Source organism: Chiloscyllium plagiosum, unplaced genomic scaffold (genome assembly GCF_037043375.1).
Source record: "Chiloscyllium plagiosum isolate Xiang-an unplaced genomic scaffold, Cpla_swu_hap1 HiC_scaffold_18, whole genome shotgun sequence".
Classification (NCBI taxonomy): domain Eukaryota; kingdom Metazoa; phylum Chordata; class Chondrichthyes; order Orectolobiformes; family Hemiscylliidae; genus Chiloscyllium; species Chiloscyllium plagiosum.
In genome coordinates, this window is record NW_028270156.1 from 5481130 (window position 1) to 5550970 (window position 69841).

The 69841-nt window shown below is 43.7% G+C and overlaps 1 protein-coding gene across 5 annotated transcripts; it reads left to right on the plus strand.

The window, feature by feature from the left end:
- The first annotated feature begins 1752 nt into the window (after positions 1–1752).
- On the plus strand, positions 1753–50438 carry dhcr7 (7-dehydrocholesterol reductase). Of its 5 annotated transcripts, XR_015760090.1 has the most exons (9): positions 1759–1875; positions 12963–13075; positions 14696–14918; positions 27170–27260; positions 33987–34200; positions 40293–40497; positions 41849–41980; positions 44580–47776; positions 47857–50438. XR_015760090.1 is itself a non-coding variant. In XM_043705361.2 (8 exons), the coding sequence occupies exons 2-8, from the start codon at positions 13024–13026 to the stop codon at positions 45042–45044; spliced, it is 1320 nt and encodes a 439-aa protein (XP_043561296.2). In that variant the 5' UTR covers positions 1753–1875; positions 12963–13023; the 3' UTR covers positions 45045–50438. The 5 variants fall into 5 exon arrangements, 4 of the variants coding, with proteins under 4 accessions (XP_043561296.2, XP_043561293.2, XP_043561294.2 ...); XM_043705361.2 differs by having other exon boundaries at positions 1753–1875; positions 14758–14918; positions 44580–50438; XM_043705358.2 differs by having other exon boundaries at positions 44580–50438.
- Positions 50439–69841: the final 19403 nt, after the last annotated feature.

Here is a 69841-nt window from a genome sequence, read left to right on the forward strand (position 1 = left end):
ATTGGCAGGTTAGTTGACTCTGGAGCATCATACCAATCCACATATATGCCAAGTTTCAACGTGTTTATACAAAACAGTCAGCCTGTTCATGATTCTGATTACAGTTTATTTATAAGTAGAAGGTTAGTCTGAGCAAAAAGAAATTAAGTCAGACCACACAATTTTGTCCAAGTGTTCTAAATTAGTTCAGGAGACAGGGGACTTGCGTATGTTATCAAGGACTTCCTGGAAATTATGTGACATTTATGTGTATGTTCTACCAACAACAACTTGTATTTACACAGCACCTTTATCAATGTTGTCACTTTTACCAATGTTGTCATTAAGCAAATTTGACGCACGCTGGCATCAGGTCTGAGAGCAAACTTTTTTCTGAGCTCGGTTTTTAAGGAGAGTCAGACAGTCAGAGAGGTGCCAGTACAGCATTTCAAACTTTAAGCACAGGTTCGCAGGCAACAGAAGGCATGGGTGTCAATGGTGCAATCATTAAAATCAAAAGGACGCCTAAGAGATTGTAATTGGAGAAACAAAAACTTTGAAGGGTTGTATGGCTGGAAAATGGAGATGGGGAGCTTGACTCCAATTGGAATTTCCCATGTACAGCGGAGTAGAGATTGGAAATTTATCAGGTTACAGATAAAGCAATCACAGGTCGCTCTACTATAACGTGTGTTTCATCAGTGCAAATTGGTGATAATGTGATTGATGAATTGTGAACGTTACTTGAATAACGTGAGCTTTCTACTGAATGGGTATAGCGAATTTCTATTAGCACTCTTCCATAGTGGGAGTTTTGATAGCGTGAGGTTGCAGAGGAACACAACTGTCGCGTTTTAGAAGAATGATCTGCAAAACATGTTATCTTGACATAAGGGAATGAAAACTTTTGACTTTCGTAAACATTATGGATGATGGCCAATCAATAAATGTTGCAAGATACAGAATCATGCTCGAAATATTGTCCATATATTATGATCCATTGAATCAATTATTGCTATGAAGGGCGGTTTTGTTTATTCTAATAAAAGCAAACTACTATGGATACCAGGGATTTGAAATGAAAACATAATGTACTGGTGAAACTCAGCAGGTCAGGCAGCATCTGTGAAGAGAGAGAAACAGAATTAACATGACACTTCTTCGAAACTCACAAATGTGTTTGAAGAATACATACTGGACTCTGCAGTGATTGGAATGAGATTGGCCAGGTGGATCTAGTTGACTATGAAATCCCAATTGGGGTTGGTAACCTGGACAAATCAGGGAGCCCTGGCTGACAGATATAAGCAGGAGGATCAAAGAGTCTCCCCACTCTAAGGACTGGCTCTGAGCTGATTGGTCAGAATCCATGCACTGTGCACATGTAAATGTGATTTGGTGATGGGATACCAACCTCAATGCAACTTTTTCTGACTCAAAATGTTAACCCTCAGATATTTCTTTCTCTTTACAGATTTTGTCTGGACTGCTGAGTTTCTACAGTCCTTTGTACTTTTTACTGTGTTCTTTCTAGTGAAGATTGCAGTAATGTATGAACCCTTTACCTTGGCTGAACATCCTTGACAGAAAGGCAGGTTGTCATGGAGACTGCCCCATCTCTCCCCCAGCCAACCAATGGCCCGATGGAATGGTTTGAGGCGTTTGGACCAATGGCTGTCGAAGACACACCCCTCCCCTCTGAGGTCAGCGGTTTGGTGAGTTCTCATTGGAGCATCTCCTTGGAGGGAGCTGGTGATTGACAGGAGCAGCTGACAGCTCTCGCCCTGTGGGTCTAGGGGTAAGGAGAGGAATACAGGGCGGCCCCCAGCATCACAAACCAGGCATCGTGTGCGGGAGAGGAGCCTGGCCGCTTCCCCCATCTCTACTGTCCCTCAGGTTCGTGAGAAAGCCTCGGCATGTTGGTCTTTTGTCTTGTTTGCTGCGTGTCCTTAACGGTCCTTATTGTCTGTATGAAACGATCAACACTGGAGGGAGAGAGAGGGATGGGGGAGGTAGAGAGAAAGGGATGGGGGGAGGGAGAGAGAGGGACAGATAGAGGGATAGGTACAGGGATGGAGGGGGGAGAGAGGGAGGCAGATACAAGGAGAGATGGGGAGAGAGGGAGGCAGATGCAGGGAGAGATGGGGGAGAGAGGGAGGCAGATACAAGGAGAGATGAGGAGAGAGGGAGGCAGATGCAGGGAGAGATGGGGGAGAGAGGGAGGCAGATGCAGGGAGAGATGGGGGAGAGAGGGAGGCAGATGCAGGGAGAGATGGGGGAGAGAGGGAGGCAGATACAAGGAGAGATGGGGAGAGAGGGAGGCAGATGCAGGGAGAGATGGGGGAGAGAGGGAGGCAGATGCAGGGAGAGATGGGGAGAGAGGGAGGCAGATACAAGGAGAGATGGGGAGAGAGGGAGGCAGATGCAGGGAGAGATGGGGGAGAGAGGGAGGCAGATGCAGGGAGAGATGGGGGAGAGAGGGAGGCAGATGCAGGGAGAGATGGGGGAGAGAGGGAGGCAGATACAAGGAGAGATGGGGAGAGAGGGAGGCAGATGCAGGGAGAGATGGGGGAGAGAGGGAGGCAGATGCAGGGAGAGATGGGGGAGAGAGGGAGGCAGATACAAGGAGAGATGGGGAGAGAGGGAGGCAGATGCAGGGAGAGATGGGGGAGAGAGGGAGGCAGATGCAGGGAGAGATGGGGGAGAGAGGGAGGCAGATGCAGGGAGAGATGGGGGAGAGAGGGAGGCAGATACAAGGAGAGATGGGGAGAGAGGGAGGCAGATGCAGGGAGAGATGGGGGAGAGAGGGAGGCAGATGCAGGGAGAGATGGGGGAGAGAGGGAGGCAGATGCAGGGAGAGATGGGGGAGAGAGGGAGGCAGATGCAGGGAGAGATGGGGGAGAGAGGGAGGCAGATACAAGGAGAGATGGGGAGAGAGGGAGGCAGATGCAGGGAGAGAGGGACGGATTGAGAGAGAGAGAGAGAGTGCTGGACGAGGGCTGAGATGGGAAGAATGTGATGGAGGGAGGGGGGAGAGATTGAGGGAGGGAGCTGAAGGTGGAAGGAGAGATGCTGGGAGAGAGGGAGGGCAATGGTTCAGTCCCAGCCTCCCGGAGCACAGGGAGGGAACAGGAGCAGTGGGGGAGCTGGCTCTCTGTTCACAGGGAGTGAAGCCGCCTTTGTCGGGGCTCTCTGCTGGTCTCTGTCCGGGGCTGGAGCTGGCTTGTTGACAGGTAATGTCCTTCATTCACCCACTCTCCATCCCCCTCGGGGTCCCGATCCAGCTTCCAGCTGGGAATTGGTGCCCTCCCTCCCCTCTGGCTGTGGGGCAGAAATCCTCGCTCTCCGTGTACTTTGCCCCCGCGTTTCACCTTGAGAATAACGAAGCTCAAGGTTCGGACCCAAATAATCAGCCGCTGGTGACAGCTCCAGATATTGTTGGAGTTAAACCTGTAATGTAAACCAGATGAAAGGTATTTCCCTGTGTGTGTGTGTGTAGGAGGGGGAGGTCGAAGTAACAAAAATAGCTTACATTGTAGAGAACCGCAAAGATGTGAGTAAATCACCACCAAAGGATCGTTTTACTGGAGAATAAAGATGGGATCGGTGGCCTGGCTGAGCAGTTTTGCAGCTAAACCAGCAGTTGGGAATATTCTGCAGAATATCTGACTGAGTGCTCACACTGTTCGCTCAGTGCAGTGTGAACGCCGGAGCTGTAAGCCAGGTACGCTTCGACTCTGGTGTACAGACCACTCACCGATTTAAGTTGACCCCGCTGTTCGAACCCAGTGAGAGTGAGTGACAGGGAAACCTGGACTGGCCTCCATTTCGAATTGACAGAAACTACCCCAGTGCTGTAGCAATTTTACAATTAGTCTTGATCCAGGAGCTTAGTCTGGGTTGCAGCCTCCTGTGTTGCAATAAACTTCCTGCTGCCTGTTTGAAAGTTCTGTTATGCTTGTTGGAAAGCAGCCTTTGTAAACTTAGAGAAGTGCACAGAGCTCAATCCCCCCACCCCCCCGCAGTAGTTTTATTTGTGTGCTGGAATCTGTATGTCAGGACATTTCAATAAAAGACTGTAAGATTATATATAAATAATATATATCCTGCAGACTGTGAGCACTCTTAGGCACTTTTCACTTCAATTTTAAAGCCGTGCTGGCATTATAATATATTGGACAGCTGTGTTCTGAAATGAGAGTGTTTCCTGGTTTCAAATTGACACTGTAAAGTCAATAACAGCGTGTGAGGAAGGTAATGATTGTAGTGTATTTTGATGGCATTAACAGGACTTTGAAAAAATTCCAACAGGTTGTGGAAGAAATGGCAGATAGCTTGTGGGTATGGTGCAGTGTCATTGGAAGAGAAATTGTGAAACCTGAATGCAGTGAAGTCAGGTGAATTTGAAAGGGGTGAATATAATTTGATTCTGATTGTTGGCTGACAGTTTACTGTCAACATGAAGATACTGAAGTTTAGAGTCAACGTGAAGGTGTTAGCAAAGACAAGCAAGTACAAGGATACCTGCTAAGGAGATTTGCTTATGATCAAAATGTTGCAGTCTGACCTTGACAGTAGTTTCCATAAAGATGGGCCAAACCCCAAAGGTGGGGTTGATGGCCAAATGGCATTATCACAAAACTATTAATTCAGAAGCTCAGCTCATGTTCTGGTTTGAATCCTGCCATGGTAGGTGGTGGAATTTGAATTCAATAAAAAATATCTGGAATTAAGAATCTACCAAAGACTATTAAACCTTTGTTGGAAGCACAGACAAGTGGCTCAGTAATCCCCTTCAAGGATGGAAATCTGCCATCCTTACTTGTTCTGGCCTACATGTGACTCCAGACCCACATTAACGTGGTCGACTCAACTGGCCTCCGAAATGGTCCAGCAAGTTACTCTGTTGTAACAATTGCTAGAAAGTCTCAAGAAAGGAATGAAACTGGATGGACCATCTGGGCACCAGAAAAGACAACGGCAGAAACCGCCCTGTCGAGCCTGCAAACGGCTCCTCACTCACATCTGGAGGCTAGTAGCAAAATGGGGAAAGCTGTCTCACAGACTAGTCAAGCATCAGCCTGACATAGGCATACTCACGGAATCATACCTTACAGAAAATATCCCAGACACCACTGTCCTGCCCCTGGGTGTGTCCTGTCCCACCGGCAGGACAGACCTGGCAGAGGTAGGGATACAGTCAGGAGGATGTTGCCCTTGGAGTCCTCAACATTGACTCTGGACCTCATGAAGTCTCAGGTTAAACTTGAGCAAGGAGATCCCCTGCTGATTACCACATTCTCCTTTGGCTGACAAATCAGTACTCCTCCATGTTGAGCAATACTTAGAGGAAGCACTGATGGGGGTAAGGGTCTCTTTCAATGTCCATCATTAAGACAGGCTCAGCAGTAGTACTACTGATGGAGCTGGTCAGGTTCTAAAGGGCATAACTGCTCAACTGGGTCTGCATCACGCGGTGAGGGAATTAATAAGAGGGAAAAACATACTTGACCTCATCCTCACCAATCTGCCAGTTGCAGATGCATCTGTCCGTGACAGTATCGGTAAGAGTGACCACCACACAGTCCTTGTGGAGACAAAGTCCCTCCGTCATATTGTGTGGCGCGATCAGTGTGTTAAATGGAACAGAATTTGAACAGATCTAGCAACTCAAGATTGGGGACCCATGAGGCACTGTGGGCCATCAACAGCAGCAGAACTGTACTCCAGCACTATCTGTAACTTCATGGCCCAGCAGATCCTCCACTCAACCTTTACCATCGAGCCAGGGGATCAACCCTGGTTCAAAGGATGGTGTAGGAGGGCATGCCAGCAGTAGCATCAGGCATATCTGAAGATAAGATGTTAACCTGGTGAAGGATTACTTGCACAAGAGAAAGTGAGAACTGCAGATGCTGGAGATCAGAGTCAAAGAGTGTGGTGCTGGAAAAGCACAGCAGGTCAGGCAGCATCTGAGGAGCAGGAGTGTTGACGTTTCAAGCATAAGCCCTTCAACAGGAATAAGGCTCGTGGGCCAAGGGGGCTAAGAGATAAATGGGATGTGGTTGGGGCTGGGGGTAGGGTAGCTGAGAATGCAATAGGTAGATGAAGGTGGGGGTGAAGGTGATAGGTCAGAGAAGAGGGTGGAGCAGATAGGTGGGAAGGAAGATGGATAGATAGGATCATTCAAGAGAGCAGTACCGAGATGGAAGTTTGGGACTGGGATAAGATGGGGGCCAGAGGAAATGGGGAAACTCGTGAAATCCACATTGATACTATGGGGTTGGAGGGTGCCAAGGCAGAAGATGGGGCGTTCTTCCTCCAGGCATCAAGTGGTTAGGGTTTGGCAATGGAGGAGGCCCAGGACCTGCATGTCCTTGGAGGAGTGCGAGGAGGACTGCTTGCATAACAAACAGCAAGTGATAGACAGAGCTAAGTGATCCCACAACCAATGGATTAGGTCTAAGTTCTGCAATTCTGCCACTTCCAGTTATGAATTATGGTGGACGATTAAACAACTTAGTAAAGGAGAAAGATACACCTTAAATGATGCTATCGTTCCCGCCCTGACCACCTCCGCTGGCAATGCGTTCCAGGCACCCACCATCCTCTGCATGAAGGACCTTCCACGCAAATCTCCGCTAAACTTTCCCCTCTTACTTTGAATTCGTGACCCCATTCTGGGAAAAGGTTTCTTGCTATGCACCCTGTCTACACCCTCTCATGATCTTGTAGGCCTCAATCAGGGCGCCCCTCAAACTCTGTCTTTCCCCACAGAGGCTGTTCAGCTCATCATGTCTGTACCAGCTCTTCAAATGTGCATCTCACTTATTTCAAACATCATATTTTCAATTATCACATTGCACATTTTCCCTTTATCAGATAACTATTTAATTCCCTTGTGATTGCTTTGATTGACTCTGCCTTACACCACACTCTCAGGCAGTGCATTCTAAACCCTAACCACTTGCAGTGACAGTTCTGCTGTTCCTCATTCAAGTTGCACCTAAAGCATCCTTCTTCTGCACTGATGCATATACACCCTACTGAGAGAGATGATTCCTACCATCCCTTGGAGCATCCTGACTTCTGTCAGAAGTGATTCTTGTTAATGTTTGTGATGGTTTGGACGCTGTATATGAAGATTAGGTTCTCTGGGGCGTGATGGTTAGGCTATGCTTGTTCTCCTCAGAATAGAGGAGTGGAGAGTGTACAAGATTGTGAGGGATAGAGTGAGCAAAAGCACCCAGTCACCATAGTAGAGAGGTCAGTGACTGACTGGTGGTGGGGGTATGGGTGTGAGGAGGCATTGAGTTAAGCTGATGGATGGAAACGTTTTATTTCACCCAGAGAGTGGTCGGTTCTAGAGCTCACTTCCTGAAAGGGTATTGAAAGCAGAAAACTCTCAACTCACTTCAGAGGTGTCTCAATGTGCCCCTCAAGTGCCATAACCTGAAAGGTTACAGGCCAAATGCTTGAAATTGAGATCAAGTTGGGTGGCCAAGTGACCTGTTTCAGTGCCATAAACGCGCTTTATCTGACTTTGTGTCTCATGTGCTTTTGTTACATTCGTCATGTGTGTTGGGACATTAGCAGAACTGGCTGAAAGTTTTCCACCATCCAGAAACTGGCAGGTGCAGAATAGAATTCCTTTTATATGTGGGTGGGGATGTGTGTGTGTGCGTGTGTTTGTGATGCATGTTGACAGACACCTCGGGTTTGATGAAGAGTATGTTTTATTCAGCCATGGGAAGCAGGCGTCGCTGGCTGTGCCAACATTGCTGAGATTAACTACATTAATATTCCTGATGAAGGGCTTTTGACCAAAACGTCGATTTTCCTGCTTCTCGGATGGTGCCTGACCTGCTGTGCTTTTCCAGCACCACTCTGATCCGAACTACATTAATAGTCTAGCTGACTCAGGTCTTGGTGAGGGGAAAAGATGAAGAGTGCAATTTTGTTTGGAGTTGAACTTTGAGCTGAAAGGTAATATTAAACCACAACAAAATCTAGCTTGTTATCCTCATTACTACTATCAGTGGTAAGTGGTTCTAATACCAGTTGCTAATGAATAAATTTGCATTTACATAGTGCCTTTGCCAACTGTTTTGCATTGAATGAAGTACTTTTTGAAGCGTCATAATTTGAATTGTAAAGCTCCTGTAAAATCCTTTGGGATATTTTATCACATTAAGGTTGCTATATAAGTCTGAATTTTAGTTCCCGTAATATTATGCTGGTATTATACATTTTGTACGTCCTGCCTGTGGTTTCTTGCCAGCGTAGTAAAAATGAATGACCAACTGAAGTGCAATGCTGTGTTTGAAATGGGAATAAGGGTGCTCTAGGCTGTCAGCATAAATAAAATGAAACACAAAAGAAATTAATCCTATAATGGCCCTTTGTACATTAAAGTTACCACATTTCAATTTGGAGCCACTTTGCAGCTCATATCACCACAGTCTTTTCTTTTCGCCCTGCTTTGAGGAACTTTAATCATGTGTCATCTGTCATAACAAGGAGAGTGTGTTTTACTCGAAAGAAAATAAATTTAAAGAGGTGATAATGATGTGGTCTGTTGCAATCAGAACCACCCATGAACCAGTGTGCATACAAGTAAATAAAACCTTTTGACCTTACTAGATACTTTCTATTTGAAACACCGTATCATTTCCAAACAGTCCTGATAAGTCAACTCTAAGGTTTAAAACATTAAGCAAATTACGGCTGCAGGGCTGAACCCACGGAGGCTCCAGAGTCTTCCCTTTCCAGAGGGAGCAAACTGCGGAGGGATTCCCAACTCCGCCTTTCCACTTCCACCTGAATTAGATTCTGCCAGGAAGCTTCAGAGTTACACTTCCCACCCCATCTCAGCCCCATGTGACCTCAGCTCACTACCACTGGGGTCAATCCAGCTGCCAGTGACCATGTTACCAAGGGGCCTGGCCTGACCTGACCTGACACACCAACCTGTGCAAGTGGCTCATCAACTTGGGGAAGTGGGGTGCTGCTGAAAGGCGATCAGTTCCTGATCAACAGGCTGGAGGGGAAGGGGAGGGTGAGGGGTCCAAAGGGAGTGAGCCCCTGCCCATCCTTCCTTCTGACTCTTCCTCCTCCCCATGATCTCCAGCCCAATAACAACCCACGCCCTCAATAGATCACTTATTTTAGTCATGGACCCTCCATGGCACGGTGGCTCAGTGGTTAGCACTGCTGCCTCACAGCGCCAGGGACCTGGGTTCGATTCCTCTCAGACGACTGTATAAAATTTGCACATTCTCCCCGTGTCTGCGTGAGTTTCCTCTTGGTGCTCTGGTTTTCTCCCATAATCCAAAGATGTGCAGGTTAGCATGGATTGGCCGTGCTAAATTGCCCATAGTGTTCAGGGATGTGTAGGTTAGATGCATTAGTCAGGGGAAATATAGAGTAATGGGTAGTGGAATGAGTCCGGGTGGGATACTCTTCGGAGGGTCAGTGTGGACTTGTTGGACCAAATGGCCTGTTTCCACTCTGTACGGATTCTGTGCTTCAATGATTCCACAATCCTGGACTCAACTGAGGGCAGGAATAGGGATTGATCCTTCACCCACAGCCATGGCCTTCCCAGTGGCACAGCTGAGGGCAAGAGTGGCCGGATCTGAATGGGGTGGGAATTCCATCCCTGGGGTCTTGTGGAGGCCATGCCAGTGCCTGACTGTCATGTGATTTTGCAGAGCTTCCCTGAAAGCGGCAGGGCAGGTTTCTACCTCATTATCTTACAGCAGGCAAGGCCTCTGACCCCTCAGTGAAGTTCCTGTGGTAACTGAGTTTGCATTTTAGCCTTGACGATTAACCAGGTCCTCCGATAGCAACTGAAATAATTCAATAGCTTGGGGTAAAGAACGGAGGGAACAATTGCAGCCAAGAGTATGCTGTCAGGACTGTTGAAACTTTATTGCTGGAACAGCACAGCAGGTCAGGCAGCATCCAGGGAACAGGAGATTCGACGTTTCGGGCACAGGTCCTTCTTCAGGAATGCTATGCTGTCAGGACTGCTTTGTATTTGAGTAGTGGCTTTGAATTGATGAGGATATTGTCACCTGAATGCTGATGTAAGATCAGTTCATGGGTGGAGCTCTGCATCACTCTTTGGTTCCCACCCTTTCATTGGGGAGGTATCTGATCTCTTGTTTGCAAGTGAGTCACCTGGAGACAATAATTTTGTCAGTGGATAGAAAATAGGAACAGGAGTGGGCCACTGAGCACTTTGAGCCCTATCTGCCATTCAGTATCATCATGATTCTGTCCCTGTTTTCTCACCATACCCTTCGTTTTGGCCTTAATTCGGGATGAGAATACTTAGGTGCTTGTTTTTGACCAGCATAGCCTTGATGGGCTGAACGGCCTTTTTCTGTGTTATTGGCCTCTCTGACTCAATGCCTTAATCACTTTCTATGGCTGAGAGTTCCACAGGGTCACCCCCTGCTCCCTGGCAAAATGCATCCTCAACTCAGTCCTAAATGGCCTGCATGGTATCCTGAAGAAGGGCTTATGCCCGAAACGTCGATTCTCCTGTTCCCTGGATGCTGCCTGACCTGCTGTGCTTTTCCAGCAACACATTTTTCAGCTCTGATCTCCAGCATCTGCAGTCCTCACTTTCTCCTGCATGGTATCCTTTGACTGGGTCTGGACTCCCAGAAGTCAGGGATATCCTTTGTGCTTTTGCTGTTTTTGTCTTCTAATTCACAGGATGAAGGTGTCACTGGCTGGGCCAGCTTTTATTGCCCACCCCTAATTACCCAGAGAGCAGTTTAGAATCAGCCACATTGCTGTGGGTCTGGAGTTACATGTAGGCCAGACCAGGTAAGGATGGCAGTTTCCTTCCCTAAAGAACATGAATGAACTAAATGTGTTTTTCTGACAATCAACAATGGATTCATGGTCATCATTGAACTCTTAATTCAAGATTTTTATTGGATTCAAATTCTATCACCTGCTGTGGCAGGATTCCCAGAGCATTACCTGGGTCTCTGGGTTAACAGTCTAGCGATAATACCACTAGGCCTTCACCTTCCCTTATCTCTCCTTCTGTCAAGAATTTCATTGGTTTCTGTGAGATCCCCTCCCCCCTCGTTTCCTGAACTTGTCTTCTGCCATCTGATCTGGAACTGGGTGTGACATATCCATTGTTGCTACCTCTTCTTTCTGTCTGGCTGACCGTACCTATCACTAGGAGAAAGCGAGGACTGCAGATGCTGGAGATCAGAGTTGAAAAGTGGAAAAGCACAGCACGTCCGGCAGCATCCGAGGAGCAGGAGGGTTTCTGGCATAAGCCCTTCAGCCCATCGCTGTCCAGTTCACTGTGAGGGTGGGAGATTTGACTGCTGGTGCGCCACCGAGCATGCCTCAGGGCTGACGGTTTTGTCATTTAGTTTCAGGGAACCAGGGTGCTCCATGAAATAAACTATGAAGAATGTAACTATCACCCAACTCCTGCCCAATTTTGATGAAGAGGGCCCAAAACATTAATTCTGTTTCACTCTCCACAAATGCTGCCAGACCTGCTGAGTTTCTCCAGCAGCTTCACTGTTGCTGCCTAAATTAATTTGTTCACGGGCAGTGATTCTGGATCTTGACTTTTCATGTTTGTGCATCGTATCTGGAGTGGTGCCAGTAATGTCAGGTTTCATTAGCAATGGCCCTGCAAGGTCTTGCCTTTAGGCCTTGGGCATGCCTCTGTGAATGGCACGTCAGGAATGGCACGTCGAGATGTGGAGCAGGATTTTCCTGTGGGATATAGCACTTGGGGTGAAAGGGATGAAAGATATAGGAACAAGCCGGGAACAAGGGACTGAATTGGATGGTCAGCCTTGATCGTATTGAATGGTGGAGCAGGCTTGAAGGGCCGAATGGCCTACTCCTGTTCCGATTTTCAATGATTCCCCGTGGCCTCAGGTCTCCACTGTCATTTTCAAAAAAGGGGATCTCAGAAGGCCACCTGAGGCTAACCCTTTCCTCAGCATTGAATTTCCTCAAATTGACCAATTAATAACTACAGCGGTGGGCTTCCTGTCCAATTGTTTGACAGGAGGCCATCCAGTTTGGAAGGGGCAGTACATTGCTTCATTAGGTAGAAGTGGGTTCTTCAGATGCTGGAGATTAGGGTCAAGATTAGAGTGGTGCTGGAAAAGCACAGCAGGTCAGGCAGCATCCGAGGAGCAGGAAAATCGATGTTTCGAGCAAAAGCCCTTCATCAGGAATGAAGCTTCATTCTAATCTTGACACGTTGCTTCTTTAGGTGAGTGACTGCTCTTAGCTACCTGAATGCAGCCTAAAAACCCGTCTTGCGAAGGATATGACTTCAATATTTATACTGCCTGAATTATTGTGGAAGAATTGGAAAGTGTTGATTTCTTTTCAATTTGTAGAATGAATGAAATTAAGTCTTAGGTTCCACTGAGAACCCTCTGCTGAATTGTTTATATTGGTTACTCAAAGTCTGTCATCTGCTATCGTTCCCTGTCAGATGAGAACCATCAAGGTGGCAGCCACAGTGACCTGTTTATACCACAGGGCTGCTGGTATTATTCTCAATGATAAATATTGATAGAAAGATAGATAGATAGATAGATAGATAGATAGATAGATAGTTAGATAGATAGATAGATAGATAGATAGATAGATAGATAGATAGATAGATAGATAGATAGATAGATAAATAATGCAGATGCTGGGTTTCCAAAACCAAAATATAATTGTTGGAGATTCTCAGCAGGTCTGGCAGCATCTGTGGAGAGAAGGCAGAGGTAATGTTTTGGGTTCAGTCAGTCTTTTTCAGATCAGGATTCTTCAGAAAGGTCACTGGACCTATAACGTTAAGTCTGTGTGTCTCTCTCCTCACAGATGCTGGAGTTTCTCCAGCTCATTCTTTGTTTTTGCTGTAAACAATAACTGCCTTTAATTGCATATGAAATAACTTTTAATTGTCTGTCCTTTTGTTACAGGACACCATGACTGCCACACAATCCTTTGGCTCTATTAAAAAGCAAAACAGGAATTCTGCAAATGGAGTTGGCCCAAGTGAGAAGGAACAACTGGGCCAATGGGGCAGAGCCTGGTAAGAAAATGAATAGAAAGGACAAGCATACACCAGGACATGAGGGTTCTTGTGGTACAGTGGTAGTACCATTACCTCTGAGCCAAGAGGGCTGGTTCACATCCCAGTGGTGTGTAATAACATCTTTCAGTAGGTTGATGAGAAAATATTAAATTAGAACTGGTGCTGTGTGTGGGTTTTCTAATGTAAGCTTGTCTCTGTCAAACCAAAACTGAATTTGTAATTAATTCACTCTTAGTGAAGCATTTTGAAAAAAATGATCAGAGAAAAAGCTATGTATCCATGCAAATTATTTGGGTAACCAGAATTAACAATCCCACGATTGTTACTGCTATAGTTGATGATTGCGGTAACATTGTAAAGACTTGTGATCCCACATCATTCAGTTCATCAAAGAATGGAATCTGAAGATCGTCTCATTCGTAAACTCATTATTATGATCCACTCTTGTAGAAGTCCACCTGGTTCACTGAGGTCATTTAAGGAAAGAAATCTGTTCTATGTGTAATTCTTAGATGGCACAAGTCAGGAGGGTGATGGAATACTCCCCACTTGCCTGGATGGTCGTAACTCCAACAACACTCCAGAAACTTGGTGGCTCAGTGGTTAGCAGTGCTCCTCACAGCGCCAGGAACCCAGGACGTGTAGGCTAGGTGGATTAGCCATGAGAAATGCAGGGTTACAGGGATAGGCTGGGGGTGGGGTGGGGTAGGTCTTTGTGAGATGCTTTTCGAAGGATCACTGTGGACTCAATGGGCTGAATGGCCTCCTTCCACACTATAGGGATTCTATGATCCCATGCATCTCCCAGCACCATTTTAGCATGGCCCTTTGAGAAGCCAATGTGATAGTACCATATTTGGATAAATGAATCAAGTTTTATCACTTCTTCATCATGTGGTATCACTGTTTTCTAGTTCATGACTGTGATTAGGCATTCGGGCATCATTTTATCATCCAGAAAATTCCAAAATTTCAGAAATGGCTGATTCTTAAGCAGTCCAGAATGGGAAGATGTGCGGCATCTGCATAATAAATTTCTAAATAACTGGTGTTTCTGAACAATATATTTCCAGATTGCAGAGGTGATTGTGTATAGGGTTTTCCTGCACCCAATGCAGGGGCATTGAGGCCAATAATTTACATATAATTTGAAATCCTATTGATTTATCTTACAGAATCATGAATGGCCTGGACAGAATGGATGTTGGGAAGATTTTCCATTGGTAGGAGAGACTAGGACCTGAGGGCATAACCTTAGAGTAAAGGGAAGACCTTTTACAACTGAGATAAGGAGAAACCTCTTCAGCCAGAGAGTGGGGAATTTATGGAATTCACTGCCACAGAACACTGTGGAGGCCAGTTCATTGAGTATATTTAAGATGGAGATAGATAGGTTTTGTATATCAAAGGGATCAAGGGTTACGGGAAGGAAACTGGAGAATGGGGTTGAGAACCGTATCAGCCATGATCGAATAGCAGAGCAGACTCGATGGGCCGAATGGCCTAATTCTGTTCCTACGTCTTATGGTCTTATCTGATTGCATCCTATTTTTGGTAATTTTTAAATTGCTTTTCAACTTGGAACAACTCTAACAGCTGTCTGTGCTTTCTCTTCAGGGAAGTGGATTGGTTTTCCCTTGTATCTGTTATCTTTCTGCTCCTCTGTGCTCCAATAATAGTGTTCTACTTTGTGATGTCCTGTGATCAGTACCAGTGTGCTCTGTCTGGTCCTCTCATTGATTTATACTCTGGAAAGTCAAGTGTCAGCGACATCTGGAGTCGTGCTCCATCATTCAGCTGGACAGCTGCGAAAATCTACATGGCCTGGGTCTGTTTCCAAGTAAGTCTCCATTTGTCAGCTTGTGGCCAGCTCATCTGGTCTAAAACAGACAACAAACACCAGAAACAAAAACAGAAATTGCTGAAAAAGCTCAGCAGATCTGGCAGCATCTGTGAAGAGAAATCAAAGTTAACCAATGACCTTCAAACTAACACCAGACCTCTCCAAACCGATTCCCTGTTTGGCCCTAATTTTATCACCTCAGATTTCATGTGTGTCCTTGTGACTTTATGGTAATGTTGTTCGACCCAGCCCAAACCTTTGGGGTGTGGGTTCAAATCCGACCTCAGCAACTGGTAGAATTAAAATCAGTTAATTTAAAATATTGATTCTGAAGTTTCTTTAATAAACTTGTGATCAATTAATGCAAAAATTAATTAATGAATGTCCTTTCGAGCAGGAGCTTGGAATTGGCTGTGGGTTGGGAGGGGTAAAGCTTCAGTGAGTGGGTGAGGGTGTTAAGCTCCCGTGCTGTGGGGATGAAGGTTCAGCATGGCAGCAATTGTTTAAACTTTTGCAAAGGACAAACAAACAGCTTTTAACAGACCTTTTATGTAGCAGCAATCCAGGCCTTAAAGAGCTGTCCTTTAGGCCACCCTCACCAATAAGAAATGTGCCATGATTTAAAGAAGCCTCACGAAGCTTAGCATTCAGTACGATGTCCACAGCCATCACTGTAGCCTTGAAATTTACTCAAAGGTCATGACCCTGTTATGGACCAGACCAAAGCCCCACAAAATATGTTCAGAAGATGGTCGAGACCCTAACGTTTTCTTATTTAAAAGGTAAGTGTAAGGTGTTGTGTTACGGATGCAATTCGATTGGTCAAACTACCAGGCTTGAAACAAAACACACTTTATTCATACACTAAAGTTAAAGTACAGACAAAATAAAAAAGTAAAGAAAAGAATTGTAACTATCAATACTTAGCAAAATAATAGATGTATTATTACGACTACTAATTAACTTACAATATAGTAACACCCCTTGCAAAGGCAAAAACAGTAAAATAGATAGTCTCAGATGCAATGCCAGCAGCAGGAAGAGAACCCTAGCTTTTAGCTGTAACAGAGAAAGGAATACCAGCTTCCACATCCAGTTTCAAGATCCCAGCAACTGCAACTGAAGGTTCTTGTGGGAGCTTGACCCTACTCAATCAAGCTGCTTCTATTGTTCCAACCTTAGAAAAAATCCCAAGATGTCTCAAACTATTTGCTTTATTGGTTTTGGAGCAGACTACTCACGCACCTCAGCCTGAACCATTCCTCATAAAAACAGGATAAAATACACTGTTTAAACCATAGAATCATCACAACCCACAGTTTAGGAAGCTCTGACATACACAATTCTATAGAGAGACACCAAGGTACAGAACAGTTTTCTAATTAGCCTTTGCAGGGCTTGGTTGTTCCACCTACCAGCGAGCAGAAAATCTAACCCATTAATTCCTCTTTGTGATGCCCTGACCAAATTAGCCTTGACTGTTTAGTGTAGAGTGAATCATTTGTGGGTAAGACACAGTTTTTTATTTCTTTACTTAAGGAGAGTTTAATTAAAAGACAATCACTGTACGACTGTGACTTTAAAGGGATGGAGATAAACCAAAGGACTTTTGAAGCACAGATTTTGTAATAACATCTCCAGAGAGCTTGAAAACATGTTGCAGTAAGATTACTACCAGGATACGATCTAATTACTTAAAGCTGTGCAGAATATCTTTACTTTCAGAGCAAATGAAAAGACTCAACAGAATGTGACGACAGCTGTCCTGGTTCTATTATTAGACTAATAGTAGTGAGTTCATGTGTTCAAATCTTATCATGGTACACAGGGGATTTATAGTTAATTAAATACACGTAAAATCCACACCTAAGTCTCAATGATGATACCCATGAAGCTGCCAGACTGTTGTAAAATCCCATGTGCCATTCTTATTTTTCTGGCTTATGTGTGACTCCCAAAACAAAGCAATGTGGTTGACATTTTTAAAAATTCATTCATGAGATGTAGGAATCACTGGCTGGGCCAGCATTTAGTGTACATCTCTAATTGTCCTGCAGAAGGTGCTGCCAAGCATCTTTCTTGAACTGCTGCCATCTTCGACTTGCAGGTAAAGTCCACAGTGTTGTTAGGGAGGGAGTTCTAGGATTATAACCTAGTAATAATGAAAGGACAGTACATTTCCCAAGTCAAGATGGTGTATATCTTGGAGAGGAACTCGCAGAGTTTGTGTTCCTATACATCTGCTGCCATGCCGTTCTAGATGTTAGAGGTTGCAAGTTTGGAAAGTACCCTTGGTGAGTTACTTCAGTGTATCTTATAACTGAGATATACTGCTGCTACTGTGCATTGGTGATTAGAGGGAGTGAATGTTGTCGATAAGGTGGTGTATTAATCATGGCTGGTGCTTTGTCCTGGATGGTGTCCAGCTTCTTGAGTACTGTTGGAGCAGCATTCATCCAGGCACACTCCTGACCTATGCACTGGAGATAGTGGATAAGCATGAGGGAGGTAGGTGGTAAACTAGTCATCACAGAATTCCTGGCCTCTGACCTGGTCTCGTAGTCACAAGTAATTACTTGGCTAGTTTGGTTCAGGGTGGTATGGTGGCTCAGTGGTTAGCACTACTGCCTCACCATGCCAGGGACCCGGGTTTGATTCCACCCTCAGGCGACAGTCTGTGTGGAGTTTGCACATTCTCCCCGTGTCTGTGTGGGTTTAGTCCAGGTGCTTTAGTTTCCTCCCACAGTCCAAAGACGTGCAAGTTAAGTGGATTAGCTAAATTGTCTGTAATAGACAAGTGGGAGGCTGGAAGAACACAACAAGCCAGGCAGCATGTTTAGGGTATAACCTTGTTCCCCAATACCTGCCTCCAACTCACTGAAGTGGTCCTCACCCTTAATAAATTTTTCTTTAAACTACCTTGAATTCCAGCACCTGCAGTTCTTTTGTCTCAAAGTAAAATTCTCTGTACTGTCCAGGGATGTGTAGGTTGGATGGAGTAGCCATGAGAAATGAAGGATTACAAGGGTAGGGGGTGTGGGTCTGGGTGGGATTCTCTGCAGAGGGTCAATGCAGACTCGATGGGCTGAGTGCCCCCTTTCCACACTGTAGGGATTTTATGATTCAGTCAATGGTGACTCCCAGGATTTGACAGTGGGAAATTCAGCAATGGCAATATCACTGAATGTCAAGGGATGTTGATTAGATTCTCTCTTGTTGCTACATGTCAGCACAAACCACAATGTTGACCACTTATCAGCTTTGTTACAGCCAGGTCAGGTGGGGAGAATCAATTACCCTCTTTCAATCTCCTCGGGTGGTTCCAACAAAGATTTCTGTTCTTTACAGCACAAGGCGGTACCTTTCTCTAATAAAAATGTAGTTACTCAGTGCTGATACTGAATCAGTCAGGAGCCAAGTCCAGGGATTTCTTGAGTGCAAGAAAGAGCATTTTTATTATCACCTCAACCCAAGAAAAAGAGTTAAGAATACGTACATACAGGCACACAGTTAAAGTGGGAATGTGTCCAGTCTGGAAGGAAGATAAAAGATACATGCAGTGTAAAGTCCTTTGGGTTTAATTGAGTTGTAAGGTTGTGACATGACAGCACAGTTGGTTAATTGGTGTCTTTGGTCATCAGCAGTTTCGAATATTTTAGTTATAGAGTCATAGAGCATGGAAACAGACCCCTCAGTCCAACCAAATATCCTAAATTAATCTCATCCCATTTGCTAGTATTTGGCCCATATCCCTCTTAAACCCTTCCTTTTCATGTACCCGTCCAGATGCCTTTTAGACATTGTAATTGTACCAGCCCCCACTACTTCCTCTGGCAGCTCATTCCATACATGCATCACCATCTGCTTGAGAAAGTTACCCCTCAGATCCCTTTTAAATCTTTGCCCTCTCATCTTAAACTTATGCCCTCCAGTTTTGCACTCCCCACCCCAAGGAAAAAGACCTTAACTATTCGCCTATCCATACCCCTCGTGATTTTGAATTTGAATTTGAATTCTCAGGGTTTTGATGTTGCTCTTTAATGAGTTTTGTCACCGGTCACTTTTAATTCTTGAGAGGCTGTCTACATTTCCTCGAGCTGGTTTCAAATCAACAGTGAAAGATCCATCTCCCTGCTCGACCAAAAATAGTCTCCTGAAATATAAACTGCTTTGTGTGTTTCAGTTCTAAGGAAGGGTCACCGGACCCGAAATGTTAACTTTGATTTCTCTGCACAGATGTGGCCAGACCTGCTGAGCTTTTCCAGCAACTTCTGTTTTTGTTTCTGATTTACAGCATCTGCAATTCTTTTGGTTTTTATTGTGTATTTCAGTGTCTGAATTAATTGTTTTGAAGTTTGATTATTGAAGATGATGCCCTCCATTTCTGATTTCATTAGCAAAGTAATATAAGTGAAGATAGGAAATGAGGACTTTTTCATGCCTGACCAGGTGAACTATTTTTAATGTCTTTTGATAAAACTTTAGTTTTAGCTCGAGATTATTTCATTTATTCCGCATTGATTTTGTGAAGCTTGACTAACCCATGTGGCCAGTCTGTTGCTGTGGATCATTTTGTTTTCCCTTTTTAAAACCATTTCAAGTCCATGAAATTCTCAGGTATGAAAATGGGATGACGGAATTCAAAAATCGATTGTGGACTACACCAGAAGGCATAATCCCCGAATAAATGTCTTCCACGTCAGACAGAGATGAGGAAGAGTTGTTTTTTCACTCAGGCTCAGACTTTACTGTAGATTCTTGTCGAGGTTTGGTTGTTTAGGGTATTCAACACGGACAGATTTTTTTAAATCAGGAAGGCAATTAAAGATTATGGGGGAAAGGCAGAAAAATGGAGTTGAGAATTATCCAGGATCTCATTGAATGGCAGAGCAGACTCAATGGGCTGAATGGCTTGTTCCTGCTTCAACATCTCACCGTAACCTATATTTTATTCCTACTGTGACAGCTTCAATTGGGATGAAGGTAGGTGGGCTGCACTAAATCACCCCCTGCCCTTCATCAAATTGCAGTAAGGTCAGAGCTGGGTGGCAAGGCAAAATAAATCCATGCACAGAAGTTTTGCCCTGCACACCTGCCCACCAGGGACCATCTTCCGATCATAAAACCTCCCCATTCTATCAATTGAGAGAGAACAGGAGAGGAAACACCGAGTGAATTTGGCGGCTTCTATGCAGAGAAAACCCTTCCTACAATTCACTACGAAGAAAATCCCAAAGAAAACCAAGGGAGCAAACCAGGTCTTGAGAGTAAGTCTATCTTGTCCCAAGCTAACCAACACTGAAATCTCTGCACTCTCTCTGACCTGGCTTCAAGGTGCAAGCATTAGTGTGCAAATATTGTCCTGTGTTAATGAGCTAGTAAGCTGATTGGCTTAGTCAACTGGATAATGATTTCTGAGCTGCAAATGAACTACCTTGTTTGATGTGCCAGTAAAAATGGAAGGAACCTTGTCTCGTTAGAATGAAAACACACCTTGGTAGGTTATGAGGTTGAGTGAAGCCCTTCTGAGCAATTCATGGGGCAAATCCTAACATTGTGCTGACTCCCTTTGACTGCTGTGTGAAGTCTCTTACAGCAGAAACCTCCTACAAGGTGGACACCAGAACAAGTTGGCCATGACTATGTCTTCTGCAACTTTCTGGGAGTCACAGTGCTTTGAATCAGGAGGGTCCCTCAATCCGAAACCTCTGAGCATCATAGATCCCAACACCATCAACCTGAGGCCTCTGAGTATCCTCGATCCCAACACCAACCTGAGACCTCTGAGCATCCTCAATCCCAACACCATCAACCCGAAACCTCTGAGCATCATAGATCCCAACATGAAATTTCCTGGCTGAGTTAAATATATTGCCTTTTATTTGTGGAGAGATTTTGCAAAGAATAAATGTCGTGATTACCTTTTTGGAGTCGGTTTCCATAGAAACGTAAGAAATAAGATCAGTAGTAGATCACTTGGCCCTTTGAGCCTGCTCTGCCATTCAGCCTGTTTCTGCTTTCTCTCCATACCCTTTGACCCCTTTAGCCCCAAGAACTATATCTAACTCGTTCTTGAAAACATTTAATGTTTTGGATTTGACCATTTTCTGTGGCAGAGAATTCCACAGGCTCCCCGCTGTCTGAAATGGTCTACCCCAAATCCTTAGACTGTCATCTGCTGCTGGGAAATCCTTCCTGTGTTTACTCTTTCTAGTCCTGTTCGAATTTGTTTGGTGTCTATGAGACTCCCTTTTCATTCCTATGAAGTGAATATAGCCCTTACTGATCTAGTCTCTCTTCATATGTGAGTCCTGTCTTTCTGGAATCAGTCTGGTAAACCTTCACTGCACTCCCTCTATCGCCAGAACATCTTTCCTCAGATAAGGAGATGAAAACACTCAAAGTGTGGTCTCACCAAGGCCCTGTGTAACTGCATCAAGACATCCTTCTGTCGTATATGTAGGTCAGGGTCACTGAGCAACTTTGTGGTCTCTACTGTGAAGTAGCAAGCAATATGCATGTAAAAGAAAGAGGAACAGCAATTGATTAGAAGGTAGTTTCATCCAAAATAATATTTCTGTCAAACTCCTTCAAAATTAGAGAACTTGGTTTAGACTGTAGGCATCACGTTGTGTTTATACAGCACTTGGAGCATTGATTCCTGTCCCACATGGCACATGCATGCACAGGCACAGTGACACATAGACACACAAAAATGCATACAAACACATATGTACATGCATAGTGGCACATGTGTACACACAGACACAAACACAGAGGTGCATGCACAAACTCTCTCTCTCTCTCTGTCTCTGTGGCTATCTTTTTCTGTCTCTGTCTCTCTCTCTGTCGCTCTCTTCTCCCTCTCTCTCTGTTTTTGTACAGTGCTCCTTCCAGTGTATTTTTGACAGTCACCTGCAATGTGATGAAGTTGTTGAACTGGTCAACCTGTTGTTGACCAACAAATTGTTTCCTCTTGAGCACATCCTGTACCTTTTAAAAATACGTTGTGAAATATTATGATTTATTATTCTCCTTTAAGCTCCTTTAAACTTATAAAGCTGATGGGCGGCTTTCAGTCATTAGCATTGCTGTCTCACAGCACCAGGGACCCGGGTTCAATTCCAGCCTCGGGCAACAGTCTCTGTGTGGAGTTTGCACATTCTCCCAGTGTCTGTGTGGGTTTCCTCTACGTGCTCTGCTTTCCTCCTACAGTCCAAAGGTGTGCAGGTTAGGTCAATTGGCCATGCTAAATTGCCCACAGTGTTCAGGGATGTGTATGTTAGGTGCATTAGTCAGAGGTAAATGTAGAATAATAGGCTAGGGGAATGGGTCTGGGTGGGTTACTCATTGGAGGGTCAGTGTGGACTTGTTGGGCTGAGTGGCCTGTTTCCACACTGTAGGGATTCTATAATTATCAAATGTTGTTTCCAGTTTTTACATTGATCAAGTAGATTTGGGACTAGAGCTGTTGATTCACTGAGTGTTTAAACAATGTTATCAAGTCAAAGCCATACTTTGGAGAGCTCGTTCTCTGAGTGACCACAATAGAGTCACACTACTTCCTCACATACCTCGTGTCTGTAATCACAGGGTACACTGAGTCAGCCAGAATCCGGTAGCACTCTTTGTTTCAATTGAGCACAGAGGAATGCTCTGTAAAACACATGCAATGTATAAATATATCGTAAAACTAATCTCTCAGAAATCCCGACGTGAGTTGCATTCAGAAGTTCCAGCACATAAATCTGCACAGTCAAAGGCTGGGACAGCTGCATTTATTCACATAAATATACCTTTTTTTCAAGTGACAATTTTTTTTTATTGAAGCAATATTTTTCATCTACAATCCATTGCATAAATAGACCCTCATGCCAGTTGTGGTGAGGCACATTTAAGCATACAATATTGTCATGATTACTTTCCATGTGATTCTAACCCTGACTTTACATGATTTATTGCAAGACTGATCCCATTCCCCCAGTGGGAAACTTCTTACAGTTGCTAAGACCAGTGGTTTGCTAAATAACTTTGAAAACTTTATCCAGAGAGTGTGGCTCTAGTAGTGCAATTGGGTAGCCCATGGTACTTGCAGCAAGCCAACATAGACTGAATGGGCTGAGTGGCCTCCTTCTGTGTAGTAACTATTTCTATGTGCACAGCAAGGAAGGTATGCTTAACTGAATTCCACTTCCCATCTTACCCACGAACTGTCCCATCAAATATAGCTGGGAACATTGATCGTGAGTGGCATTGGACGAACCAGGGCTAATTTTAATAAACCAGAATGTTTGTAAGGAAGCTCAGAACAATGTGGACATGCATCAACTGCATGTTGGAATAGAATTTTTTTTGTCAAATGAAAGGTGCTCTTTGGTTGCTTGATCAGAGAGAATTGCATTGGAATTGGGCCTATTACAGATCACTAGTTGCACGCTTACCAAACAGAAAATGACTGAGATATTCATCTGTATTGACCACATGTTATTGGGTGCTAAGTGGCCTTCTAAAGATCCAGTTGTACAGGAAGTCCACACACATTGCAGGCTTCAAATGGCATCAAGAAACCATAGCTGGAGTCCATGGAAGTCAGAGGAAAATCTCTCTGCTGGTTGGAGTCATACTGGCACAAACCAAAATGGTTGTGGCCATTGGAGGTCAGTCATCTCAGCTCTAGGACATCTCTGTATGAGTTCCTCAAGGGAATTAGATTAGATTAGATTACTTACAGTGTGGAAACAGGCCCTTCGGCCCAACAAGGCCACACCGACCTGCCAAAGCGCAACCCACCCAGACCCATTACCCTACATTTACCCCTTCACCTAACACTACGGGCAATTTAGCATGGCCAATTCACCTGACCTGCACATTTTTTTTTGGATAGTGGGAGGAAACCAGAGCACCCGGAGGAAATCCAGAGCACCCGCAGACACGGGGAGAATGTGCAAACTCCACACAGTCAGTCGCCTGAGGCGGGAATTGAACCCGGGTCTCTGGCGCTGTAAGGCAGCAGTGCTAACCACTGTGCCACCGTGCCACCCATCCTGGGCTAACCACCTTCAGGTGCTGCATTAATGGCATTCCCTTCATCAGAAGTGGGAATGTTTATCAATGATTGCACAACGTTCAGCATTATTCGCAACTCCTCACATACTGAAGCAGTCAAATACAGCGAAGTCCTGGACAATATCCAGGCTTGAGTTAAAAATCAGCAAATAACATTCATACCACACATGCCAAGCAATGACCATGTCCAAAAGGAGATAATCTAACTACTGCATTCAATAGTATTACTATCATTGAATCCCTCACTCTGAACATCTTGGGGAGGGTTACCAAAGACCAGAAACTGGAACCGCCAATATCAATCCAGTGGCTACAAGGGCAGGTCAGAGGCTAGAGATACTGCAGCGAGTAACTCACCTCCTGACTCCCCAAAGCCTGTCCACCATCGACAAGGCACAAGTCAGGAGTATAATGGAATACTCCTTCCGTGCCTTGATAAATGTAGCTCCTACAATACTTGAAAAAGCTTGGCAGCATCCAGAATAATGCAGGATACCTTCATAATAAACATTCACACCCTCCACCACTATTGCTCCATAGCAGCAGAATGTATCTCTCCAAGGTCCATAGACAGCACCTTCCAAACCCTTGACCACTATCATCTAGAAGGACAGGAGTAGCAAATACATGGGAACACCACCCCCTGCAAGTTCCCCATCAAGCCACTCACCATCCTGACCTGGAAATATATGGCCTTCAGTGTTGATCGGTAAAAACCTTGGAACTCCCTCCTTAACTGCACTGTAGGTCTACCCAACAGCACCTGGATTGTGATGGTTCAAGAAGGCAGCTCATCAGTACCTTCTCAAGAGGCAACTAGGGACAGCCAATAAATGTTGGCCCAGCCAGCGACACCCATATCCCATAAGTAAATGAAGAAAAAGTGCACTGTGCACCTTATCAATGAAGGCCAAAATAAATATTTAGTGTCGCTGAAGTAAACATGTGATTGCTTTTGGCTATACAAGTTGTGTACCTAACAAATTATTTGAGACCCACGCTTCAATATTACTTTGTCCAGAGGGAACTAACATAGGCTGAATTCAAGAAAATCAAAGATGTGCTTAACTTTTAAGCAGCCCAAAACCACAGCCCTCACATACCCCCGTAACCAGTTAAGCTGAAACCAACAAGGGTAAAATTATACTCTATAATTATCTGAATGTACAACTGTCCTCCCAAAAACATTTAAATAATGCTGAATGCTTCTGGTAGACCATGTTAATCACCACCGATCCCATTCATCTCTCCTCTCTATTGAGCAGTCTCCAAGCACTTCCCTGCCCCTCAAATGCCTCGTGATTGGATTGCCCGTCTGACAGGCTCCCCAAAACCCCAGCAGCAGGGGGCAGACACGGAAGTTGGGACACCCAGGTTTCTATGTAAGTCATTCTTCCGACCAACCTCTCATGACAGTATCTTAAACCAAAGTACACAGATTCTGGAGATCTGAAATCAAAGCAGGAAGTGCTGGAGAAACTCAGGCAGGCTGGCATCATCTGTGGAGAGAGAAACTGAGTTAAAGTTTTGAGTCCATTAGGACACATCTCCAAGAAACTCTTGATCTCTCTCCACGGATGCAATTAGACCTGCTGAGTTTCTCCAGTGCTTGTTGTAATGAGAAAACATGGAGGAAGCAATTAGGAAGCAGTGAGCTATGTTTCCTGGAATAGAAGCAGTCCAGCCCACCGAGTTTGTGCTTTTCCACGCAGCTCATCTTCTTCAAGTCACATTGATATCTTGCTTTGGTAGCATTTTACAAAATAAAGAGGTATGAATTAGGGGCAGGAGTCAGTAGACCCATCAAGCCTGCCCAACTATTCGATAAGGTCATGGCTGACCTGCTCCCTCCACATTCCCACTTACCCTCATTTATCTCATTGAAGTATATCACATTATTAAGGGGCTCGACAGGGTAAATGCTGGCAGGATCGTTTCCCCTCATGGGGGAGTCCAGGAGAGGAGACTGTCTCAGAGTAAAGGGACACCAATTTAAGACTAAGATGAAGGGGAATTTCTTCTCTCAGAGGGTTGTGACTCTTTAAGACTCCTTGCCACAGAGAGCTGTGGGGGCAGAGTCTTTGTGTATATTTAAGGCTGAGATAGACTCTTGATCAGTCGAGGAATCATGGGTTATGGGGAAAGGGCAGGAAAGTAGACATGAGGAATGTTGGGTCAGCCATGATCCTACTGAGTGGTGGAACAGGCTCATGGGGTGGAACAACCTTCTCCTGCTCCTATTTATTATGGTCATACGGTCTTATCCTAGTAACCTTTGACCCTCTAGGTCATCAAGAATCTATCCACCTCTGCCTCCAAAATAGTCAATGACTATTCAAAGACACAGCTTCCACCATCTTTTGAGGAAAAGACTCATGACGCTGTATGAGTTAAAAATTCTCCTCATCTCTGTCTTAAATAGACAACCCATTACATGTAAGCTATGACCCCTTATTCCTGATTCTCCCACAAGTGAAAGCATTGTTTCCATTTGCAACCTGTCAAGACCCCTCAGGATCTTATATGTATCAGTCAAGTTGCCTCTTAGTCTTCTAAACACCAGGAGACACAAGCTTTCCTGAGAAAATGACCCATTCATTCTAAGTAATAGTGAACAAAATAGGTAACAATCATTCGCTGGTTCATTGCTCAGGGCAATGCCTTGAACAATCAAAATCAATCTGCTTTCTCTGAACAAAGTTAAAGGTCAGTCAGTGATAACTGCTGCATTCTCCATAGTAATGCCTCTGCCAATTAGTGTCCACATACTAACCAATCAGCACGCTCCTCTCTCACATATAAATTTGAGTTTTCCTATTTATTGGAATTCTTGTGATGTGTCCTGATACGTGGAAGATGAAACATGAAACAAAATGTCAAATATCTTTTTTTCAGCAATCATTAATTTCTGTACTACCAAACAACTAAATTGTCAATTATTAATTGTTATCAGATAACTTAGAAATGCATATGACTGTGGATGCATTAGAAATGATAGTTCCAATTCTTAGTGTTTCCAAATGGCTACACTCTGTTAATGTCTCTCCTTCTCTTCTGCTTGCCCAACCCAGTCTTGAGAAGACTATCAGGTGATGCAATTAAATCTTCATAAATCAATCCATTCAAACTGATTTGTTACCAATTACGAAGACTTTTTTTTTGTTCTGTGCATGTATTTTCAGGTGTTTTTGTACATGTGCGTGCCTGATGTTTGTCACAAGTTGCTACCTGGCTATGTTGGTGGAGTACAAGATGGAGCATGTACTCCTGCTGGTGAGTGAATTTTTCAATTTGTTTTCTTAACTGTGTCAGAAAACATTCAGACTACTTTGTTTTGAAAGATCATAGATAGCAACAGGGATGAGCGGAGATGGTCATTGTGGTGGAATAATACTTCAGGATTTCTTGTCATACTAAATTTCAGCCTGGCTGCCTTAAACAGTTTTCCACTTGACCTAATACTGACAGTGCAAAGTTTGCTTTTGGTAATATCTATTAAGCATTTGAACATGAAAGGAATTTACTTGTATTCCAAAGCAGATACTTGCATTTTTCACATTAATTCTTAAAGTTCACCAATGTAGATTATAAATTTATAGAGGTGGTACAGCACGTAAATAGAATCTTTGGTTCAACCCGTCGTGCCGATCAGATATCCTAACCTAATCTAATCCCATTTGCCAGCATTTGGCCCATATCCCTCTAAACCCTTCCTATTCATGTACTCTTCTAGGTGCCTTTTAAATCATACCCCCACTCCACTACTTCCTTGGCAGCTATTTCCATGCACGCACCACCCTCTGCGTGAAAACGTTGCCCCTCAGGTTCCTTTTAAATCTTTCCCCTCTCACCTTAAATCTCTAGTTTTGGACTCCCCTACCCCGGGGGAAAGATCTCATCTATTTATCCGTTCCATGTCCCTCTTGATTTTAAGGTCACCCCTCAGCCTCTGACACTCCAATGAAAATAGCCCCAGCCTATTCAGCCTCTCCATATTGCTCAAACTCTCCAGTTCCAGCAACATAATTGTAAATCTTTTCTGATCTCTTTCACGTTTAACAACATCTTTCCTATAGCAGAACTGAACATAATATACTCTGACCCCATTTTGATTGCATGCCAGATCACAAAGAGTTTAGAGGAGATGTCAAAGGTAGGCTCTTTACTCAGAGAGTGGTGGGTGAGTAGAATGCACTGCCAGCAGCAGTAGTAGAGTCAGATACATTCGGGACATTTAAACGACTCTTGGACAGGCAAATGGAAGATAGTACAATAAAGGGGACCACTGGGAGGAACAAAACCTGTTTGACCTTGCCCTTGGGCGAATAATAAGACCTGTAGGAGTTTGCATGGGTAGGATTGAGTGAAGGTTTCTGGTGAAAAGCTCAGGTGGTTCTGGTTTGTCCATTGAGATTATTGTCCTTCAGAGGTAAGTCAGTGTGATCTTGGGGGTAATTTTGTCCTGTGTGAGCCTTCAAGAAGTGCTGCTAAACTTTGGCATTCCCTGTAACAAGCTGCAACTTTATATTTTCTTTTTCTTCCCAGTTGGGTGGCATGGTGGCTCAGTGGTTAGCACTGCTGCATCACAGCGCCAGGGAACCGGGATCGATTCCACCCTTGGGCACCTGTCTGTGTGGAGTTTGCAATCTCCCTGTGTCTGCGCGGGTTTCCTCCCACAGCCCAAAGATGTGCACTTAGGTGGATTGGCCTTGCTAATTGCAGGGTTACAGCGATGGGGTGGGTCTGGGAGGGATGCTCTTCGGAGGGTTGTTGTGGACTTGATGGGCTGAATGGCCTGCTTCTGCATTGTTGTGATTCTGTGAAGTGAGAATGAATCCAAGAATCAATTGGATTTGTTTGACTGGGGATTGCCGATAGTCATTCCTTCTGTGTCCGTTTCAATGATGAAGCTGAGAAGACAATACTATGACACATATTCTGGGTGGGCTGGTCAGGCAGCCTCCGAGGAGCAAGAGAGTCAACATTTTGAGCATGAGCTCTTCATCAGGAATGGTAATTCCTGATAAAGAGCTAATGCACAAAACATCAACTCTCCTGCTTCTCAGATGCTGCCTGACCTGCTGTGCTTTTCCAGCACCACACTCTCGACTCTGACTCCAGCATTTTGTAGTCCTTACTTCCTCCATATTTTGGGTGGGGCCAAAACAGATCTTTGAGCTCACACATTGACCTGTATCAGCTGATTATTGTTGGTATAAAACCCTTATGTCATATAGAGTTAGCCACGGCTCACTGTTGCCTCTGGAGTTTAATGGTTAAAGAGAGCTGACCCCTAAAACCCAGGCTGACACTCGACAGCAGATTCACAGAGAGCTGTGTTCCATAAGGTGCTGAATTTCAAATGGGTCATCAAAACAAATCCCTGTCTGCTTTCTGATTGGACAGAAAGATTCAATGAACAGGAGCTTCTCCCAGTGTCCTAGCCAATGCTTAACCCTTACCCAATGTCAGGAGAAGAGACTGTCTGGTCATTTTCACCTTGCAGCTCCTGGGAGGTTTTTTAAAACTAATTTCTGGGATATTGGTGTCACTGGCTGGGTGAGAATTGATGGCCCATTGCTCGTTTTCTGTGTACAAATTGGTTGCCACTTTTCCAACAGTGAGTGTCTCAAAAGTATTTAATTGCAATGTCCTTAGGTCAGGAAATCCATGGCTGAGTGTCCCTTTTACTTTCAGAAACATTTGATAAGCTACCGCATGTTAGGCTACTTAATGAGACCATAGTGCTGAAGGTAGTGTATTAGCACGGATAGATGATTGATTGATTCATAAGGGGAGCATTTTTATAATGGAGCCTGGGGCTAGTGAAATGCCACCAAGATTACTGCTGGGACTACAGTTTCGTTACATTATGTATACATGACTTGGATGAAAAAAAAATGAATGTGCCAATAGCCAAGTTTGCAGATGACACAAAATAAGTGGGAAAGCAAATGATGAGGATGATTTTAAAAAAAGAGTTTGTGGAGGGTTATGGACAGGTTGAGAGGGTATGCAACTGCTTAGCAAAAGGAATATAATGCGTGAAAATTTTATGCACTTTGGCAGGAGGAATAGAGGAGCTGAATTCTATCTAGAGCAGCAAGGAGGGGACATGAAAGGTCCTTAGTAGATAGGATTAGGGAAAACCCTAAGGCTTTCTATAGGTATGTTAGGAATAAAAGAATGACTAGGGTAGGAATAGGTCCAGTCAAGGATAGTAGGGGGAAGTTGCGTGTGGAGGCGGAAGAGATTGGGGAGACACTGAATGAATACTTTTCTTCAGTATTCACTCAGGAATAGGGCATTGTTGTCGATGAGAATACTGAGGCACAAATAAGTAGAATGGATGGCTTTGAGGTATGTAGAGAAGAGGTGTTGGAAATCCTGGAAAAGGTGAAAATAGATAAGTCCCCTGGGCCTGATGGCATTTATCCTAGGATTCTCTGGGAAGCAAGGGAGGAGATTGCAGAGCCATTGGCCTTGATTTTTATGTCCTCTTTGTCTACAGGAGTAGTCCCAGAAGACTGGAGGATAGCAAATGTGGTTCCCTTGTTCAAAAAGGGGAGTAGGGATAGCCCTAGTAACTATAGGCCGGTGAGTCTCACTTCTGTTGTGGGCAAAGTCTTAGAGAGAATTGTAAGGGATAGGATTTATGCACATCTGGATAGGAATAATGTGATCAAGGATAGTCAGCATGGTTTTGTGAAGGGCAAGTCGTGCCTCACAAACCTTATTGAATTCTTTGAAAAGGTGACGAAGGAGGTTGATGGGGGAAAGCGGTAGATGTGGTATATATGGATTTTAGTAAGGCGTTTGATAAGGTTCCCCATGGTAGGCTACTGCAGAAAATACGGAGATATGGCATTGAGGGTGAGTTGGAGGTTTGGATTAGGAATTGGCTGGATGGAAGAAGACAGAGGGTAGTAGTTGATGGCAAAGTTTCTTCATGGAGTGCCGTCACTAGCGGTGTTCCGCAAGGATCTGTTTTGGGACCATTGCTGTTTGTCATTTTTATAAATGACCTGGAAGAGGGGTTAGAAGGTTGGGTGAGCAAGTTTGCGGATGATACGAAAGTCGGAGGAGTTGTTGACAGTGAGGAAGGATGTAGCAGGTTACAGCAGGATATAGAGAAGCTGCAGAGCTGGGCAGAAAGGTGGCAGATGGAATTCAATGTAGCTAAGTGCGAGGTGATTCACTTTGGGAAGAATAACAAAAAGATGGGGTACTGGGCTAATGGTCGGATACTTGGTAGTGTGGATGAGCAGAGGGATCTTGGTGTCCATGTACACAGATCTCTGAAAGTTGCCACCCAGGTAAATAGTGCGGTGAGGAAGGCATATGGTGTACTGGCTTTTATTGGTAGAGGAATTGAGTTCCGGAGTCCTGAGGTCATGATGCAGTTGTATAAGACTCTGGTACGGCCGCATCTGGAATATTGTGTGCAGTTTTGGTCGCCATACTATAGGAAGGATGTGGAGGCATTGGAACGGGTGCAGAGGAGGTTTACCAGGATGTTGCCTGGTATGGAAGGAAAATCGTATGAGGAAAGACTGAGGCACTTGGGGCTGTTTTCACTAGAGAAAAGAAGGTTTAGGGGTGACTTGATTGAGGTGTACAAGATGATTAGGGGGTTAGATAGGGTCGACAGTATGAACCTTTTCCCGCGTATTGAGTCGGGTATTACAAGGGGGCATAGCTTTAAATTAAGGGGGGGTAGATATAGGACTGATGTTCGGGGTAGGTTCTTCACTCAGCGAGTCGTTAGTTCATGGAATGCCCTGCCAGTAACAGTGGTGGACTCTCCCTCTTTATGGGCATTTAAGAGGGCATTGGATAGGTATATGGAGGATAGTGGGTTAGTGTAGTTTAGGTGGGCTTGGATCGGCACAACATCGAGGGCCCAAGGGCCTGTACTGCGCTGTAATGTTCTATGTTCTATGTTCTATGTTCTATATTTAATTGGAGAAAGACTTCAGAAAGCTACAACACAGAGGGATGTGGGATCCCTGTGCATGAATCAGAAAAAGCTAGCATCCAAGTTCAGCAGGTAATAAAGAAGGCAAACGAAATGCTGGCCTTTATTTCAAAGGGACTGGAGTATATAATAGGGAAGTCTTGCTAAAACTGGACAAGGCATGAGTCAGACCAGAGCTGAAATACTTTGAACAGTTTGGGTACCTTATCTAAAGAAAGATACTCTGGCATTGGAAGTGGTACAGAGAAGATTCACTTGGCTGATCCCAGGTATGGACTGTCTTATGAGGAGTGATTGAGTAGATTGGGCCTGTACTCAATAGAGTTCAGAGAGTGAGAGGTGATTTTAAATACACTCGGTTCTTAGGGGGCTTGACAGAGCCGACATGGAAAGGTTGTTTCCCCTTGTGACAGGGTCTAGGACCAAAGGTTATCATCTCAGAATAAAGGGTCACCCATTTAAGACACAGATGAGAGAAATTTCTTCTCTTGAAGGAGAGTAAATCTGTCATTCTTTACTGCAGAGGACTTAGAGGTTGGATGTTAATGTATATACAAGGCTGAGATAAACAGATTTTTAATCAATAGTTATGGGGAAAATGAAGGTAAGTGGAGTCGAAGATTATCAGATCAATCATAATCTGGTATGGATTATAGGACAGACTCCACGGGCTGAATGGCCTACTTTTGCTGCTGCAGTTTATGGTCTTTCAGGTAATATCTGCAGAAGATTCTGTTCAGGTCCCTTATAAACCATCAGCCCAGAACTCTGCAGGAGAGGTCAGGAATACCTGAACCAAGAATGAGGTGGTAATAGCAGTTTGTCGAGAGGAATGGTGCTTTAATAATGTGGACTGGTGCCCACCAGAGATTGTGGCTTCTTCCCTTTTGCTGTTAGTCTCCTAATAAAATCCTTAGTGTGGATAGAGGCCATTCGGCCTTTTGAATCTGCACTGATCCAACAAAGAGCATCCCACCCAGACCCACCCCTTCCCCATAACCCCATATTAATGATGGATAATCTATGTAGCCTGCACATGCCTGAACACGGTGGGCAACTTAGCATGGCCAATCCGATTAACCTGCACATCATTGGACTGTGGGAGGAAACCGGAGCACCCAGAAGAAGCCACACAGACATGGGGAGCATCTGCAAACTCCACACAGACAGTCGCCTGACGGTGGAATCAAACTCGGGTCCCTGGTGCTGTGAGGCAGCAGTGCTAACCACTGAGCCACCGTGCCAACTCCATAGCTTCATGAACACCATTACTGACATAAAACTTTACAATCTAGATTCTTTAACTGAAACCAAACTCTATTAACTGTCTTTGTGGGATTTAAACCCATTTCTGGAGGAGAATTATCCTGACACCTGATCTGAATTTCTAGCTGTCCTGTATGTGGGGTCTGCGGCCAAGTTATACTGCAGGTAATTTGTGGTCTGATCACAGGTCTTATTGGTTAATGACAAAGTGAAAATGTGTTGCTGGAAAAGCGCAGCAGGTCAGGCAGCATCCAAGGAGCAGGAGAATCGATGTTTCGGGCATGAGCCCTTCTTCAGGAATCAGACTGTGCTGCCTAACCTGCTGCGCTTTTCCAGCAACACATTTTCAGCTCTGATCTCCAGCATCTGCAGTCCTCACCTTCTCATAATGACAAAGTGAGCCATCCTCCAGCTTCCCAAGCTCTGGATCCTTTCCTAAGTCACTTGGCCTCTCTAGATTTCTTTTTTTTCCTCCTTTAAGGCACTCTTTACAATCTGCACCTTGCCCAAATCTTTGCTTATCTCCCTTTGTAATAATATAAATGCTTAATATCTCCCTTTGTGGTTCCGTGTCAGATTTTGCTGGTTACCACTCTGTGGGATTTGTTGCGACATGAAAAATCTTATCTAAATGCAAGTTGTTATTTGTTTGAGTCAGTTCGAGAAAGATTAAGATTAAGATGAAGATTATTACAATATTTTCAGAGTTGATTTCAAAAGACCAAGAACCTTAAAATAGTATATTCACCCAACAGGTCGGATCAATAAATATGAAGTCAATGGACTACAGGCATGGATTATTACCCACGTGCTCTGGATTGCCAATGCCAACTATTTTCATTGGTTTTCTCCCACAATCCTGTTTGATAATTGGATTCCTCTGTTGTGGTGTGCCAACATTCTGGGCTATACTGTGGCAACATTTGCTATGGTGAAGGCATACCTCTTTCCCACTAATGCCAACGACCGGTAAGAATTTAATCTGTAACAGTGATTTGAAGAATTATTCAATGACAGCCTTGTTCTTGATTTGTCTCTGTGTTCTTTTTGGTATATTGGAGAGATTTATGAAATAGTACTGGATTGCCAGTGAGCAGACTGCCTTTTGAAGGGCTTTTGCCCGAAACATCGATTTTCCTCCTGTGCTTTTCCAGCACCACTCTGATCTAAGCTGCCATTATAAATATCTTTGGCACTGTATCCCTTCTCTACAAACTGCTATTACCACCTCATTCTTTGCCCCACAGACCTTCTGAACTACTTCCTTTGTCTCCAAATTCGTCTTCAAAACCATTGCTTCCAACTCAGAACTTTGGTGAGGTTTTCAACTCTCCCACAACATTGACGCAACTCTAAAGAGAGCCATCTGATTGCCTGTGACTGTGCTGCATTGTCCCTCTTCCAGCTGCTCCTTCCTCTCTCTAGCTTACAGCAAGTTTACTGCCCCTCTGTCAGAGCAGACTCAATGGAAAGTATGGCCTAATTCTGTGATGTTGTAATATTTTATGGCCATCCAGCCACATGGGAATGTCAGACCTTTATTTTGCTCTTAGCCTTTGTACGTTTGGGTTGGTTATCTCTTCTATTAAAATCTATCCGTAAACCCAATATTGCCACTTAGCTGCAGGGCCAGACAGTAATCTATAATGTAACACTCATCACGACAAATAGACGGTAGACAAAAAGCTAACAAACATTCAGAGCTTCATTGTTTGCATCCTTTATCTATCCAAAGCCAATTACCTTTTCCTCGTTTGTGTGGTGTGCCTTGCTGACTTGATCTGCAGCAATGGGACCAACTTCCACATGTATGATGACAAGAAACCTCCACCAAATCTCGAATGAACCCCGTTACCTTGACAATATTGGACTGAAACACTGAAACAGGAAAGCCATCTTCTTCTGTTCTACTGAAAGCTATTAGAATTCAGTTTGCATTTCAAACATTCAGTATTTATTCAGGAACAGAAATTAGCCATTCAGAATTCCCCATGGCTATTCCGTCAAATCAAGGCAGATCTGTCAGTTAACTCCAGTTACCTGCCTTTCAACTATATCCCTCGATGTAGTTGAGGGATTTTTCACTTTGTTTTTCCCCCCAGTTAAGCTGTATTTAAGCTCAGCATTGAGCTGCTGCCTTCACCTGAAGTTACTAACTGTGGTCAATTGTATTCCCAGAGATTTTAATACATAGCTTCCAATTACTGTGTCCATTTAAGAATCTTCATGAATATTTCTCCAAATTAAAAATTTGCATTTTTAAAATATGCTCTGTTTTTCTTGTTGGGTTTGCTTCAAATTCTTCTGTAATTCTAGAAGTCTCCATGGAAGTCCTGGGGTGTTAGTGACTCTGGCCCCACCATCAACATCCCCAAAGTGGATCAGATTTTCACAAACCACAGTATCCTGTTCAACCTCGAGTTGAGCTTCTAGGTCCAGACTATGAATATCATCAGTTCATTGGTTGCTGTCTATCCTGCGTTGGGCCATCTGCGTTGAAGCCTTTATGACCCCAGGCCTAATGATTCTAATCATGGCTGGCTGGTTTCCCATCCTTCACCCTTCGTAAAACATCAGCTCCTCCAGATCTCTTACACCGGAATCTGATTTTGTGCAAACTCCTGTTCGCCATTCCCTCTCCTTTCATTGGTTTCCAGTCTCTCAGTGCTTCAAATGTAAATTCCTCCGTAGTCTCTCTCTTTTGTCTATTAGCAACATTCTCCAGCATCACATGTAAGGGGGTGGAAGGGATGTAGTGATATTAGAACATAGAACAGTAAAGCACAGTACAGACCTTTCAGCCCTCTATGTTGTGCCAGCCTTTTATCCTACTCTAAGATCAAACTAATCTGCTTGCCCTTCATTGTACTGTGTTCCATTTGCCTATCCAAGAGTCGCTTAAATGTCCCTAATGTCTCTGACTCTACTACCATTGCTGGCAGTGCATTCCATGCATCCACCACCCTTTGTGTAAAGAACTGACCTCTGACATCTCCCCTAAACCCTCCTCCAATCACCTTAAAATTATTCCCCCTTGTGATAGCCATTTCCACCCTGGGAAAAAGTCTCTGGCTATCCACTCTATCTATGCCTCTCATCATCTTGTAGACCTCTATCAAGTGACCTCTCTTCCTTCTTCATTCCAATGAGAAAAACCCAAGCTCCTTCAACCTTTCTTCATAAGACATTCCCTCCAGTCCAGACAGCATCCCGGTGAATCTCCTCTGCACCCTCTCTAAAGCTTCCACATCCTTCCTATAATGTAGCAACTAAAACTGAACACAATATTTGAAGTGTGGTCTAACCAGGGTTTTTTTTTAGAGCTGCAGCATAACCTCGTGGTCTTAAACTCAATCCCCCTGCTAATGAAAGCCAACATACCATATGCCTTTTTAACAACTCTGTTAAATTGGGTGGATCTTTGAAGGATCTATGGATGTGGACCCCAAAATCTCTCTGTTCCTCCACACTGCCAAGAATCCTACCTTTAACCCTGTATTTCTGCATTCAAATTCAACCTTCCAAAATGAATCACTTCACACTTTTCCAGATTGAACTCCATTTGCCACTTATCAGCCCAACTCTTTTTCACATAGAGGATGGTACGTGTATGAAATGAGCTGCCAGAGGAAGTGATGGAGGCTGGTACAATTGCAACATTTAAGAGGCATCTGGATGGGTATATGAATAGGAAGGGTTTGGAGGGATATGGGCCGGGTGCTGGCAGGTGGGACCAGATTGGATTGGGATATCTGGTCGGCATGGACAGGTTAGAGCGAAGGGTCTGTTTCCGTGCTGTACATCTTTATGACTCTGCATGCTGTCAATGTCCCACTGCAATCGACAACAGCTCTCCACACTATCCACAACTCCACCAACTATTGTGTCATCAGCAAACTTACTAAAACACCCTTCCAATTCCTCATCAAAGTAATTTATAAAAATCACAAAGAGGAGAGGTCCCAAATTAGATCCCCATGGATCACCACTGGTCATCAAGTTTCAGGCTGAATACTTTCCATCTACTATGAACCTCTGTCTTCTATGGGCTAGCCAATGCTGTATCCAGGCAACCAAATTTCCCTGTATCCCATGCCTCTTTGCTTTTTAAATGAGCCTACAATGGGGATACTTATCAAATGCCTTGCAAAAATGCAAACACACTATATCTACTGCTCTGCCTTCATCAATGTGTTTTTGTCACGTCTTCAAAAAATTCAGTAAAGTTTGTGAGGCATGACCTGCCCCTCACAAAGCCATGCTGACTATCTCTAATCAAACTATGCTTTCCAAATAATCATAATTCCTGTCTCTCAGAATCCTCTCCAGTAATTTGCCCACCAACAATGTAAGACTGAATGGTCTGTCATTCCCAGGGTTATCCCTATTCCCTTTCTTGAACAAGGGAGCAACATTTGCCACCCTCCAAACATCTGATACTACTCCTGTGCACAGTGAGGACACAAGTTCCCTCCACTATCCCTTATCAGCCCTACCCTCACTCTAGGTGTCTTCTTGTTCCTCGCATAAGTGTAGAATGCCTTGGGGTTTTCCTTCATCCTATCCTCTAAAGCTTTTTCATGCCTCCTTCTAACTCTCCTAAGTCCATTCTTCAGTTCCTTTCTGGCTACATTGTAACCCTCTAAAGGCCTGAATGATCCTTGCTCCGTCAATCTTACATAAGCTTTCTTCTTCCTCTTGATTAGATGCTCCACATCTCTCGTCATCCAAGGTTCCTTCACCCTACCATCCCTTACTTGCCTCAGTGGGACAAACCAATCCAGAACTCGCAGCAAGTGCTCTCCAATCAACCTCCACATTTCTGTTGTGCATTTCTCTGAGAACATTTGTTCGCAATTTATGCTCCACAGTTCCTGCCTAATAGCATTGTAATTTCCCCTCCCCCAGTGAAATACTTCCCCATACCATCTGTTCCTATCCATTTCCATGACTATAGTAAAGGTCAGGGAGTTGTGATCATCTAGAAAAAAGTGAGACTGTAGATGCTGGAAATAAGAGTTGAGAGTGTGGTGGTGGAAAATTACAGCAGGTCAGGCAGCATTCAAGGAGCAGAAGAATTGACATTTCAGACATAAATCCTGATGAAGGCCTTATGCCAGAAACGTCAATTTTCCTGCCCCTCAGATACTGCCTGACCTGCTGTGCTTTTCCAGCACCACAATCTCGACTCAGAGAATTGTGATCACTATCACAGAGACACCCAACCTGGTCCATTGCCAAGCACCACATCTAAATTGGCCTCCTCTCTAGTTGGCCTATTTCCATATTGTCACAGAACTACCAGTGTGGAGTAATGGGTTTGATTCCCACCATGGCAGATGGTGAAATTTGAATGAATTAAAATTTGAAATTAAAAACAAATGTAAAAACCTATCTGGTTCATTAATATAATTTAGGTAAGGTTATCTGCCAACCTTACCTGAGCTGGCCTTCAGAGTCGAGAGTGTGGTGCTGGAAAAGCACAGCAGATCAGGCAGCATCCGAGGAGCAGGAGAATCGACGTATCGGGCATAAACCCTTCATCAGGAATTAGGCTGGGAGCCTCGGGGGGTGGAGACATAAATGGGAGGGGGGTGGGGCTGGGGAGAAGGTAGCTAAGAGTGCAATAGCTGGATGGAAATGGGGGTAAAGGTGATAGGTCAGAGAGGAGGATGGAGCGGATAGGTGGGAAGGAAGATTGACAGGTGGGACAGGTCATGAGGATGGTGCTGAGCTGGAAGGTTGGAACTGGGGTAAGGTAGGGGGAGGGGAAATGAGGAAACTGGTGAAGTCCACATTGATGCCCTGGGGTTGGACAGTTCCAAGGCAGAAGATGAGGAGTTCTTCCTCCAGGTGTCGTGTGGTTAAGGGAGTGGCAATGGAAGAGGCCCAGGACCTGCATGTCCTCCGCAGAGTGGGAGGAGAAATTGAAATGTTTGGCCACGGGCGGTGGGGTTGATTGGTGCGGGTGTCCCGGAGATGTTCCCTAAGGTGCTCTGCGAGAAGGCGTCCAGTCTCCCCAATGTAAAGGCGACTGCTTCGGGAGCAACGGATACAGTAAGTGACATGTGTGGAACTGCAGGTGGAATTTGATAGATGTGGCAGGCTCCTGCGGTGGCAAGCAAGGGTGCCAGGAATTTCAAAACCTGAGCCCACACCTCCTTCCCCCCCCACCACCTCTATCAGAGGCCGCAAAGGAGCCTTCCACATCCTCTCTGACCTCTCACCTTTACCCCCACTTCCATCCACCTATTGCACTCTCAGCTACCTTCTCCCCAGTCCCTCCCCCCTCCCCCCTCCCATTTATATCTTCACCCCCGAGGCTCCCAGCTTTACTCCTGATGAAGGGCTTATGCCCGAAACGTCGATTCTCCTGCTCCTCAGATGCTGCCTGACCTGCTGTGCTTTTCTAGCACCACTCTCTCGACTCTGATCTCCGGCATCTGAAGTGCTCTGATCTGGCCTTCATGTGACTCCAGACCCAGCAATGTGGATGACTCTTAAGTACCCTCTGAAATCACCCTAGCAAGCCAGTAATTAGGGATGGACAATAATTGCTGGCCCAACTAGTGATGCCCACATCCCAAGACCAATTATAAAACTTCTCCCTGCTCTCCAACATGACATCAGCATCTACACAGTACCCCCCTGCATTCTCTACCACTCTGACTCTGGTCTACTATGTGAGTACCTCCATCCATTTGCTTACCTTTGGTAGCCTGATTTTCGGCCACCTTATCCACACTTGAATCCACTTCCTAAACCCTGTTTTTAATTCTGTCCCCTCAAAAATATTTTCAATGTTCACATTTATCTGTGTGCCTCTGGGAAGCACCTTGGACTGTTTTGTCCATGCTGAAGGCATGCTGTTGTTGTAAACGGTGAATCACTGGTGTTGGTGTTAAGCCTGGTAAATGCATGCACCTCTCTGTAACAAATTCACCAATGAGCAACTCATAAAGAAGGGAATGAATAGCAATACAAAAGCATTGTCATTATTACGCCACTGTGTCTATTGAAATGGGAAGTACAGTTTTCACGTGTTTATTCCCTTTCTTTAGCAAGTTCACTGGAAATTTCTTCTACGATTACATGATGGGGATTGAGTTTAATCCACGTATAGGAGCATGGTTTGACTTCAAGCTCTTCTTTAATGGTCGTCCTGGTATTGTGGCATGGACTCTCATTAACCTTTCCTTTGCTGCCAAGCAACTAGAGCTGTACGGTCACGTGACAAATTCCATGATCTTGGTGAATGTGCTGCAGGTAATTATATTTTTGTGTCTCCTTGGAAAAGCTTTAAATAACCCAGGAATATGCCTAGGAACCCTACAGTGGAATGACACACTGGCAGACACTAATGTGAGGAAGTAATTAGTTTCAATGGTCTGATTTCACACCAAAAGCATACAGAGACAGTTTATGATTCTTCTTGTATAAAGAATTTCCCGACTAATGACTGTGCTGGGAACAGAATTCATAACAACTTTTAAAGAGAAAGTAGATGAACATTTGAAAAGGATATGAGGAAGAGGCAAAGGAAATCCTTTTTGATATCTACATGCAGCTGTTTAGCAACTTTATTCGAAAACTAATTTCCAGAAATACGTTAATATCACCTAGCCTCACCTACTGCCACCGCTCCGAAACCATACACTCGCTCTAATTAATCTTGCATCTTGTGCAACATTTAGCATTCGATCATTCATTTTATGCCAGCTAAAGGCTGGGAAGTTCAAACTCATTGTTTGCAGTCCCCACTACATTCTCTAGTTTCTGACCTGTTTATAATCTAAAATCCTGAGTTTAGATTTGAGTCAACACTTACACTCCAGGAGAATCAACGTTTCAGGATTCCTGATGAAGGGCTTATGCCCGAAACGTCAATTCTCCTGCTCCTCAGATGTTGCCTGACCTGCTGTGCTTTTCCAGCACCACACTCTCGACTTATTCCTGCTCATTCCCTAATTGCCCTTCAAGTGATATGCTTGCTCAGGCTGTTTCAGAGGGCAGTTAAGAGTCAACCACATTACTGTGGCCATGGAGTCATATTAGGCCAGACTGGCTTCCCTCAGAGCCAGAAAGCATTTTACAACAATCAGTGATACTTTCATGGTCAGTATTTCTGAGAATAGCTTTCAGTTCCAGATTTATTAATTGAATTCAAATTCCACCAAGCATAATGAGAATTGAACCCCATGTCCCCAGGGCATTAGCCCGGGCTTCTCTATGACTAATCTATTGACCTCACTACTGCATCACCATCTCCCCTACTCTGTAACATCGTGGGATCCTCTGAACTATCTCGTCTGGCCTCTTGTGCATCAATTTTAATTTGTCCGTCATTTCGGCCATGCCATTCCCAACCTCTGGAATTCTATCCCTAAACCTCCCACCTACGTCTCTCCTCTTTGAAGACCCTACATTTTTCAATATATGGTCTTATGTACCTTGGTGTCACCTTGGTATTATTTGATAACCATGATTAGTGAAGCACCTTGGGAAGTTTTACAATAGAATGCAGATTGTTTTTGTATGAAACATTCATAAAGTGTCTCATAACTTGTTAACTGTTTTTCATGTGACAACTGTAAAATGAATGATTGACTATTTTTAGGCCATTTATGTGCTGGATTTCTTCTGGAATGAAGCGTGGTATCTGAAGACAATTGATATTTGCCATGACCATTTTGGCTGGTACCTGGGTTGGGGTGACTGTGTCTGGCTGCCATACCTTTACACTCTGCAGGTAACATGATTTTAATAGATAGATATCAATAGATACTTTGCGCTCAGGTTTGTTTTCCAGGTGCACCTTAATAGAGGAATTATAAATGCTACGACTTCTAACTCAAGCAGAATAGTAAGCCGGGATTTATTAACATCTCCCATTGTGGGTTGCAGAGCAGAGAGACAGAATATAGTAGCCCACACCCCTCATCCCCACAGCACCAAAACCCGGTTATTGGCTCCTGATGTACACTCCTGATGTACACTCCCTGGACCTGTCTAAACTAGACATTGGCTGCTACCGATCCACCTAGCCCTCCCCAGGCCCACGCTGCAATGTTAACCACCCACGGTGGCACAGTGGTTAGCACTGCTGCCTCACAGTGCTAGAGACCCGGGTTCAATTCCCGCCTCAGGCGACTGACTGTGTGGAGTTTGCACGTTCTCCCCGTGTCTGCGTGGGTTTCCTCCGGGTGCTCCGGTTTCCTCCCACAGTCCAAAGATGTGCAGGTCGGGTGAATTGGCTATGCTAAATTGCCCGTAGTGTTAGGTAAGGGGTAAATATAGGGGTATGGGTGGGTTGCACTTCGGCGGGTCAGTGTGGACTTGTTGGGCCGAAGGGCCTGTTTCCACACTGTAATGTAATGTAATGTAATCTAATTACTGCCCATTTAGAGGCTTTACATCTCTGCTACTGGGATTTATCACTGACAGGATAGCCCACAACGAGTGCCCAGTCTGGCAGCATGTGGGTGCAGGAAGTAGTATTTCCTTGATGGGTCTCTGGCGCTCATACAGCAATTATCCCCTGTCCAGCTTTCTCCAGTTCTCCTCCACCTCAATGAGTCCAAACCTACCCCTCTCCAACACCTTCCAAGCTTTGTCCCACAATTCCCTGATACTCAGACTCCAGTTCCTGGTGGTCAAGTGACCATTGTAGCCCGAGCCATGGGAATCCAGCTGGCACTGCCAAGGCTCGAGAGCTGCCAACCATTTGACGAGTCAGCGTCTCTGAAAAATAGGACCTGCTGTCGCAATGAGGATGGGGGTCTTCTCTCTTGCTTGCTCGGTTTTCTGCTGGAGTGGAGGTGGAGTTGGCACACTGCCTTCTTCAGATGATGGGGGAGGAGGGAATTTAGCACCTTGTTAAAAACCACCCTCACTGACGCCCAGAAGTGAAATTGACACAAGTAGAATTTACCCAAAAATTAAAGCACAAGTAGCAAGAGTTATGGAAATGAAAAATTGAAGGAAGTGGATATTGTCCAGGTCTTCTGTATTTGGACTTGTACAGCTTCAGGGTCTGAGGGGTCATGAATGGTGCCAAATATTAGTGAATATCCCCACTTTTGACCGTATGATGGAGGGAAGGTGATTGATGAAGTAGCTGAAAATGGCTGGGCCCAGGGCACTGCCCAGAGGAGCTCTTACACCTGAGATGACTGACCTTCAACAACCACGACCATCTTCCTTTCCAACAAGTATTACCTCAGGAGAGAGATTTCCTCAGATGGATCCCACTTCCAGTTTCAATTTACTCTAGTTTCGCTAGGGCTCCTGAATGCCATACTCTGTCAAATACAGCCTTGATGTGAAGGGCTGTCACTCTCTCCGCGCCCCCCCCCCCCCCCCCCCCCTGGAATTCAGCTCTTTTATCCATGTTTGAACCAAAGCTGTAATGAGGTCAGGAGCTGACTGGCCTTGGTGGAACCCAAACGAAGCATCAGTGAGCAGGTTATTGCTTAGCAGGTGCTGCTTGATAACACTGTTGATGACACATTGCATGAGTTTACTGCTGGTTGAGACTAGATTGCTCAGACAGTATGGATTTGTCCTGCTTTTTGTGTACAGGACATACCTGGACAATTTTCCATGTTGTTGGGTCATTCCAACATTGAAGCAGAACTGGAACTGCTTGGAAAGGGATTCTGAAATGGCCCCAGCAAACCATTCAAAGTCAATTAGGTGTGGGTACCAAATATCCACATCTCAATAAATAATAAAAATATCAGTGGAATCCAATCTTTAGCATCCGCACTCCTGAGTCACCAAAATATGGTGTTGGAACCTGAGTTTGAACCTGCCTATAAAATAGCACCTCCTACATTTCAGCCACCCTCAGTGCTGCACTGGAGTGCTACATGATGCCTCTCAACAGAATCTTCGGTTTGAACTGTGAGCATTGCCAACTTAATGTCTCCGTTTGTTTTTAATGTTACGAGTGTAGAAAGATCATGAGCAGGTTCTGAGAGTCTTAGACAAACAGGGGGTCAGACACTGTACAAGTTCAAATTGATAAACGTTATCTCTGAGAGACATGTACTTCATTGGACACTTTATCATTTTTAGCTTCCATTTGACATCATTAGTGATGCAGTCTAGCTAGTAATGTAAATTATATGGAAAACCATATACCACAAGCAAATCACATTTACATGGTCAAACCCAGGAGGATTGTGTGCCAGATCGAGCCTCAAAAAGATGGGGGATTAACGATGTATTTCACACTTGATGCTGTTGTAATTGTGGAGAATATCTCTGCATGGATAATTCTGGCTCAGCAACTGTCATCATAAAGAACGGAAAATTGAGAGTTCTTTTTGTTTTCAATGTCACAGGGCCTGTACCTAGTCTACAACCCAGTACAACTCTCAACTCCCAGTGCAATCGGAGTGCTTCTCCTGGGACTGATTGGCTATTATATCTTCAGAATGACAAACCATCAGAAAGACCTCTTCAGACGCACAGATGGAAATTGCAAGATCTGGGGCAAGAAACCTGACTATATTGAATGCTCCTACTTATCCAATGATGGTAAGAAGCACCACAGTAAGCTGATGATCTCTGGGTTCTGGGGCCTGGCTCGCCATTTTAACTACACTGGGGATCTCATGGGTTCACTATCCTACTGCTTGGCTTGTGGGTTTTCACACCTCCTGCCTTATTTCTATATCACCTACATGTCAATTTTGCTGGTCCATCGTTGTATTAGGGATGAACATCGCTGCTCAAGCAAGTATAACAAGGACTGGAGACATTATACTGATGCAGTGGCTTACCGCCTGATACCCAGAGTGTTTTAGGATGATTCACATCATCATTGTACAGTTTTCAGAAGCTCAGTTTCTTCAGCAAAGGAAAGGTTTGCATCACAAATTCTGATTCACAAGTAAATGTTTTCACGGGCATAACAACTCATGTTCTGAGTATAATAGAGGTCTGGTCACATTCAAAGAAGTGACCCATCCAATTTTAACAAACTTACCTGGCTTTCTTGTGTAAAATGACCAAAGTTAGACGAGAGTCTAACCATTGATGTATCAGAAAGGTGTTGCCTGAATGGACATTAAATTGCTCCAAATGAATTGATAGATGTGATAAATACCAGCACAAGATTAGATTAGATTAGATTACTTACAGTGTGGAGACAGGCCCTTCGGCCCAACAAGTCCACACCGCCCCGCCGAAGCGCAACCCACCCATACCCCTACATTTACCCCTTACCTAACACTACGGGCAATTTAGCATGGCCAATTCACCTGACCTGCACATCTTTGGACTGTGGGAGGAAACCGGAGCACCCGGAGGAAACCCACGCAGACACGGGGAGAACGTGCAAACTCCACACAGTCAGTTGCCTGAGGCGGGAATTGAACCCAGGTCTCTGGCGCTGTGAAGCAGCAGTGCTAACCACTGTGCCACCGTGCCGCCCTTAGTGCCTGACTATTTGGTTTCCACCTGTCCTAATTATTTTGTATAATTTCATTTTTAAAATGCTACTGAGAATGACAGAATTTCAATTTCTGCAAGAGATACATGCTTAAAATTCACTCCTGTGCAGTTTTAGCACAGTTGTTAACCCATTGGTTTTAAGTGAGTTCATGATTATGGACAAGTAGAAAGACTTGTATCCTGTATATCACTTTTCATGGCATGCAGATGTTCCAAAGTACTTTGTGGGTGTTGAAGTACACTTGAAGTGAAGTCACTGGTTCAATTTTAAAAATGCAGCAACCAATTCGCAACAGGCTCCCACCAACAGCAAAGATAATGATCGGGTGTTGGTCCTCAGAGTCAGAGATGTACAGCATTGAAACAGGCTCACTGGTCCAACTCGTCCATGCAAATTAGACATCCTAACCTAATCTAGTCCCATTTGCCAGTATTTAACCCATATCGCTCTAAACCCTTCCTATTCATATACCCATCCAGATGCCTTTTAAGTGTTGTAATGTGCTAGCCTCCACCATGTCCTCAGGAAACTGGGAGAACACAGCAAGCCAGGCAGCATCAGGGGGGACAGGCAGGAGGCTGGGAGAACACAGCAAGCCAGGCAGCATCAGGGGGGACAGGCAGGAGGCTGGGAGAACACAGCAAGCCAGGTAGCATCAGGAGGGGGAGAAGGGTTACTCCCAAAACGTCAACTTCTCCACCTCCTGTTGCTGCCTGGCTTGCTGTGTTCTTCCAGCCTCCCACTTGTATAGTTGGGGTTCCAGCATCTGTAGTTTTATTGTCTCCACCACCTCCTTCGGCACTTCATTTCATACACACACCACCCTCTGCATTAACAAACTTTCCCTTTTGGTCCTTTCTAAATCTTTCCCCTCTCACCTTAAACCTATACCCTCTTTTGGATGCCACTACCACCCACTGGGGAAAAGACCTTGACTATTCACTCTCTCCATGCTCCTAGTCATTTTCTAAACCTCTATATAAGGTCACCGTTCAGCCTGATGATTTCAAAACAAATATTGGCCAGGACATGAAGGGCAACTCCTCTGATCACCAAATGAGCTCTCTTTAACCTGAATTTTAATTGTCAATTTGGCATCACTATTGCCAGCAATAGTGTCAGGAAAGTACAGAACATCTGCCCAAAAGTCTTTCTTTATCTTCTTGATGCTATGTTAAGGAAACAAGTTCACACACCATCAAGCCAAGATGTATGCATAGTAAGAAAGCACAACTGCAAACACAATATGAAAAGGAATTGGACATGTGGCCTCTCAAGTCATTATCATTTAATATGATCATGGTTGATCTTCTATCTCAGTTCTATTCTCCACCATAACCCAAAATAATATTCCTTGATTCCCTTAGTGCCCAAACATTTGTCAATCTTAAACTTGAATATATACTCAACAAGTGGGCATCTATACCTTTCTGGGATTGGGAAAGTCATAGATTTGCAACCCTCTCAGTCTTCTGATTTGTGATGTCCATTCCTAGTCCTAAATAAATGACCTCTTATCCTAAGCCTCCAACCTCACAGGTCACCTCCCCCAATTCCCACTGCACCCTAAACCCTCTCTCTCTCAGATCTCTTCCAACCAAACCCAACACCCACCCCAGTGCCCACGCCCTCAATCCTCTCTCGCAGGTCTCCTCCACCCAACTAGGAGAAAGTGAGTAGTGCAGTTGCTGGAGATCAGAGTCAAGAGTGTGGTGCTGGAAAAGCACAGCAGGTCAGGCAGCATCCAAGGAGCTGGACAATCGACATTTCTGGCACATTGATTCTCTTGCTCTTCGGATGCTGCCTGACCTGCTGTGCTTTTCCACCACACTCAAGTCCTCCACCCAACTGCAAGTCCCCATCCCCATCCCACCACCCACGCCCTCAATCCTTTCTCACAGGTCTCCTCCAACCAATCTTCCCCCTATCCTCAATACTCTCACAGATCTTCTCTCCCAATCACCCCACTCCCTCAATTCTCTCACTGATTTCCTCCACCCAACCCCCTGTCACCCCCACCCTCAATCCTGTCTCACAGGTCTCCTTTCCCAACCACCTGACTTCCTCAATCTTCTTTGACAGGTTCTGCTACAAAGGTAAAAACAATGACTGCAGATGCTGGAAACCAGATTTGCTGTGCTCTTCCAGCACCACTAATCCAGGTTCTGCTACAACCCACCCACTCCCCTCAATCCACTCTCACAGGTCTCAGAGTTGGATCACAACCATTTTAATGGCATCTTAGTGGGGAATCACTGGCCTATGCATTGGAACATTTACTCCTCTTTCTTTTTAAAAAATTTGTTTTTCTATTCTTCCTACCAACATGGATAATGTCACATTTCACCATATTAGACTTTGCATGCACACTCCCGTGCTCACCTGTCTATATTTGACAGTAGCCTCTTTGTGTCCCCCTCCAGTTTATTCCCATTTATTGCAAACCGTATCCACTTATTCCCTCTGTAATGTATCAGTGAGCAAATTCTCAATCTAAGCTGATATTATTGGCCCAAGTACATGATAGAATCATGAAATCCTACAGTACAGAAGGAGCCATTTGACCCACCTTGACTGCACAGGCTTCCAAATGAACTACCCAACTCTGTAGTCTGGTGTAACAGTCTTTTGTAGAGCATCGTGGACTCCAGTACCTTTATCTAAGAATGTAGTGTGATCCAAGCAATGACATTTTCTTTCAGAAAAATTACCTCACAATCCCCAAAAAATCACGTTGGGTGATCTGCAGCATATAGTATTTGGGAAATAATTTTCAGTGGTGACAAAAGTGCTGGAATAGACAATAGGTGCAGGAGTAGGCCATTCTGCCCTTCGAGCCAGCACCACCATTCATTATGATCATGGCTGATCATCCTCAATCAGTATCCTGTTCCTGCCTTATCCCCATAACCCTTGATTCCACTCAATTTAAGAGCTCTATCCAAGTCTTTCTTGAAAGTATCCAGAGACTTGGCCTCCACTGCCTTCTGGGGCAGAGCATTCCATACACCCACCACTCTCTGGGTGAAGAAGTTTCTCCTCAAATCTGTTCTAAGTGGCCTACCCCTTATTTTTAAACTGTGTCCTCTGGTTTGGGACTCACCCATCAGCAGAAACATGCTTCCTGCCTCCAGAGTGTCCAATCCTTTAATAATCTTATATGTCTCAATCAGATCCCCTCTCAGCCTTCTAAACTCAAGCATATACAAGCCCAGTCGCTCCAGTCTTTCAGTGTAAAATAGTCCTGCCATTCCGGGAATTGACCTCGTGAACCTACGCTGCACTCCCTCAATAGCCAGAATGTCTTTCCTCAAATTTGGAGACCAAAACTGTGTACAATATTCCAGGTGCGGTCTCACCAAGGCCCTCTACAGCTGCAGAAGGACCTCTTTGCTTCTATACTCAATTTCTCTTGTTTTGAAGGCCAGCATGCTATTAACCTTCTTCACTACCTGCATGCTTGCTTTCATTGACTGATGTACAAGAACACCTAGATTTCGGTGTACTGCCCCTTTACCTAACTTGACTCCATTTAGATAGTAATCTGCTTTCCTGTTCTTGCCACCAAAGTGGATAACCACACATTTACCCACATTAAATTGCATCTGCCATGCATCCGTCCAATCACCTAGCCTGTCCAGGTCACCCTGTATTCTCCTAACATCCTCCTCACATTTCACCCTGCCACCCAGCTTTGTGTCATCAGCAAAGTTCCTATTTTGGTCAGTTACATAGAGGGACCAGGCTATATCAGAGTGTGAAGTGGTCATATAAACCAGGAGTGGTTGCAAAGGACTAAGGAATTTTGCATTAGTATTGATTTAGCTCTGCACCCAAATTTACTCAGAGGAAGAGAGAGCTCAGCCCCTCCCTCGTATGCCGTAGTTATCCATTAATAGCAAGTTATTGCTAGAAATGTTTTTGGAAAACTCTGAAGAATTTAACTTCTGTCTGCTGTTGTGGGGACATGTTGCTATGAAAGCTTAAAACTGCCTTAGTACGCAAGAATTGCAAACCGCAAAATGATTTACTGGCTATATTGAGCAATTAACACCCATAACATTTTCACATGGAATCAGAGATTCTCAACATTCGGAATAATCAGACTGTTGTGTTTATTTTTATGACTGAATTTAGTTTCAATGTTACATCAAAACAAATATGAGTACCAGCTTTTGCACAAAGACTACAAAGTTAGTTTATGGAAAACATCCTAAATGTGGAAAAAATAACAAAATAAAGATCATATTATTCGGCTGTTTATTTTTAATTGTATTAGTTAAACATGTAGCTTGTTTCTGATATTTATAATTCTTGAAAACTACTGGAATTTATTTCATATTGTGATTATATTTTGATGGAAATTGTCCAACTGCCACACACACAAAACATTGTCTTACTCTCTATTTCCCTCTCTCTCTCTCTCTCTATATATGAGTGCAGAGGTGGTTAGATAAACCTTGTGATTTTTGACTTAGAAAATCTGAGTTCTTTAATACTGTTGAAATTAATTTAATAATTTTCTATTGCAGTATATTTATGCAAATACATAAAAATGTAGCAAACTGTCTCAAAATTCTGATATACTGCAAATTAGAACCAGCTTCTGACTAATCTTTGTTTACTCAATGCTAACTAGTTCTATTATTAAATAAATCTTTGGCTTTGCAGTCATTCGTAAAATGATTTTGTTTCATTATATGTACATTTCATTGATGGAAATCAATAAAAGATTCTGATTGTACTTCTATTCTATAGTAACATCATCACAGATATGTGTGTCTTAACTAGCTCTTGCCATCATGGCGTCTTTTCTCCAGCATGACAACATTTTAGAATTTTATTTTGGTCTGTAGCATAATTGGAGCACCATTTTCAGAGGTTAAAAATTAAAATATTTGAAAATAAGCATTGGTAAGGCAGTAATAGAGAAGCAAAATACTGCAGATGCTGGAAATCTCTAATGAAACAGAAAATGCTGGAAGTACTCATCAGGTCTGGCAGTATCTGTGGATAAAGGAACTGAACATACAGTTCAGGTCTGTGGCATTTAAGGTCAGATGATAGGTCATAGATCTCAAACCTTTAGCTTGATCTTCAATTTGGGATCAGAATCAAATGTTCAGATAATTTCCCTGTCTCAAACGCACACGCATTCTTAAAATGTAAAGCCCTAGTTAGGCTGTCAGAAATCTCAGCATTCAGTTCGTGGTACATTATCAGGGGGTGGGAGTCGTCTGCAGACCTTGAACAGCAAAGACAGATGGTAGCTATTATGCAGCCAGCTCCTGCCTTATGAAAGATAAGTGGCAGATCATTGGAGAAAGACCACACACAAAAGTGGCAATGGGGAGAGGATGATTTTGTCATGGAGTGATGGTGATAATGTGATACTGTCACTGGACCAGTAATTCAGAGCCCAACCAAATGTTTTGGGAGCATTGTTTCCAATCCCATCAGGATAGCTAGTAGAATTTAAATTAATTAATTCACTGATTCACAAAGTAAAACAGGAATTGAAAGTCAGTCTGGTAAAATGGTCAGTGATCATCGTTGATAGTTATCTGTTCCACCAACCTTCTCGGAGGAAGGAAATCTGCTGTCTTCATCGGTTGTGTCCTACATGTGACTTCAGACCCACAGCAATGTGGTTGACTTGTAACCACCCACTCAAATGTACCAAACTGTTGTAGAAGGTCAAAAGGAAACAAAATCAGATTTTTATATCAAATCGAAAGAAAATTGAGGTGAATTTTTTTGTCAAGAATGCGAGATACAAAGAATCTCACAGAGTGTATCATGAATATGCTCAAAAGGTATTTTGATAGGGAAGTAAAGCAAAAGGAGAATGTGTTACTAATTGCAACACAGAGTGAAGAACAATTCTGAGTTGGACAACTCTCAAATTAAATTGGACATTCAGGATGTTCTTAAAATTTGGGATAAATTACTGAAGTTCTTTCAGTAAGAAAATCAAAATGACCTGAGAGAGTTATTACAATCGCTTGGAGAGATATGTGGGAATAAACCAGGAAGTATTAATCTAATTTGGCATTGACTAATTTGGCATGGTGGTTCAGTGGTTAGTGATGGTGCCTCACAGCACTAAGGACCCGTTTAATTCCACCTTGGACAACTGTCTGTGGGCAGTTTGCACAGTCTCCTGGTGTCTGCATGGGTTTCCTCTGGGTGCTCTGGTTTTCTCTCAGTCCAAAAATGTGAAGGTTAAGTGGATTGGCCACGCTAAATTGCCCTATAGTGTCTAGGGATGTGCAATATAGGTGGATTAGCCATGGGAAATGCAGGGTTACAGGGATAGGGTGGGATGCTCTTTGGAAAGTCTGTGTGGACTTGATAGGCTGCTGAGTGGTCTGCTTCTATTTATAGTGATTCTATGATTCTAATTATGCATAGATACAGGAAATGCTATTCCAATTAAACAACTGCCTTATAAGCTTAATGCTCCAAAACTGGCACAGGTTTAAAAAGCGATTGAGCACATGCTCAAAAACAATCACTGAAGAGGGAAGTACTACAATTCCTGGGACTGGAGGCTTTTATCAAAAGTTAGTACTGAATTTTAGTATGTGGTTGCTCCACTAACTGACTTATTGCAGGAGTGGAGAAAGTTTCAGTGGACAAATTGATAAGGCTCACCGAACCTTGCTTTTAAAGGTTCATCAACCACTGGGAATAACACTAACACTTTATCACCACGAGCAAAATTACCAAGTTTTGACCTTTTGTCTATTTTCTAATTCATCACATGCTGTGCTACTTTCAAGTGCTGCCTCGCCAAATCACCTGCTGTATTTAATCTCTCCCTAAAATTTGACAAAGTTCAAATATGTGGTCTATGAACTCTGACTCACCAATTTCTCCTTAATTAATTTGTGATCCTCTCATCTCATGCACAAAAACTAATTAAAATATACTAAATTTAGCAGATTCATTAGGTGTATCCCTAATTACAAAATGTACAAATGGAATTCCTTTATCCCAATCTTCTGAGTAGTTTGACTATAAGCCCTCAACATGGTCTTTAAAGTTTGATACCACTGTTCTAATGCTCCTTGTGATTCTGGACGGTTTGCAGCGGATTTGAATTGTTTTATTCCTAAGCTATCCATAACTTCCTTGAATAACTTTCATGTTAAATTTAATTCTTGATCCAATTGTGTTTTTGTGGGTAGTCCATCCCTAGTAATAAATTTGAGTAACTCTTCTGCAATGTTTTTAGCTGTGATGCTGCACAATGGATTGGCTTCTGGAAATCTAATAGACACATCCATTATGGTCAACTAATACTGATTCCCACTGTTTTGTTTTCAATAGGGGTCTGACACAATCAATTAAGACTCTTGTAAAAGGTTCCTTAAATTAGGAATGGGTGTTAGGATACTGGTTTTATCACTGCCTGAGATTTTTCACCTACCTGACACATATGACATATCCAGCAAAAGTCAAACACATCCTTGTGCAGTCCAGGCCAATAAAAATGTTTTTGTATTTTGGCTTGAGTTTTCCTTACTCCTGAATGATCTCTCACTATTAGTTCATGTGCTACCCCTAACACCTTTCTATCACCCAATGGTAAAATAACTTGATGAAATTGTGCCCATTTCTCAACTATCTGAAAATGTGATGGTCTCCATTTTTTCATCAAGACATCTTTTTCACATAGTAACATTCTGGGATAGACTCAGATTCTTCTGTGCGAGCCTTTGATACAACTATTTTAGTTTTTTGTCTTTCTGTTGTAATTCATCTAATTTATCTGAACTAAAAGTATCCACTTTGTCCTCCACCTGTTCTTGTTTTTTTTTCTCAACCATTTGATCATATTTCTGATAACTGAACTTCAACTACCTTTCTGCTCCCATGTCAACCTGTGGCTTTGTGACCTTGTTACCACACAGTCAGGAAAAATCCCAGAATATACTTCCTGTAACACTTTGCCTGATTTTGCACTTTTCAACCACAGTAGGCATCACTCCCACCCATGATCCACTAAATCACTACCAAGGATAAACTGTATTTTCAGAATCGGGATTTCTCTATTACTCCGAAAACCACCTCACCACTTTTGACTGGGCTCTCCAACCTCACTTTATGTAATGGAATACTGCTCCCCTCACCATGAATTCTGTAGATTATCACCTTTTTTGGCAATACTCCTTCTGAATTACATATCTCATCTCTGAGCATCAAAGATTGGTTTACTCCCATATCTCTTAAAATCTTGATTTCTTTACCTACTCCTCCTGGTATATGTGAGTAAACCTTACCCACCCAAGTAAATTCTTTAAAGAGATCTGACACTTTCTTTTCAACCAACCCTGATCAGGTTGTACATTGTTTTGCAGTTTAGTCTCCACTGTGCTTTACTTTACCTCATCAACAAAACTCTGACTTTTCTTATTTTCCCAATCATCTCTCTAAGAGCGTCATACGTTTGATCTATTTTCAATGCCCTTATCCACCCGTCAAAATTCCTTATTTTGGTCATTTCAAATTTCATGTCCGTTTGACCAGGTTCCCTCCTTAGATTTGTAAAACATCCGTAGCCTTCTGGTACTAGCTCATATGCAGTCAAGATAATATTTTTCACCACATCATACTTCCCAGATACCACCTCTGATAGTTATACAAATACTTCACTCACACTATCAACCAACTTCATTTGGATCAACAATACACACATGGTCACTGGCCAATTCATTTGTTCAGCCAATTTCTCAAATGAAATGAAAAAAGTTTCTACATCCTTCCTCGTTGAACTTCGACAATGCTTGAACATAATTAAACAGATCCCCACCAGGCTATGGCTACAATGGGATTTCTGTCCATCCCACTACCCCGACATTTCACCTCTATATCCAGCATTTTAAATTGACTTTGAGTTTTCCTGAAGATCAAAAACTCTGGTTTTTCACCCTTCCCTCTCTTTCTTCCCTTCTAACAGGGCCATCTTTTCCTTTTGTTCTGCTTTTAATCATAATTCAAACGGTTTCATTTCCTTTTCTCTTGCCATTGCCTCTAATTCAAGCTGCTATATTTGTAATTGGATTTTAACCATTTTCTAATGATTCTGATGGTATTCCTGGCAATTGTAAATGCTTCATGGGACAGGGTATTGAGTGTAAAAGCTGGCAGATCACATGAAAATCGTACAAGACTTTGGTTCGGCCGCATTTAGAATACTGTGTACAGTTCCGGTCGCCATATTATCAAAACATGTGGACACTTTGGAGAGGGTGCAGAGAAGGTTTACAAGGATGTTGCCTGGTATAGAAGGTGCTAGCGATGAAGAGAGGTTGAGTAGGTTAGGACTGTTTTCATTAGAAAAAAGGAGATTGAGGGGGGACCTGATGAAGTCTACAAAATCATGAAGGGTATAGAGATAAGCTTTTTCCCAGGGTGAGGGATTCAATAACAAGAGGTCACGCGTTCAAGGTGGAAAGTACTTTACACAGAGGGTGATAGGTGCCTGGAATGCGTTGCCAGCAGACATAGTAGAGGCAGGCACGGTAGATTCATTTAAGGTGCATCTGTACAGATGCATGAGTAGGTGCGGAACAGAAGCATACAGATACTTAAGAAATGAGCAATAGGTTTACACAGTGGATTTGTATCAGCTCAGGCTTGGAGGGCCGAAGGGCCTGTTCCTGGTTTGCAAATTTTCTTTGTTCTGTGCTATTGCCATAATTATTTCCCCTTTCCTCACAGACACAGGCAACTCCAACTTCAACTTGTCTGTCAGTTCCAGTTTTGCTTTGCTCATTTTCTCTAAAACACCTGAAGTGAATTCTTCCAACCACAGAAAACTCTTAAGTGACCAGAAGATCCATTATTACACAGGCACATCCTATTTAAACCAACCGAATGCAACACCCAAAATAAAAAAAACACCAACACTCATCATTCATTCCCTATGAGTCCAATAATCCTGATGAAGGACTTTTGCCCGAAACGTCGATTTTCCTGTTCCTTGGATGCTGCCTGATGCGCTGTGTTTTTCCAGCACCACTCTCTCAATTCTAACCTCAAGCATCTGCAATCCTCACTTTCGCCAATAATCTTAAACCCAAAATGGAATTAGAGATTTTGATCCAGACAAGAGCCCCCAATTTGTTAAGAACCAGACCAAACCCCCTCAAAATAAGTCAAGGACATAGCCTAGACCCTAACATTTTCTTATTTTAAAGGTAAAGGCCAATTGTTGAGTTCTGGATGCAAGACAATTGGTCAAAACTATCAAGCTTGAAGCAAAACACACTATTCCATCACTGTAGTTCAAATACAAAAGAAAGGATTAGAATAACTTCACTCGATTGGAAAACTTAACAGAATGATAGAGTATTTAACTTAGCAGAACTTATACACTTAATGGTAAGGTCCTCAGGAGTGTTGCTGAAGAAAGAGACCTTGGAGTGCAGGTTCATAGCTCCTTGAAAGTGGAGTTGCAGGTAGATAGGATAATGAAGGAGGAGTCTGGTATGCTTTCCTTTATTGGTCAGAGTATTGAGTACAGGAGTTTGGAGGTCATGTTGCAGCTGTACAGGACATTGGTGAGGCCACTGTTGGAATATTGCATGTAAATCTAGTCTCCTTCCTATCAGAAGGATGTTGTGAAACTTGAAAGGGTTCAGAAAAGATTTACAAGGATATTGCCAGGGTTGGAGGATTTGGGAGAGGTTGAATAGGCTGGGGCTGTTTTCCCCGGAGCATCGGAGGCTGAGGGGTGACCTTAAAGAGGTTTACAAAATCAAGAGGGGCATGGATAGGATAAAGAGACAAAATCTTTTCCCTGGGGTCGGGGAGTCCAGAACTAGAGGGCACAGGTTTAGGGTGAGAGGGGAAAAATATAAAAGAGACTAAAGGTGCAGAGGGTGGTATGTGTATGGAATGAGCTGCCAGAGGAAGTGGTGAAGACTTGTGCAACTGCAACATTTAAAAGGCATCTGGATGGGTCCATTAATAGAGAGGGTTTGGAGGGATAAGGGCTGGGTGCTGACAGGTGGGACTAGATTGGGTTGTGATATCTGGTTGGCACGGACAAGTTGGACCAAAGGGTCTGTTTCTGTGCTGTACATCTCTATGACTCTACTTAACAGCAACTGTTCCAACATAGTAACATCCCATAAACACACCCTTGGCAAAAGCAAATTCAGCAAAATTGATTATCTCACATGCAATTCTCCAGTCCAGGAGGAAATAACATCAAGAGAAAAACTCGAGATAGCAAGCGTTTTCCTAGAGTAGGGAGAGATGTATTGCTGTTTTTAAACCCCAACAGCAATTAAAATACTTGTTCCGTGGGAGCTTGACCCCACCAATTCAGGCTGCTTCTATTTTTCCAACTTAAAAAAGAAACCCAAGGACTCTCAAGCTGTTTACTGGCTTGAGGCAGACCATTCACACCTATATCTCAACCTCATCATCAACAAAAAAGGTCAAATACATCTCGTAAAGCCATAGTATTGTCACATAATGAAGAAAAAAAAGCTTTATACTGAAAGACGTGTGCAGCGTGTCTTGATAAAGTGTATGTGTAACTGAGAAAGTTCCAAAAATCAGTATGTTTAATTTAAATGTGACAGCTAGACTATTACTTACATCCAAAGACCAAAGTCTAACACTCATCTGAAATAAAATGTAAAGATCTTTAAAATTTATTCATTTTGTGGCATATGGGCATCACGGCCTGGGCAACATTTTCACTGCCCACCCCTAGTTGTCCAGGAGAAGGTGGGAGTGAGCTGCCATCTTAAACAGCTGCAGTCCACCTCATCAATTCAACATTGCAATATTGACGACAAGAAATTGAATGGATCATTAATCAAATGTCGTCTCTTTATTTATCATTTGACCCTTAGCCTTACCAGAATAGGGCCTTTTTAGAAATGAATCCCATATAATCTCTGCAGAGAGTAGCATTTTGTCTGTCACCTTTTAAGTATGCTTGGGATTAAGATATATAGTTATCAAAGTTTGGGTGAAGATTTGTAGCTCGAAATCATTGTTGTGGTTCTGTTCGCCGAGCTGGAAGTTTTTGTTGCAAACATTTCGTCCCCTGTCTAGGTGACATCCTCAGTGCTTGGGAGCCTCCTGTGAAGCACTTCTGTGGTGTTTCCTCCGGCATTTATAGTGGCCTGTCCCTGCCGCTTCCGGTTGTCAGTTTCAGCTGTCCGCTGTAGAGGCCGGTATATTGGGTCCAGGTCGATGTGTTTGTTGATGGAGTTTGTGGATGAGTGCCATGCTTCTAGGAATTCCCTGGCTGATCTTTGTTTGGCTTGCCCTATAATGGTAGTGTTGTCCCAGTCAAATTCATGTTGCTTGTCGACTGCTTGTGTGGCTAAGGATAGTTGGTCATGGCGTTTCGTGGCTAGTTGATGTTCATGGATACGGATCGTTAGCTGTCTTCCTGTTTGTCCTATATAGTGTTTTGTGCAGTCCTTGCATGGGATTTTGTACACTACATTAGTTTTGCTCATGCTGGGTATCGGGTCCTTCATTCTGGTGAGTTGTTGTCTGAGAGTGGCTGTTGGTTTTGTGTGCTGTTATAAGTCCTAGTGGCCGCAGTAGTCTGGCTGTCAGTTCTGAAATGCTCCTGATGTATGGTAGTGTGGCTAGTCCTTTGGGTTGCGGCATGTCCTCGTTCCGTTGTCATCAAGACAGTATTCAAAAGGGCCACAACACACTGCAGCACACCAGAACTGCAAAAAGAGGAAGAGGAACACCTGAACAAGGTATTCGCCAAAAACGGATACCCGCGCAATTTCATCAACAGATGCCTGAGAGAAAGACAACGGACAAAACTAATGTAGTGCACAAAATCCCATGCAAGGACTGCACAAAACACTATATAGGACAAACAGGAAGACAGCTAATGATCCGCATCCATGAACATCAACTAGCCACAAAACGCCACGACCAGCTATCCTTAGTAGCCACACACGCAGACGACAAGCAACATGAATTCGACTGGGACAACACTACCATTATAGGGCAAGCCAAACAAAGATCAGCCAGGGAATTCCTAGAAGCATGGCACTCATCCACAAACTCCATCAACACACACACAGACCTGGACCCAATATACCGGCCACTACAGCGGACAGCTGAAACTGACAACTGGAAGCGGCAGGGACAAGCCACTATAAATGCCGGAGGAAACACCACAGAAGCGCTTCACAGGAGGCTCCCAAGCACTGAGGATGTCACCTAGACAGGGGACGAAACATTTGCAACAAAAACTTCCAGCTCGGCGAACAGAACCACAACAGTATATAGTTATAACCAGTTTTGCCACTTACTCTGAATAAGTTTGTTTATAATAAATGAGTTTTTTTGCATTTATTAGGAATAACTGATGAACGTTTTATATAAAAGTAATAAAGAGAAACAAATTGACCATTTTGGTAATTAAACAAGACATTTACACTTTTGGTACTTCTTGTGGAATAGTGGAGCTTGATTACTAGCGCACTGTTCCTATTAGAGTCTCAACAGGGCTCACTGAATTCCTGAAGAAGGGCTTATGCCCGAAACATCGATTCTCCTGTTCCTTGGATGCTGCCGGACCTGCTGCGCTTTTCCAGCAACACATTTTCAGCTCTGATCTCCAGCATCAGCAGTCCTCACTTTCTCCTCACTGAATTTCTGCCATGTTTGTGAAATGACATGAAGAACAGATATGTGAAGAAGCCATTGTCTCATTGAGTAATAAAGCAGACAGTGGGATGAACGGCCAATGTCTACTTCTCTGTCTTATAGTCTTAAGTAGTTGACTGTTTTTCATTTTCATTTTTCTCAAGGTCAAAAAGTAGATGGAGTCTTGTTTCTTGGTTGCGAGTTGAAAAGGGTGGTGCTGGAAAAGCACAGCAGGTCAGGGAGCATCCAAGGAGCAGGATGCTGATCATCAGATAAGCCCATCATCGGGAATGTTGATAAGCATGTACAGTTATTTGTTTTCCAATGTATTTGTCAGACAGAGCATATATATGCAGTTAGTGGAAGGAACTAGTCCTTTTGGGTGGGCAGGTTTGGAGGGAAACCTTTGATTCAAAGCCTCTGGATTTTCTCTATCTGGGAAAGCAAATCACGTATGTAAACATAGGGCAATACTGACAGACTCTCGGAACCTGATCACTCTTAAGCTGGTGGCTGTATATCACAAATGGGCAAGGTCTTTTGAAAAGGAAGGAAGTTCATCATAATAGTGTTTACAAAAGTTGTTATTTGTCTGGACACCACCTATACATTATCCCTCGATAATCTTCCAAAGAGGAATGATACAATTGTTTGATTCTACAGTGTGGATATTATTACACATCAATTGTGCATGAATGCACTTACTATTGTTATTTGTTCCCAACACAAGGTAAAATAATATCTGCAAACCTCCACAAGCAACAGCCCAGTGTAAATGATTGAACAAGTGGAGATAAATGTTCTATCGGCTGATTTTTTAAAAAAGACAAAATGTTTGATATGATAATTTTATTTGCTTTTATGTTTTGGTAAACTTTGCAGATAGATCTTTTCTTCTCATTCCCCAAGCATGGAGCAGAGGAACGAGTTACAAGAGATGGATCATTCAAAGTTTTAAGCATCAGGTTAACCTGGGACTTCTTGGACTCTTACATTTGGACTCAAAATTTACCTTAGTATCTTGTAGGTGATTCTAATCTAATCCCTTTTAATCCTACAATGCTTCAGTATTCTACAGTCTGTCCTTACAAAATCCAGAAATGTTGCTAACCATTTAAGAGTCATAGAGTAATACAGCATTGAAACAGGCCCTTCGGCCCAAACTGGTCCATGCTGACGGTGGTGCCCATTCAGCTAGTTGCAATTGCCCTCACTTGGTCTATATCCCTCGAAACCCTTCCCCATCCACGTACCTCTCCATATGTTTTTTAAAGGTTGCTATTACTCAACCACTTTCTCTGGCAGCCCATTCCACATACACACCACTGTCTGAGTGAAGACGTTGCCCCTTAGGTCCTTCCTCAATCTTTCCCCTCTCACATTAAATCTATACCTTCTAGTTTTCAATTCCCCATCTCTGGGGAAAAAAGACTATATGGATTCATCCTATCTATTGCCGCTCATGATTTTATACACCTCAATAAGGTCACCCCTCATTCTCTCCTTTATTAGAGTCAAAGAGATGTACAGCATGAAAACAGACCCTTCGGTCCAACCCGTGTCCATGCCAACCAGATATCCCAACCCAATCTAGTCCCACGTGCCAGCACCCAGCCCATATCCCTCCAAACCCTTCCTATTCATATACCCATCCAAATTCCTCTTAAATGTTGCAATTGTACCAGCCTCCACCGCTTCCTCTGGCAGCTCATTCCATACACGTACCACCCGCTGTGTGAAAGAGTTGCCCCTTAGCTCTCTTTTATATCTTTCCCCTCTCACCCTAAACATATGCCCTCTAGTTCTGGACTCCCCGACCCCAGGGAAAAGACTTTGCCTATTTACCTTATCCATGCCCCTCATAATTTTGTAAACCTCTAAGGTCACCCCTCAGCCTCCGACACTCCAGGGAAAACAGCCCCAGCCTGTACAGCCTCTCCCTATAGCTCAAATCCTCCAACCCTGGCAACATCCTTGTAAATGTTGTGGTTCTGTTCACCGAGCTGGGAATTTGTGTTGCAGACGTTTCGTCCCCTGTCTAGGTGACATCCTCAGTGCTTGGGAGCCTCCTGTGAAGCTTCAGAGAAGGCTCCCAAGCACTGAGGATGTCACCTAGACAGGGGACGAAACGTCTGCAACACAAATTCCCAGCTCGGCGAACAAAACCACAACAACGAGCACCCGAGCTACAAATCTTCTCACAAACTTTGAAAATCCTTGTAAATCTTTTCTGAACCCTTTCAAAGTTCCACAACATCTTTCCGATAGGAAGGAGACCAGAACTGCACTCAATATTCCAACAGTGGCCTCACCAATGTCCTGTACAACCGCAACATGACCTCCCAACTCCTGTACTCAATACTCTGACCAATAAAGGAAAGCATACCAAACGCCGCCTTCACTATCCTATCTACCTGCGACTCCACTTTCAAGGAGCTATGACCCTGCACTCCAAGGTCTCTTTGTTCAGCAAAACTCCCTAGCACCTTACCATTAAGTGAATAAGTCCTGCTAAGATTTGCTTTCCCAAAATGCTGCACCTCGCATTTATCTGAATTAAACTCCATCTGCCACTCCTCAGCCCATTGGCCCATCTGGTCCCGATCCTATTGTAATCGGAGGTAACCCTCCCTCTTCGCTGTCCACTACACCTCCAATTTTGGTGTCATCTGCAAACTTACTAACTGCACTTCTTATGCTTGCATCCAAATCATTTATGTAAATGACAAAAAGTAGAGAGCCCAGCACTGATCCTTGTGGTACTCCACTGGTCACAGGCCTCCAGTCTGAAAAACAACCTTCCACCACTACCCTCTGTCTTCTATCCGGAATGAAGATCCATCCTGGCCAATCTCTCCCTATAACTCAAGCCTACTAGTCCTGGTAACATCCTTGTAAATTGTTTTGCACTCTGTCCATTTTAACTATGTCTTTCCTATAACAGGGTGACCAAAACTGTACACAATACTCCAAGTGTAGCCTCACCAATGATTTGTACAACTGTAACATAACCTCCCAACTCCTATATTCAATGCCTTGACCAATGAAGACCAGCATGCTCAATGCCTTTTTCACCACCCTGTCTACCTGCGATGCCAGTTTCAAAGAGCTAAGTACTAGTACTCCTAGGTCCCTCTCTTCCACAACACTCCTCAGGACATTACCGTTTACTGTATAAGTCCTACCTTGGTCTGACTTTCCAAAGTGCAACACCTCATATTTATCTGTATTGAATTGCAATTACCTGTCCTTAGCCCACATCCCCATCTGATCAAGATCCCTCTGTAATTTATGATAACCTTCCCCACTAGCAATGGTACCTCCTAATCATGTCTAGTACACTCACATCCAAATCATTTATGCAAATGACAAAGCTAAACATCTAACTTTATTTGCCTGCATACAAACAAAATAGTCCACATTTGAATCTCTTTGTCGGTTTACTTACACCCCACTAAACCCAAATCACTAAACTATACAAGCTGCCTGGTTGTCTGTTCTGCTCACCTCACAATCACAATCCTGTAGATTTTCCAGCCCTCTTCACTGTTGGCTGACATTTTCCCACCACCTAAGTCAAAACATCTAGTCACTAACATTGGAATACACCAGTTCCAACCTTTCTCCAATTCAAGCAAACTCCTGAATCCTAACCCTTTGCTTCCTGTTTGCCGTTGAACGTTTCATTAATGTTGCTGTATCTTCTTTTAGATCTGAATTTTCACTCGTGGGACATTCTGAAAATGCAAACTCACCACATTCTCGAGTTTAATCTTCATCTGCACAACTTATCACTACTTTTAGGAGAAACTTGATAAAACGAATGGTCTCTATCAGCATTTTCCTTCAGAAATGTAAGCCCTACTTCTTGAACTAACTCATCTTAATGCAGGAAATGGAGAAGTATTTTTAATTAATAATTTATAAAGAGAGTTTTAAACCCTAGCAGAATAAGTTAATGTCGGAGAGTGGATGGATACATTTAAACTTAGTAACAAGCTTCACCACAACTCTGACCAGTCTCTACATTAATCACCCAGCAGGTATCTCCCCTGTTCACTGTTCTAATGGGTTCAAGATACAGTGTTGTTTGCCACATTTGGAATCAGAGCTTAGTGGGCTGTTCATTGGCTCATAATATCCCATTTTGATTTTCTATCTTCGAGGTAGCTTAAAATCTGCTCTTAATTTCTGAAATTCAACTTTACTTGCATGCAAGAGCTACTCATGCTTTTTTTTTGCTTTCCCCTATTTCACAGGATTACAGCATGTTTAAGTTTGAAACTTACTTGCACAATTTGTGCCCTTGTTATTTTGTGAAGAATTCCAATCTTTTTGTCACATGCATTTGTACTGAAAGCCAGCAATTTGAAAAAATTGTAACATAGAGTTACTGAGAGCTCTACACTTTACTGTATTAAAATTCTGCCCAGACTCCTCCTTCCTCTTAGGCAGCTCCTCAGGATGACTTGCTTTCATTGCAAAGTTGTGGGTTCTGAGGTGACCGAATTGCTGGATCCATCCATCCTGGTACAGTTGGTGCAGGTGATGTTTGAAGAGATGAGTGGATGCTCACATGTGTTATGAAGATGTGGGTGTATTTTTGAGAGTTAAAAGCAGCAGAACCACCGGACAAAGCACCAAGTGTTCTCAACAAGGCAACAATGTCTGTAAGCACTGGATTAAACAAGTCGAGTAGTTCACTGCCTGGAGACAAACAAATTCAAGACTGGCCCATCTGTTTAAATTATACCCCGATAAAAATACTAATTTCCAATCAAGTTTGAATTGAGTATATTCACAATCTTACAAGCCAATGACACAATCCAATGCTCTGGGGTATAAGACCAGAGGAAAATTAAATAGTTGAGAGGAGAACTGCCAAGCCTAACATGTACCAGATAGATTGAAAAAAACTCTCAATAAAAAAGGTACCTTTTCAATCAGTAACCTGTGAAGCAGAAATTCCTAACAAGGAGAAAAAAGACAACACAGGAAGATCTGAAGACCAGAGCCTACAGCTGCCTGATTTTGAGGTAAGAAAAACGGCTTTGTAAATCTTAATTGGGAGTTTTATCAGACTAGTGTTAAAGAAGGGAAGGTAAAACATAGAGAAAGAAATTCTGAATAGTGGTTAGCTAATTATTCTCTGGTTATACTTTAAGAAATAAAGTTGTTAATTTTTACTTTACATAGTTCTTGGCCACTCAAAACTTTTACAGATTACTGGACAGGATAAATCTTTTCAGTGTTGCTGGTTTTAAATAAAGGAGGAGAGTTCACCCAGTGTCGTAACACATGCTCCTTCTACCATTTGCAGATGGTCTCCCTCTGAGCCTGTCAGAGTTGCTAGAGCTGCTTGGCATCTTCGCAGATTCTTCCTCTTCATTTTGGGTGGTCTTGGGCAAGAGATTCCACAAGTTGGTAGATAGTTTTCAGGGAGGGTTCAAGGAAGTTCTTGGAACAGTTCTCCTTCCCCTCTTGGCAACCACTTGACATGTCAGAGCTCAGAGTAGACAGCTTGTTTTGTGTCAGGCATGTGGACGATTTGAACCACCCCAATTTTTGCTGATTTGCCAGAACCAGTAACTTGAAACGTAGGATGCTGGCCTGAGAGAAGACTCTAATGTTGGAGAAGACTGTCTATTGGATATGGAACCTTTCTCTCAAATGCCTCCAGAAATGAATCAACGATGGTTTGGAGCTCAGTCTCTGAATATGTACACATGGAAGCATCATCTGCATGCTGCAGCTCAATGACAGACAATGGAGTGTCTTTGGCTCTGAACTGGAGACAACACAGCTTAAATGATTTCCTGTTCATCCTAAGGCCAAACTCAGAAACTGTTAGCTCAGTTGTCTGAATGGCTGGTTTTGTAGAGTGATATTAACAGTGTGGGTTCAACTCCCATACTGGCTTAGGTCATTATGAAGGTACCATCTTCTTGACCTCACTCCTCATCTTGCTCGAATCAGTGAGCAGCTTTCTGGTCCTCTGGTGATTTCATTACTGCTGACATTTTGGTCCAGACCTTCTAATGAAGCCCAATGCAAGCTGGAAGACAGCACCTCATTTCCCACCTCAGTACTTTACGGGCTTCAAGACTCAACACTGAATTCAGTGTCTTCTGATCATGAATTCTGATCTCAATTTTGTTTACCTCCTTCTCTCAATCCATCCCTGCCCACACCAATGTGCATACATTTGCTCTCAGCATAGATTCATAGATATCTACAGCACAAAAAAAAACATTCAACCCATCATGTCTGTGCCAACCACCTAACTATTCTAGTCTCATGCCTTTGCATCGAGTGTTCATCTCAATACTGCTTATATATTGCACCTTTACAGGCAGTGAGCTCCAGATTCCATCAACCTCTGGGTGTAAAAGATTTTCCTCATATTGTCTCTAAACCTCCTGCCCCTTACCTTAAATCTATGCACCTGGTCATTGCTCCTTCCATCAAGCAGAAAGTTTCATTCCCATTTACCTTTCCTATGTGCCTCCTGATTTGACACACTTTAATCATATTCTCTTCTACTTTGAGGAAAACACCACCCATCTGTCCCATCTTTTTATCAGAACTAAAACACTCAAGTGCAGGAACGTCCTGGGAAGTCTCCTCTGCAGCCTCTCCAGTGCAATGATACCCTGTCCTGCGAATGAATAGAAAAAACAGATTGGGGTGATGAAGCACGCCGTGCGGGAGAGTAGAGTCAGGTGACTGTCATGTCAATGGATTGATGGCGAGGCCGGGGGTAGAAAGAGTACCTACAGTTTTTATTCATTCACAGGATGAGGGCATCACTGGACAGACCAGCAGTTTTTGCCCATTCTTAAATCGCCCAGATGGCAGTCAAGAGTCTCAACCAATTTGTGTGGGGGCTGGAGTCACATGTGGGCCAGGTACAAAAAGGCTGTCTCCTTCCCTAAAGGGGATTAGTGAATCAGATGGGTTTTTTTCCTGACAATGGATTCATGGTCATCATTACACTCTTAACTCCAGACTTTTTATTGAACTCAAATGTTCAACATTTGCCATAGAGGGAATCGAACCCAGGTCCCCAAGAACATTACCGAGATCTCTGGATGAACAGTCCAGTGATAATACCACTCAGCTGTAAACTCGCTGTTCCAAGGCTCCCAGATTTGCTTGGTCCTGAGCTCCTACAACTTCAACTCTGGGAACTGCTTGCAATCCCAGATCTGTCAGTACATCTTCTGGGGGTGTGGGGCTGAGCTGCCAACAAATCTGCCTGATATAGGTTCTCCATTTTGTGCTGTCTTCTCTTAACCTCAACCCACCAGCTCTAATGCATGGTCAACATCTTCATTCAGTAGTTGCATTCCACTGTCCAAACTGCGAGGGGAGTGCTGACTTTCTAGTGAGAGCTTATATTGAAACCATCCTCATGCACCCACTCAGGTAGACGTTAAAGATGTCAAAGAGGAAGAGGGAAGCTCTTTCTGTCCAGAAGGAAAGAACAGAAAAAGTGTGAAGACACATCCTGATCCATCTGGTCTTGTATACCTCAAAATGGATCTTCAGAATGACCAGTATGCTCTTTACCAAGTATTAGAACATAGAACAATACAGTGCAGTACAGACTCCTCGGCCCTCTATGTTGCGCCAACCTGTGAAACTGATCTGAAGCCCATCTAACCTACACTATTGCATTATCATTCACATATTTATCCAATGACCAATTTTTTTTTTAAAAACTGTATCTTCTGACTTAGAGGTACTCTGATTAATATTCACCAATCTCCAGGGTTTTCTAGAGATTGTAGTTTTTCCAAAGCTTCCTCCAAGGTTTCCTTAAAACCAGTGTCTACACCGCCAAGCTTCACTGATTGGCAAGTTCCTTATTCTCCTGGGGTGACAGAAAGACTCCATATCAATGCAGGTAGTTCAGTAGAGAGTGCGGTGCTGGAAAAGCACAGTAGGTCAGGCAGCATCTGAGGAGCAGGAAAATCGACGTTTCGGGCAAAAGCACGTCATCAGGAATGAGGCTGGGAGCTAGAGAGATAAGTGGGAGGGGGGCCGTGAGGGTGGGGTGAAGGTTGCTGAGAGTCAAACAGGTAGATGGAGGTGCGGTAATGGTGATAGGTCGGAGGGGAGCGTGGAGTGGATAGGTGGGAAGAAGATAGACAGGTCATGAGGGTGGTGCTGAGCTAGAAGGTTGGAACTGGGTTAAGGTGGGGGGAGGGAAAATGAATAAACAACCATTGATGCCATGGGGTTGGAGGGTCCAGACGCAGAAGGTGAGGCATTCTTCCTCCAAGCATCGGGTGGTGAGGGAGCGACAATGCAGGCAGCCCAGGACCTGCATGCCCTCAGCAGAGTGGGAAGGGGAGTTGAAGTGTTTGGCCACAGGGCGGTGGGGTTGGTTGGTGCGGGTATCCCGGAGACATTCTCTGAAGTGCTCTGCAAGTGGGTGTCCTGTCTCCCCAAAGTAGAGATCGCTTTGGGAGCAACAGATACAGTAAATGACACGTGTGAAAGTGCAGGTCAAACTGTGATGGATGTGGAAGGCTCCTTTGGGGCCTAGGATGGGGGAGGGGGGAGGTGTGGTACAGGTTTTGCAATTCCTGCGATGACAGGGTAAGGGTGGGTGGGTTGTTGGGGGACCTGTTGAAGTACAGACTTGAGACGGCCCAGGGAATCCCTTGTGGACTTAGACCTGTAAAGCCTCTCTCTTGGTTCATCCTGGAGATTGTACTCTTTGGAAGTCTGGAACAAAAACCTCTTATAGACAGTTTAGTTTAATTTTAGGCATCCCCTTTATTCACTAATAGCATCACTGTTACAACATAACACTGACACCGATAAGCTAAACTAACTAGGTTCTAATAACCTAGGAGAGTAGGGTACCAGCTCCTCAAGTGCCTCATTAGGCTACTCCAATGTACTGATACAAAGTGGCTTCCTTTATACAAAAGTTTATAAGAACATTGCATGTTCTTAATTAAACACATAACAGTGAAAGACAATAATTTGTAAGGAAGAAAAGTTAATTGACAGGTCTGTGTACACTTGACTAATCACTCCTACAGGCCCTATGCCATTCACCAGGTGAGAAAAACATACCCAGCAAAGATAGGCGCCTGCTGGCAAGATAAACTCAGATCATAAAGAGGTACAGTCTGAGCTAATTGGAGAATTCATAAGGTAACCTTGCACTGCTCACATATCTGATACAATTATTTTACAAAATGGCTTCTTAGCAAGGAGGGCAAACTTTTGATCATAAAACGGCCCATGGTAACAGAATCTCTTCAATGTTAGAATAATTTCTAAGCTAGGAGCAGATTCGCGCTTTTTAAGTACTGAATCAATTCTGTACCTGAGGCTGAGATGTTACCATAAGGTTGCAGTTAAACCGACTCATTAGTCTTTGAATTAAACATGCTTTCTTTTCAGGGTTGTGATTCAATGTAGTGAAGGAAAAGGTGTAACTGCGGGAGACAGACTGTTCCACGTAGCCAATAAAGAAACAGGCCATAGCTACCTCTTGCGCCTGGAAGAAGTGGGAGGATTCAAAGGAGAAATTATTGAGGGTGAGGACTAGTTCAGCCAAACGAATTAGTGCCAGTGGTGGGAATGTCGGGAGAGGAAGAAACAGAGGGCTAGGAGGCCCTGATCATGGTGGATGGAAGTATTCTGGAGGAAGTCACAGCTATGCCTGTCCGAAAGGGGTAGCCATGAGCACCCACATGGGCCACTGCTATGCCTGTCTTTGTCGGTTGTGTGGAATAGCCCATCTTCCGTAGTTACACCAGCATCACTTCCCACATTTCCCTCCACTACATTGATGACTGCATCAGCGCCACCTCATGCTCCCACGAGGAGGTTGAACAGGTTCATTAACTTCACCAACACATTCCACCTGACCATAAATTCATCTGGACGATCTCTGACACATCCCACCCCTTCCTGGACCTCTCCATCTCCATTAATGATGACCAACTCAAAAATGACATTTTCTACAAACCCATCAACTCCCACAGCTACCTGGAATACACCTCCTCCCACCCTGCCACCTGCAAAAATGCTATCCCTTATTCCCAATTCCTCTGCCGCATCTGCTCCCAGGAGGACCAGTTCCACTGGAGAACACACCAGACGGCCTCCTCCTTTACGGACTGCAATTTCCCCTCCCACATGGTTAATGATCCCCTCTCCAGCGCATCTCATCCACTTCACGCACTAACGCCCTCGAACCCCACCCCTCCAACCACAACAAGGACAGAACCCCTCAGGTCCTCACCTTCCACCCCACAAACCTCCATATACATCGGATCATCCTCCGCCATTTCCACCACCTAAAAATGGACCCCACCACCAGAAACATATTTCCTTCCCTACCCCAATCCACTTTCTGTAAAGATCATTCCCTCTGTGACTTTATCGTCATGTCCATGCCTCCCAAAAACCCACCCTCCTCTCCTGGCACCTTCCCCAACCACCACAGGAATTGCAAAACCT

What these genes read in the sequence shown, in the direction of transcription:
- dhcr7 (XM_043705358.2), top strand. Translation starts at nt 12,969, where the DNA reads ATGACTGCCACACAATCCTTTGGCTCTATTAAAAAGCAAAACAGGAAT. An exon ending in TGGAGCATGTACTCCTGCTG is followed by an intron (nt 27,261 to 33,986) that starts GTGAGTGAATTT and finishes TTCACCCAACAG; the next exon opens with GTCGGATCAATAAATATGAA. An exon ending in TCTTGGTGAATGTGCTGCAG is followed by an intron (nt 40,498 to 41,848) that starts GTAATTATATTT and finishes GACTATTTTTAG; the next exon opens with GCCATTTATGTGCTGGATTT.